The 60774-nt window shown below is 37.6% G+C and overlaps 2 protein-coding genes across 2 annotated transcripts; both read left to right on the top strand.

Moving 5' to 3' along the window:
• The first annotated feature begins 2135 nt into the window (after positions 1-2135).
• Positions 2136-15281, top strand: ddx6 (DEAD (Asp-Glu-Ala-Asp) box helicase 6). The gene is made up of 14 exons (XM_059330810.1): positions 2136-2269; positions 3658-4278; positions 4399-4462; positions 4549-4653; positions 5278-5407; positions 6408-6554; positions 7473-7567; positions 7691-7813; positions 7936-8064; positions 8245-8361; positions 8869-8932; positions 10450-10551; positions 10666-10845; positions 12077-15281. The coding sequence occupies exons 2-13, from the start codon at positions 4082-4084 to the stop codon at positions 10839-10841; spliced, it is 1449 nt and encodes a 482-aa protein (XP_059186793.1). The 5' UTR covers positions 2136-2269; positions 3658-4081; the 3' UTR covers positions 10842-10845; positions 12077-15281.
• Positions 15282-15419: 138 nt separating this feature from the next.
• treh (trehalase (brush-border membrane glycoprotein)) lies at positions 15420-28920 on the top strand. Its single transcript, XM_059330809.1, has 15 exons — positions 15420-15548; positions 16137-16237; positions 16328-16475; positions 16575-16662; positions 18811-18911; positions 19076-19168; positions 19361-19477; positions 19741-19863; positions 21635-21684; positions 23112-23312; positions 23417-23634; positions 24558-24669; positions 27025-27137; positions 27222-27275; positions 27623-28920. Exons 1-15 carry the CDS (start codon positions 15466-15468, stop codon positions 27758-27760), a joined length of 1740 nt encoding a protein of 579 aa, XP_059186792.1. The 5' UTR covers positions 15420-15465; the 3' UTR covers positions 27761-28920.
• Positions 28921-60774: the final 31854 nt, after the last annotated feature.

The raw sequence follows: 60774 nt of genomic DNA, 5'->3' as shown, positions 1-60774 counted from the left end.
AAAACAGACATCAAGGGGTTAATTTTTAGTTATAACACAATTTTGTCCAAAAATGTAGTTACTGCAGTTAGACTTTGTAGGGCAGTGTACAGATTCCTGGTGTGAATATGTAAGTGTAATCAGGAAATTATTTATTTTTATTAATTATTGAAAAAGAGAGCCCATTGCTGTAAGTGATATAACCTTGGTTAAGACTAAAAAAAAAAGACTTTCAATGGATATTGAGTAAATGTCACAAACTGTTTCCAATTTTTTTAATGGGGTCAACAATGATGTATTCAAATCTGCCACCATATACCAGCACCAGTATTAAAAGGTGCTTTACTGTTGTGATTTATGGGCCAGTAGAGTGAAGGCTACTGAACTGTAATCCAATTAAAATACTATAGTTATTTGTCTTAATGGTAATAATGATGTTAATAATAATCACAATAATAATATTTGAAAATGTGGTGTGTGTGGCAAATCTAGGCTTGTCGACCTCAGCCACTTTGAGGTTAGATAGCTGCACCTGTGGGCTACAGCAGCTATATTTTCTCTGGGTTTGCCAGATACTTTCATTAATTTTTTTCCTCCACATTCACTCATTTGGGAAGAAAAAGAAATAGAGGGCATACTTATTAGTGCTTTGGTAATGTCAACATGGAAGAACCCTGACTTGACCCAGGGAAGGTGGTGATTATTGTTTGGTTTAGTTTTAGGTGGTATTACAGTTTTTCTCCGTGGCTTTGGTGCATTTCTCACATCAATATTAACATTTGCATAACAGTTAGTTCAACCTCCACAACATTTAGTCATTTGTGCTCATCGTAGTAGCAGTTTCTCATTCCTTACAACAAATTACAAATGCTTTTGGACAGTCATCAATTGCTTTCATACAACTCTCTGCTGTTTTATAACTTTATCATATCTTATGTCATGTCAGTCGAAATTAACTATACTTGTGAATGCTGGATAGTCATTCCATATAAAACTAATAGTCCTCATTTCATTGCTTGAGTCATTACAAAAATGTTGTGAAATCTGTCAAGCAAATTTTATAAAAGAAATTTAAATCTTTATTTTTTTTACTGAATATGTCTCCTAAATTGAATACATTTCTCTCAGATGAACCTCAGCTTTCACTGATGAGAAGGGCTGTGTGAAGCATTAGTTGCAACCAATGATAAGCCACTTCTCTACAATCACCCAGAGCTGAATCCATAAACCCATAAGACTCAAGCAATGAAATGAGGACTATTAGTTTTATATGGGAATGACTATTCAGCATTCACAAGTATAGTTAATTTTGACCGACATGACATAAGAAATGATAATGTTATAAATCTGGGAAAATTATGTTTGTAGATTAATGACCAGGAAAGAAGCATCTGTTTGTGAAAGTTGGATAATTTTAAACTTCTGAAGTCCAGGAGATTTTGGTTCAAATTTGTCAACTTCCTATGCATTCATTTCTGTCTGTGTTTAGCATATTTCAGTCTGTCCTTACATCACATGCATGGCTCCTTTTTCTCCACACAAACTTGGCTATCAGTCAGATTTTTCATTTTATTTTAATTAACAAAGTATAAAGCTGCCAGGAACTGAAAATACAAACAAAAAACACAGGTGTCTATGGAAATGTACCTTTTTTTTTTTTTTTTTTTTTTTTTTTTTTTTTAACCATTCATACACACAAAAACAGCAGGGGAAAAAAATTAATAATAAAAGTACAAAACAGTCTATTTGCATGTAAATTAAAAATAGTAATAGTTTTCATTGTAGAAAGAAAATTCACATTTTGAAAATGGTCTAGAAACATAAATGGCACACTGTGAAAGCTCTTATGATTGCACTTTCAACTGGCTTTCTCAGCTTGTCTACGTATATATATATAAAGTTATTACTGTAAATTAAACATGTGTATTTTCAATAAATAGATGGACTCCAAGGGTTAAGGGGATTTTTTCAATATTGTAATTACAAAGTAAAAGGAAATGTAGGCCTCCTAACTTAGAGAAAATAAAGTTTGGTATGAAGTTCCAAATTGAAGAGGGGTTCTTAATGGATTGTTTTAGCCAATTAATTTTAAATGTATAATTCAGAGTGAGCACTCTGGAGGTGAATCGTTGATTAAAATGAAATCAGCTGATCAGCTGATGGGGGCGGGTTAAATAGGAGTGGAAGCCATCTTGGACGGCTGCTTGACAAGACTCTTTCGTAGTCAGCTAAAAAATTGAGTTCACCTTACAAACATCGCATAAGGAACCGATTATTTCAGTTATCCAAGGTAAATGCATGTACATCTCACTATTCCTGCATCTGGATAGTCCTCTACCACACATCCCGTTAATTCTTGGGCACTTTTACATTCAGCGTTCACTGTAAATGTTATTTCGCCATCGTTAGCCAGTTTGTTAGCCTGCTAGCAGACTTAGCATGGCATTAGAGTCGGCTGTGTTAGCTCTTAGTTAATGGTGGATATCCAGTTCTGTTTGTTAGCTTACACAGGGAAAGGTGTCAACTTTAAGTAGCACTATACTCCTTAATTTGCCGACTGGATTCAAATACTCTGAATCCGCCCTGGCAACTTTGCTCACCGAGCCAGCTTAGCATTAGCATGTAGCTTCATGTGCGGGCTAGCCAGATGTCGGTGGCTAGCAGGAGGCTAACGCTAGCTGGGTTTCCTTCTAGTTGGTTGACTTTAACAGATGTCTGTCGCTAGTTGTATATTCAGGCATTTATCAACTACACTTTTCGGGCAGCTGAACTGCGGTAACAACGCAGATTCGCTTGACTTCACGTGTATCAACGCTGTTTCTACTTTGTTAGCAATGGTTAGCTCAATAACATTATCGGCTAACTTTTGACTTTAGGCCAGAAATCTACCGTTACAGTTATTGATCAGCGACGTATTAACTATATTAGTCTCCTGACCCTCCAAATACAATACATTGTTTACCACCCACCCGGCTTAATTAACCCTTTGATGCACAACATATGGACACCCCTTCTTATCCACAACATGGGTCAAAAATGACCCGCATTCATTTCTCATGTTATTTCATGCTGGCTGTGTGTTTCTTTGCTCTATCTTTCTGAATCAATATATTTTATTATTGAATACTCCAGTGTTATTTGAATATCTTTTATTATTATTAAAACTGATCAATGTATACATTTTTCCTTTCATACTTGAAAATGAAGAAAATGGAAAGTTTACACACGGGTCAAAAATTACCCATTAATCCAAATTTGATTTAAAATTAAATGACTGAATACTAGAATAATAATTTGTACTGTACTTATACTAAATACTTGGACTAATAAATGATAAAACACATTTGTTTCAAAGATGTATAATAGAAACACTCAGCCATACATGAAATAACATTGATAATGGATACCAGTCATTTTTGACCCATGTTGCGCATTAGAAGCGTAGTGATACAAAAAGGGCTTTTATTCAAAAAGTAAAAAATGAAAACAAAATTAAGATGTATGATGATCAAAAACAAGTTGATTGAGGAAAACCTGGAATACTGAATGATGAAATGAATTTATTGCAAAGATATAGAAAACTCAGTTCGGTCACTTTAGACCCATGTTGTGCATCAAAGGGTATGTATATTTTTTGTGGATTATGATGTTTCTAACAGTGTGTCTTGCGTGTTTCAGGGTTGGAGAAACCTGAGAAAGGACGTGGCGGCTCGGTGAAGCTAAACAAGATGGCTAGCTGAACAGTCAACAGCCAATACTTGAAAGCTAGCTAAGCCCTCCTGGTGTATGGTTTTCCATATGACAATGGCAGATTACATCTATACTTAGCCCCAATTTGCTAAAGAAATCCTTGCTTACAAGTTCTCTTAGAATTAAGACGAGGAATTTGTTTTGTTGGCACTTGATGTCCCAGAAACAAGAATATCATTGAGGAACCTGCTGACACAAAAACAATTTGAACACTTTACATCTGGGGGAAAAAAAGCTCAAGAGAGAAGGACAATCTCAAGTTTGGCGTGGTCCCAGCAGAGCGGGCTCACTTCATTGAGAGACTGTTAGAGATTTCATTGCTATTGAAACAGAAAGTTAAAGCTAAGTAAAAATGAGTACTGCAAGGACGGAGAACCCAGTGATCTTGGGCTTGTCAAACCAGAATGGACAGCTCAGAGGCTCAGTGAAGCCTGCTGGAGCACCAGGTGGAGGTGGAGGAGGCCCTCAACAACAGCAACTTAATCAGATCAAAGGCACAATCAACAATGGGAATTCCCAACCGGCCCCTACAACTAACTCTGTCATCAAGTAAGTTATTTGACTTCAGAGATCTAAGAATTTGTATTTTGCCTTTTCTGCTTGTTGGCACATTTATTACTGTTAGTTCTTCGTTATTCCTATTGCTTATAAGAACTTTACCCTCCACAGGCCTGGAGATGACTGGAAGAAAACTTTGAAATTGCCCCCAAAAGACATGAGGATGAAAACTTCGGTGGGTAATACATTTATTTACACGGCCATGATCTGTTTACAGCTTGCTAACCAAATGCTAATTTATCCATATTTTTATGATTACAGGATGTGACTGCAACTAAAGGCAATGAGTTTGAAGATTATTGCCTAAAGAGGGAGCTGCTCATGGGAATCTTTGAGATGGGCTGGGAAAAGCCATCTCCAATCCAGGTACATTAAGACACATCTCAGGTTTGATCCACATTATGGAGTTAGTTTACCTTATGTGACACGTTGCTAAATGTTCTTTTATACTTTAAAGTTAATATATTGTTTCCTGCATCTTGTTCAAAGTTAATCTGATGGTGGGAATTTGTTTAAAAACTGGTAAGTTAAAAATTGGACTCTGGTGATGCAGCAAATAAGAAAGTGATGTTTTATACTTGACCTTAAACACATTTAGCCATGCTAGTGGCATGGCAATGTTGGTCACTTCACCACTTTGGTTCAGACTAAAGTCTCAAAAGCTAGATGATTGATTCCCATGAAGTTTTGTACATTCAGTTCCCTGACTATCTATTCTATTGACTTTGATAATCTCCTGAGTTCTCCTCATCTCACCCATTCAGATTTACCCCCTTAGAGGGTTTAACCTGTGTTGTTGATCAGCCTGAAAGGGCTTTTAGCGGACCAGCGACGCTGGATGGTTACTGTTTTACTTTTTATCCAGACAATCTGACAAAAACAAAATGTTATTTAGGTGACCAAACCTTTATACTGAATGTTTATGCATTTTTGCTACATAATGAATTATGTCTCCTTGAACTTAATCTGTTATTTCTGCTTTTTGCACAGGAGGAAAGCATTCCCATTGCACTGTCAGGAAGGGATATCTTGGCCAGAGCCAAGAATGGCACGGGAAAGAGTGGAGCCTACCTCATTCCCTTACTTGAACGCATTGACCTGAAGAGGGACTGCATACAGGGTGAGAATGCTCATTTTCTGCCACAGTAAACTGAAAGTCGACACTTGACTTTTGCTTAATCTTATGAAAAGTCATTCATCAATTTTCAAGCAAATATTCTGAGGCTCCAGGCTTTATGTAACTGATTTCTGGTTTTCCTAAGTGTGAAAGAAAATGAACAGTCAAGATCAATCAACAATTGAAATGTTGTTGCAGACTTTTTGTAGGAATTGAACATTGTTGTATGGTCACCTACTGTGTCAAAATACTTTCTGTCTACACTTTATTACCTAAATACAAGCATGACACTTATCAAGGTGTCTTTGAAACATTGTCTGTGAAAATTACACACAGATTCTACCTCCAATTGTTCTTCTGTTTTTAGTGATTGTTACAGTAACAGAACAAGAAACGGCCCCTACATGGATAAACCTTTTTGTTAGAGTAAAATCCTTTTTTGTTTAGCTGGTAATGGCAGCTTTGTCGCACTTGCCAAATACACCAGGCTTGATATGCCTGCTAATTCTGGTGAAACAAATAGGATTTTACTCTTTTAATAAAATGGTCCATTTCTGTGGGGATCCTTTTGCTAATTTTGCCCGACACTTAAAATAATGATTTGATTCTCAGTGGTAAAACAAAGCACTTTTAGTGGATGTTCAAAGTTGCCCAAAACATTCGCCTACATTTTAGCTTGGGTTGTGGCTGCTATCTTTCTTTATGTTCTTAATCTATTTTGCAGAATCAGTTTGACATCCTGGATTTAACAACATTAGACCCTTCTGTCTGGTTCTCCCTGAATTTTTCCCCCCAAAATTAGACTATTTCTTCAGGGCATTGAATTAATGAAAGTGCTTGCTCCCACAGCTTGACAGACTAGATTATAAATGGGTCAGTTGTTGTGACTTGATAGTTTTAATGGTTTAAAAGGATTTTTTCATGTCCAAATTAAGACTAAGCTGGCTCAGGTTTAATAATTGTGTGAGTACTCTATTACATGAGCAATTCTCTGTTTTTCCAGCTGTGGTCATAGTGCCCACCAGAGAACTGGCTCTGCAAGTAAGCCAAATATGCATCCAGGTCAGCAAACACATGGGTGGAGTTAAGGTAATGGCAACCACAGGTGGAACCAACCTACGTGATGACATCATGAGACTCGATGAAACAGGTAAACATCACCTGATACACATACTAAATACTGTGTTCATATCTGAAATGTGCTTAAGCTCTCATTCCAAACCATCCTGTTAGACAAAAGCCTATGAGTGTGTTTGTTTTTTTTATATTGCATAATATTTCAGGACAAGCAAATGAAAATCCTCATCTCTTGTGTTCAGTAGAAACATGAAAACATCACATAAATCCAATATAATTCAAAGTGCAATTCCTGTTGGATATCTCTGGGTACTGCCATGAGGCCATTGCAGAAGACTTAACATACACCGTAGATTTATTTTGTGGCCCAGATGATGGCTGTCAGTCTGACTCATGCATTACATCTGGAAATTCCATCTGATTTTGTCAGTCTCAAACATAAATGATGGAGGGGCTCATTCCTCTTTGGTTGATATTTGCAGTCTGAGTCTCTCAAAGTCCTCTATTTCTAACTTGCTGTCCATGTCACAAAACCAAAATGTGATGTGGTTGTTCACTGTTGTTTGAGGCCATCATTTTTGACTACACTGTTGATTCTTGCTATGGTGTTTCGGGAAACTCAAACAGTAAAATGTGTCCTGTTGACTAGCTAACGCATTGGTTTGTTTTTGTTTATAATGTCTGTAGAGGTTGGACAGTTACATTATTGGCAGACAAGGGTTGTTGACTATGCCAGCCTCATAAAACACCTGCTCTGTGGCTGAGTCAATACTGCCAAATAATTGTAGATAAAGTACAGTTTCTATACTGCACAGTCATAAGTAGCTGAATACTGCCAGGACGAGAGCGTTTCTTTACATTTATAATGCTACATTTTAAGCTATACATTTTTTTAAATCCTCAGCCAAGCGACTTGCAGACACTTTCATTCTTTGGTGCAAATGCTGTTCATCCTATATTTATTTTTTCCCAATGTTTGCTTATTTCACAGTACATGTGATCATTGCCACTCCTGGGAGGATTTTAGACCTCATCAAGAAAGGAGTGGCTAAAGTCAATCAAGTGCAGATGATTGTTTTGGATGAAGTGAGTGAAATTGTTTTTCTTTTTAATTCTTTTTGACCGAAGCTGCTTTTTCGAAACAAACCAGTGTGACTTTTGCAATGAAGCAGCTCTCAGTATGCCTCACCATGTCCCTCTTCTCATTAGGCTGACAAACTCCTGTCTCAGGATTTTGTGGTTATGATGGAGGAAATGCTGGGCTTCCTGCCCAAACAGAGGCAGATTCTGCTTTATTCTGCCACCTTCCCCCTCAGCGTGCAGAAGTTCATGGTGCATATTTCTCATATGATTTCAGTACTTGTTGCATCATTTGTTATTGGTGATAAACAAATCTGCCTTTCTAATCTGTAGCACAACCTGAGAAATAACAACTCCTGTCTCCTGATTTGTAGAACGCACACTTGCAGAAACCCTATGAGATCAACCTGATGGAGGAGCTTACGCTGAAGGGTGTGACTCAGTATTATGCTTATGTAACTGAAAGGCAAAAAGTCCATTGCCTTAATACCTTGTTCTCCAGGGTAAGTGCCTTTCTGCAGGCTTTTAATGCAAATATCTGCTGTCATAACTATAGTGCTTTTATGATTTTGTTTTGCATTGGAAATTAGAAATGTTTATTATTAACTTTAAACAAATGGCTGGACTCCTCACAAATAACATCTATTCACCAAGACTTTCTGCTGTATTTTCTTTATTTTCAGCTCCAGATCAACCAGTCTATAATCTTCTGCAACTCCTCTCAGAGAGTGGAGCTCCTTGCCAAGAAGATCTCCCAGCTTGGTTATTCATGTTTCTACATCCATGCCAAGATGAGACAGGTCAGCTCAAAGTACTGCCTCAGAAATATCAGCTCTACTAGCTTTGAGACAAAAATACACACCGGTGGCGATGGGTGCATGCCAGAACAGCTGCTGCTATTGCTTTTGCTTTGCATTATAGTGGTGCATCGTGTCGTTGTGCATGTACCTCAGCTTGATGTGCTGCTACAGTTCACACCAATGCTCTATTTCTGGATGATTTTATTCCTGATAAGAAACAGTCCTGTTGACACATGGGTAACTGGACAGCATGTACTACTAAAAACAGCTTTTGGACCTTTTCTTATTTGGCATCTACTGTTACAGGTTTTTTCCTTGAAACATCTAATGTATTCACATTACAGACTTGTTTGGCAGCTTAGCTTTTACTTTACATAGTACACAGGTTCACAGACAATATCTATATAGCTACATTCACATAACATGGTGCTTTTCCACAGCAAAAAACCAAAATGTGTTGTACTGCAGAATCACATGAGGTTTACATCTTTTTTTTCTGCTCTCCAGGAGCATCGCAACCGTGTGTTCCACGACTTCAGAAACGGCCTCTGCCGGAATCTCGTCTGCACTGGTAAGTGGTAGAGCCATGAACATCCCTCTGCTACATTTCTGCAGTACAATAAAAGCGGTTTCATTGCAACCTGCAACTTTTTTGTGAGGATGTGTACCCAGTATATCCCGGACCTGGTCTGTGCCAGCTTGGGCCATTATTGTAGAGAGTGGTGATGCAAAGTGCTCCGATTTTGAAACTTCACCACTGTGCTTGGAGTTGAAATGATTTGAATCTTGCCACTGTCTTTTCAAAGCGTGTCCAATCAGATTACAGCTGACCTAGATTCTTTAACACAAAGTGTTTGAATTGCCAGAGATGCAATATTTTTCTGGTTTAGAAAGTCAGTATTTGAAGTGCATGAGTTTTACTTCTTGTTAAAGTTATTTGATGACATATCAATGTTGAGCTGGGCCACGGGTACTTACTTTGTGTCCAACGCAGCAGCAAGTGCTGCTCATGTATGTGAAGCCTTTAGTCATCCAAGTGGTCAGATGTTGTGTACTCTCAAAACTTAAGTGCCTCAACAAAGCTGGAGTGTTGCATCACTCAGCTTGGTGGGCAAATCTTTTTTAGCTGCAAAAAACAAAATGCTGTTCTTGCCTGCAAAAAATAAAAATATTTGTTAAAGCTCTTGCACAGCGTAATATGCACATAAAATGGCGATGCACATTAGGCTGTCCAGAAATCAAAACAAAGTATATAAACAAAGTATGTTTACCAAAAATCCCATTACTGGAATTATCCACCTTATCACAGAAGAGTGGAAACCTTTTGATTAGCTCAGCTTTCAACCCTGAGCACCACGATTTTAAACCAAATGGGCTGCCACAGTCGGTGCCTGTGGGAACACAAACAGTTTTAGTGTGCTGTGAGACTTGGTTTTGGTATTCGGTGTGATGATGGGATATTGAAATTAGAGTTGTTCCGATTCAGATACCAGTATCCGAAATTGCTCCTATACTGCCGAAAATGCTGGCATCGGAATCGGCGAGTACTGGAGTCCAGGCACCAATCCGATAATTTATTAAATTAGCTCTTAAAACAGTGACGCTCTGCTGCAGCTGCTGTTTTAGAGGGACGTGATTACGTAACACAGACACAACAGACACGTGTGTCAGAACAGGTTGACGCGAGGCTTGGAGCTAAGCTAAGTAGCACTATCATGTCGGCGGTGTGGCAATATTTCACACTGGAATTGGCTTGAATCTGCTGTATTTATTCATGTTTTACAAAGGGTTTAACCTGAGCCAGGCCTTATCACAATGATAATCATATCACAGTCATGCAGGTGTAGTATGGTATTTTTTTTATAACATACTAGTATCTGAATCGGGAGGGAAAAAAATCGTATCGGAACATCTCTAATTGAAATTAATTTCTTCATAATTGTGATGACAGATACATTTGTTTTAAGTTAATGGTGACTCATCGGGTGAAATAAAATGCTAGTTTTCTTGAAATTCTTTTTTTCTGCAGATTCCTGCTGAGGCACATTTTAATCTGATGTGTTTGATTCCTTGCTTTGTTTCATCTAGACCTCTTCACAAGAGGAATTGACATTCAAGCTGTGAATGTTGTGATCAATTTTGACTTTCCCAAGCTGGGAGAAACGTACCTTCATCGCATTGGTAGATCTGGTAAGAGCCCATATTGGTTATGTTTTTCTATTTGCAGCCTTTTTTATACTAAGCTTTTTGGGCAGCAAGCAATGGAAAGATGATTCTTTAAACCCTGACCTCCTTCACATCCAGGCCGCTTCGGACACCTGGGTCTAGCCATCAACCTCATCACTTACGATGATCGCTTCAACCTGAAGGGGATTGAGGAGCAGCTTGGAACAGAGATCAAGCCCATCCCTGGCATCATTGACAAGAGCCTATATGTGGCAGAGTACCACAGTGAGAGTGGCGAAGAAGTTAAGCCATGAGCCAGTGAGTACACACACGGTGAAGGACAATAGACTCAAATATTTACTGTTTCAGGATAATTGAACTGCTTTTGTGTTCTCATCCAGTCGTTGGGATATCAATGCAGCCAGTTTAACACACAGGCCAGGATAAAAGGGATTTAATAATTACACTGACTAATGGCAGACTTTACATTCGGCTGTGCACTGCTCTGCTTTTGGTAAAGCTCACTGGCACAACTAAAGGTAATTTGGCAATTATTACTGTCATTACCTCGATGGTGCGTTTCCTGCTGTGCCAAGTAAAAATGTTCCCTCACTTAGCATTTTAATCATGACAAAAGACACTGGGAAATGAGCAATAATTGAGCAATGCAATTGTTTCTGTGCTTTGACAAGGCTGCTATTTCAAAGACACGAGGTGTCTGACCTGAAGTATCGTTGAACCGGAAATTCTATAAATGGCAGCTGCAGAAAGGATATTCTTTCTTTTTTTTTTCTCTTTGTAAAAATGAAAAGTAAATCTCCAGGTGTTATCACTTTTGTTGCCCTGATCAGACTTGATTAAATCTGTATCTGACAAATGACTAAACCAACAGGCCTCTGAAAATTGAGTGTGAAAATGTAGTAGGCTACAAATACTAGGTCCTGGTTCAAAACGTATTCAGTTCGTAAGCTTAAATTAATAATTTCATATGAAAGTTTGATTGGAGAATATGACTCCTGACCCTGGTGTGACCATTTTGATTGTTTTACTAGAGAAGAGCCCTCAATATGAACTATATGGTGTGAAAGTAATCTGTAAAGGGACACGTGATTCATTTTTTTTAATTATTCCTGCTTACTGAAATCTTTCACTTATGAATAGAATATAATGTCTTTATTGTCACTATACACATGTACAATGAGATTTGAGAGCTGACTCCAAAAAGCAGTGCGACAATAATATATATAAAATCTACAATATAAACATAAACATACATAGGCAAGTAGATGTAAAGAGAAAATATATACGATATTGCACCTTGAAGGACAATTTATTGCACAAATTATTGCACATTGCCAAGTATGGTATATTTAAAAAAAAAAAGAAATATTGCACAGTAATATAGTCCGTATGAAAATCAGTGCATATGAGAGTTCAGGGTTGTTATTGCCTGGACTGTTTTGTAATAATAATGATGGGGTGCTAGTTAAATGGGTTTTGAGACCAGATTTAATTTAAGTAACTTATTTTCCCTCTTCTCTCTCTACAGATCAGTCCATCCTCCATTCCCCTTTGTATCTTTTTTTCACCTCCCCACGTCTTGGAGTTCTCGTTTTATTTTTATGTACAGTTTCTGTCTGTCTTCCTTTTTTGGATGCCACCATAAGGAATGTGTATTTGGATGGACGCGTTTTGGAAGAACTCATTTGCCTTTTTATAGGGCTCTGTGCTGCACCACCACACCCTGAAGACATAAGCACCGCGAGGAAAGCATGGGACCAAGTTGAAAATATATATCAATGCACACCGTGAAGATTCATATCCACCAATGACACAAAGCCAGCACCATCAGACCGCTATATGACCCCCTCCATTCTCCATGTTTTATTTTGGAAATTTTAACCAATTTGTATCAAGTGCCTTAAGAAGCAGTTCAACTCGTTCTAAAGTAATAACCCTTCATTATCCGTCATCTTGCTCACTTCATACAACACACTCACGTTCACCTAATTGAAAAGTTGTTACACTAATTTAATGTCTGACCACGTAGGTGAATTCATTACTGTTTTTGGTTGGGTCATCTGTTTGCAAGGAATGGAGAGAATTAGGAGGGAGGCTGGTCTGATTATCTTCGTGCTGGCTTCGCTGCACTTGAGTCTGGCTGATAAATGAGGACAAACTTGGATGTTCCATGGACAGAGATGCTGGATTTTTTTCCAAGAGACAGCCAGACTGTCCAGTTGCTTGTGAAGAAGTTGTGCTTCTAAAAGACCCAGACTCTTTCCTCTGTCTTCAGCATCAGAACACTAAAAACAAAAAAGCAGCCTCAACACCATGAGTCATGAGAATTCCTGTTTTGGTGGAGTTTAATTGTAGGGAATGCTTTTTTTTTTTCTTTCTTTTTTGTCCTGTGTTTCACCTTCCTATGGATGGCCATACTTAATTCTGCAAGATGTGCAGCCAACGTGTAGGGTGCACCTTACACCTTGTGTATATACCTTCATTTTAAGATTGTTTTAAACAAGTTTAAAAGGCTGGCCGACAAACTGAAAAGCTTTTTTCCCCCCTTCTCTCTTGTTAGCACTGGAGACTGTTTCCTTAAATGCCAGTTTGTTTGATCTGCAATATTGGCCTGTGAATTTATTTATAATTTTAGAAAATTGCAGAATTTATTAGAACCTAAAACATTTAAATGACCTTGTGCATGAAATGTTTCTGGAGGCAGAGTTCATAACTGATAATCTTTTAAGCCCCTCCAAATTTGATGGAGAGTGCAATTCTTGAAAGCTGCACTTAAACTGAGATTGTTTAAATTGTTGCCCTTATTCTCCTGCTACCAGTGTTAACAAGTGTCCAGACAGACGGCTTCGTTAAGCTTGTGCATTTGAGTAAAGAATTCTTTGTTGTCACCAGCCTTAACTTGTGAAACTGACTCTTGACACACTCTAAGATCTCCAGTTATGAGTGTTGTAATTGGAAGAGAAAATAATATTCTATCATGTAGTAGTACTACTTGCTGCAGTGCAGCTGAATTGGCAGAGAATTTGTTTTCTGGGGGAGGTATTAGCTGTTACGTTGATCTATGTGCTCTTTAAGCACAGGGACATTATTTCACAAATGTTGAGGAGGAAGCTGTGGATTTATTTCCCCCTTTTTGAAAAATGTTGGCCAAAAGCATCAAAATGAACCATCTGACCCAAAATGTAGCAGGAATTCATTCTCTGTGCATTGCAAGTTAGCAGGCTTTTATTAAAACCAGCTAATAAAAGATGCCTCATTTAAAACAACCTGAGCAGGTTGGGCTGCACTTACCGCACAGAGATGGGTTCAGGCAATAACACTGACTGCACTGCTTTTTGTACACCCATGATGCCCAAATGGGGAAAAGATGTGATGCAGAACATCAACAAAAAAAATTGGCACGGAGGGGGAATGGGCATGAAGGATTGGATTACTATTAGTCGGACTGCTTGTTTAAAAAAAAAAATAACTTGGGCACCTCAGACTGCTGAGTTTATGGCTTATTTCTCTGCCTGTTGTTGCTTTGATATTTTGGGTTTGGGTTACATTTGCTTTTTGCATTTTTATGCAACACATAACCACATTTTGCATTGAGGTTCCCTGATTGTTCAGCCGGAACTTTTTTGCAAATGAGGTTCCCTTTGTTATGGTTCGATGCTCTCGACTGTCCTAATCATTGAGAAGTAGTAGCGCACCTTTAATTTAAGCTCTTTTTAAAATAGAAATGTTACGACGTTGATAAGTTTAAAATGACCATTTTATTTCTCACTGGTTAGGACTAAGATCCCTGCTCTCTCAGCGCTGCTGTTGCTGTTGTCCCCTAAATACTTGCACATCTAATTTGGCTGTTTTGGCTCGTGGTTTGGGTGGGAGGGCTGTATTTGTTAAAAATATTCAAATTAAATTAAGCAATAGTTGAGTGAACAGGGATCTAATTGTGCAGGCACTTGGCAGCTGCCTGTCTCTTGTCAGCACTGGCAGTAATGGCTACAGAAAATGCCTTCAGGGCTAAAGTTGATGGTCCTTGAAGATTTAGTGTGTTGCTACCTTTTGATGGAATACCGCTTTACTGCCAGTGGCTGCCATATTGAGAGCCTTAAAGACTGAGACAAGAGCATCTTGCCCCAGATTGGCTGACTAAATTGGATAGTTTGTGTACCTAAATTGTCTCATTCTTTAAGGTCTTTTTAAATTTGTTGGGTGGGTAAATTAGTGCTGTTGCTGCCCTGATGCACACCATCATCCTCTCCATAGTTCTGACACATTTATGATGACACAGCTTTTGTGTAAAATTTGGCCTTCCTATCACTGATCTGTTGAAGAGGATGTGAGAAGAGTCCGTTCTGGATTTCTTTCAAGTGATGCATCAGTTAAAAAACAAACTGGGGGGTAGCCTTTGGGCCTTACAAAAAACTGGATTATATGATCAAAAGATCCAAAGTTATGGAAATGGGTATAAATAGGTTTGAAAAAGTTGCCCTTAAATTTGGATATTTTTTTTTCAAATGAAATGTGGAGTAAACCTTATTTAAAACGTCTCCAAATTTAAGTGAAGAGTTTAAAATTCTTTAGATTTCTTTTTTTTTTTTATTTGATGGAAATTTGGTCGTTATTTAATTGGCAGATTTTTTTCAGTGAAGCTAATTTTACAATGGACTTAAGTTTAAAGGATGTCATGAATATTATTGGATACGATTGAAAGTTTTGTTGAAAATAAAGCTCACTGAAATTTATTGTGTCTGAAGATTTTGTTTGTCTTGGCTAACCCACATCAGTGTCCTGTGAATCCACTCTTTTAAAGCTAGATGTCAGTATGTTGCTGCTCTTCTGTTCACATGTTATTTCATAACAAACCGACTTGTAGGAGGTTCTCACTGCTGCCTGTTACTTGACTTCCACTTCAGTTTGTAGTTCAGGATGTACAAGTTGGTGCTATTTTTCTTTTCGTCAGCGGCTCTTTTCGCCTGTCTAAATGGCGCTTTTCCACCACCGTGTGACAGGTGAGATAAACGACTCAAGTGTTTTTCCTTTTTATAAGGTTTTTGTATACAAGAGAAACTATATTTAGAGTTCTTCCCTTTTCTTAAAATCCTGTTGATTCTAAAGGAAAGTTCTGGTTCATTTAGGGCTGTTGGTTAATGTAAACTATACCTGTTTTGCTGAACAGGCTGGACAATCCTCTTTAAATGCTTTTTTTTAAGTTGAATTTCCCACCACAGATTATGAATATCTGTTTAAAACTTCTATAAGGCCTGCTATCTAAACTTTTGGAATGGCTCCATTTTGTGAAATGACTCATTTTAGCCAAACTGTTTGTGGGATTACGTCAGCCTCCAGCTGCTGCTGAACCCCTGGAAAGGGTGTTGTATTTTATAAATGTTGAATTGACCATCTACTGCAGCCTGAAAACTGATGTCTGTTCTGTATTATCTGCTTTAGCATTTGGACTTCATAACGGACCTTTGCCCTGACCTAATTATGAGTGATATGCTTGTATTGTTTTCCTGCAGGACTTTGTAACAAGATGGCAGTTTATTGTACTTAAATAGACTCCTGTTTAATAATTAACAACTCTAAATTAATTACAGTGAAATATACTGCACCGGGCCTCTCTTGCATCAGGTACAGAAAGCTAAACTGTTTGATGATGACAAATACTTTGTTGACATGAAGCTGAGGGAAACTCCTGGTAAGTCCCAAGTCGGTAAATTATTATTTTTTTTTAAAGACATTTGTTCTTTACATGGCTGCTTTTGTTGCTCCCTTTGTTCCCCTGCAGATGTAGTTTTATCTGCTTTTCGCAACCTTTCAAATGAATCCCCAAACCCCACTGTCCCGCTTGGCAAACTGCAGGAGTTCCTCAGGGCTTACTTTGAGAAACCGGGGACAGAGTTTGAGTCATGGACGCCGCCAGACTGGCATGACAAGTGAGAACCAGTTATTGGAGGACTCGTGATCAGATAGTATTCTAATACTTATTCTTTAAAAAGTATTGTTAATTGACATGGGTTGATTTTTATATGCAGGCCAAAGTTCCTTGAAGGAATAGCGGACCGAGAACTACGTGCCTGGGCTGAAAAGATCCATACTCTATGGAAGTCTCTCGGCAGAAAGGTGATGTGCAAAAGCTCCAAATCCAGACTTCTTGATGACATCAGACTAGAAAACAAAGCAGCGTGGAGCCCTACTGTAAATTTACCTCTAAAGTTCTGGCTGTAAACTCCATGACGCCAGTTTCAGTTTGATGATGATATACCAAGTAAAACTGGAGACAAGCTCAAATATATTTAGTATAAAATGATAGAACTGGATGGAACCCTCTTATATGTTAGATTTGACACCTTTGTTCACATTTGCAACATTTAAAATTCTTTATTGAGCAGGATAGTGTTTTGAAAGTTAAAAAAAGACTCAAAATCACATTTTATCTTGGACTATGGGACTAAAAAAAACACAAAATTACAAAAGACACAAAATGACTAAAAAAATACACAAAATGACCAAAATTGTTACGCTAAACACACAAGACACAAATAAAATACAGTCACACGAGAATAAAGATTTGGATGAAAAAAACAACATAAATGTGATCTTGTGATTGTGTATTATACACAATTACAAGATCACATTTATGATGTTTTTTTCTTTTTGGTTCAACATGTTGATCCAGTTAGTCAGAATAAAAAATAAATTATTATTAGGTCATATAGGTGAGGTTGTGCTGAAAAAAATATATACCAACATGGCATTTAAACAATTTTTAAGTGGCGTATACAGACAGGATGAAAAGGATACAAAAATGGACAAATAGCCCCAGACTCCATAGAGTTAAAGGTCCATGTTACTGGAAAGTGCACTTGTCTCCCTCGAAAAAGAGATTGCAATCTCAAGGGACTTCCTGGTAAAGTAAAGCCTAAATAAATAAAGGTTATCCTCGACTAGCCTACAATACTATTGTATTTGTAATGTGTTCAAGTCACTTTTTAATCAAAGATGTTAATAAAAGCCCTGGTTTCAGTTTATCTAATATAAATTATTTCTTAATCCGTTAGTAGATTGAATATCTTTGGACATAAACTGTTTGAATATGTCCAATTAGGCTTTAAGATTTCATTGTTATTCATCAGTAATTCGCTGCAGCCCTAATGAGGATGAAACACACGCACATGCCAGTCAGAAGGTTTAAAATCAGGGTTTGTACGGGTTCTTGAAATCCTTGAAAATGCTTGAATTTTAATGTTGCATTTCAAGCTTTGAAAAGTGCTTGGATTTTGGATTAAGTGCTTGTAAATGCTTGAAATTCTTACTGTATTTCTCTTGCAATCTGACAATAGATAACCGCATTTTCAATGGAAAAAAATATATAAACTGAATAGCCTATAGCCTATCTGAAATGAAGACCGCTCCGCCTGCGTCTTCTTGTTTCTGAGATGTTTCTTGTTGCTCTACCCTGTATCTTCTTACTGAAGGGAGTTTTTCTAATCTATAGTGGGTGTGAGGGGTCCTGAAGTACTTGTGGGGCTTTCCTCCTAGTTTGGGTCGTGTTTAGTTCCACCAGCTGCCGGTTGATGATTTTTGTGAGCTTCCTTTTGCTCCTAGCCCCTAGATTCCCATACCAGTATGTTTTATGAGATTAGCAAACTGCTTTTAGTTGTTAAAAGTGTAATACCATTGCTAATGGTATGGTTAAGTGAAATTACCCCTTTTAGTATTGAAGTATTCATCTAAATCAGGGGTGGGCAACTGGAGGCCCGGGGCCCGCATACGGCCCGCACCCTCACTTGAAGTGGCCCTCAGTACAACTACATGCATTTGAGCATGAAATCTTAAAAGTGCAGTGTAAAAATGCACAAAATTACTTCTTGTAATTAATGTTGGTCTGCTGCTCTTGCACAAAAAAAAAAAAGAAATCACAGTAAGTGGTTATTTTTTATTTGCTTCAAACCTTTTGTATTCCTATTTATACTGTTATATATGCATTTGAGCATGAAATATGTTAAGTTACAGCACTGTAAACATTTAAAATTGCAGTTTCATCATATCTGGTGAAGTGCACGGTCCTATATGTGGCCCTGTGGTAGTGTCGATGGAAAACTGTGGCCCCCTCCAGCATTTAAGTTGCCCATCCCTGATCTAAAACATGCCATTTAGAACCATTGAAAGGTATTGAAAAAGCTTGAAAATGGACCTTGAAAAGTGCTTGAATTTGACCACTGAAAAAGTGTACAAACCCTGTAAAATAAAAAACGATTTCTCCTCCAGATCCGCATCGATGTTAAAGATCACCCAGAGCTCTACTCGCAGATATACACCCCACATCCCGTTGTTGTGCCAGGGGGCCGCTTCAGGGAGCTCTACTATTGGTGAGTGAATGATGAAGCCTGTCTCTCAGCTGTCTGTCTGAGAGTAAAGTCTCACCAGGTCAGAGCGAGAGGAGATCACAGGCAAACCCAGTCAGGGGTCTGTGTTCAGAGCCCACCTGGGTGCCGTGTGCAGACAGTGACGTGAGCCGCTCTGTGCCCAACAGGGACTCCTACTGGGTCATCAACGGGCTCCTGCTGTCAGAGATGACAGACACGGCCCACGGGATGATTCAAAACTTCCTCTACCTTGTCAACAGGTAAGCCTTAAAGCACCTTTCATCATCAGAGCACTTGAGAAAAAAAGGCCAGCTCGCTGCAGGTAGTGCAGCAGGCTCATTTTGAATAATAAGTAATTTAGCAACCTAAGTTGTACACTTTGGATGTCTGGCTCTCGGGGGGGATTTCAAGATTTGTGGAATAAAAGATTTTTTTCCCTCAATCTCCTACAGATATGGCTTCATTCCAAATGGTGGGCGGATTTACTATGAAAGGCGCAGTCAGCCTCCATTTCTCACTCTAATGGTGGAGAGCTACTATCAAGCAACCAAGGATAAAGAGTTCCTCAGGTGATATTTAGGCCTGGGCTGATGTCCTGCCAGACACATTATCATTCTTCAGCTGCCTCGCTTCTCCTCCAGAACAGAGAAAAGGCATATCAAAACCGCAGTACTCGTGTCTGTCTGTGCCTCTGGTGTTTTTCTTTTTCTTACATGCTTGATTAGAATGTAACACCCCAACTTTCGTGTGTGTAAAGGTATTAAGGACTGTGAAAAGTAGTCTGAATTTAAAATCTTGCTCCCTGCTGTCTGTACAAACTTGCATGGTTTAGAGCAGCTTTACCAGCTCTGGAGCAGGAGTACCGATTCTGGATGGAGAACCGTTCTGTGACGGTCCAAGTAAACGGTGCAGAGCATGTACTGAACCGCTACCATGTGCTGGTGGGCCTGCCCAGGTATGGCTGAAATCATTCTTTTTTTTTTTCTCATATCGTCACACTATTAAAAAATCGCCTAAGTCATTTTTTGTCAAAATTGTTTTTTTACCTATGGTAAAATCACCAACATCCTCAGTTGATCAGATCATGTGATTTTACCCCTTTAATATCATCACTTCTTTGACAATTTGCCACATTCATAGACATCAGATAAGAACCCAGCAAAGAAGAGCTAGAGGGAGATTGTTAAATTATCAGTTTAGTTTATCTGTGTTTTATTGTTTTATTTACTCTAAGGCATGGGTCTCAAACTCAAATTACCTGGGGGCTGCTGGAGGCAGTATCAAAATGACCAAAAAAAAAGACACAAAATGACCAAAAAAATACACAAAATGACCAAAAAACATACAGAATTACCAAAAAAGACACAAAATTATTTTTAAAAAGACACAAAATGACCCAAAAAAGACATAAAATTACCAAAAAAGACACAAAATTACTAAAAAAAAGACAAAATTACCAAAAAATATACAGAATTACCAAAAAAGACACAAAATTATTTTAAAAAAAGACACAAAATGACAAAAAAAATACACAAAATGACCAAAAAATATACAGAATTACCAAAAAAGACACACATTTTTTTTTAAAAAAGACACAAAATGACCCAAAAAAGACACAAAATTACCAAGAAAGACACAAAATTTCATATTCATATAAAACTCACATTAAACTTTCATATCAAGATGGGGGGCCACAAAATATCGTCACGAGGGCCGCAATTGGCCCGTGGGCCGCGAGTTTGAGACCCATGCTCTAAGGTGTCTAGAGTGAGTGACATGAGCGTGTCATAAACATGACATGGGATGTGTCATGAACATTAACGACACTTTGAAGTAACATTAATGCTCATGATACTTGTCATGTCATGTTTCTGACAGGCTTGTGTGACTCTTATGTAGACAACTTCTAAATAAAGTGTTACCATATCTTGCTTAAGTCACAAAGTCATGTTCAAAAAATTGCCTAAGTAATTTGTTTCTCTTAAGTTACATAATTAACACACAGTGTTATTACTATGCCAATAGACATCCTTTGTTACATCCTTTTTGCGTGAAATGATCAATAAATGTCATATGTTACACTTTTGGTGAAGTTTTTTGTGTTTCCTGCAAAACTTGAAAAAATGAGTTAGGCGATTATTTTAACAGGGTGACATATGATATATCATATATATATATATATCATATTCACATAAAATAAGCCAAAAACAATAAATATTACTGATGATGAGCAAACACAACTCTCTCACCCTCAAAGAAAAACAGGAGGGGTGAACAGTAGCCAAATTAATAACCAAAATATAAATAATAATAATTAATAAATAAATATAATTAAAAAGGACATTTAAAGGAGGGATCCAGAATGCTTGGGGGAAAAAAATAGCTATAACAATTTGTATATGTTGTGCCTTGAATTTGACCACCAAATCAACATACCAAACACAATTACTGGCCATTTAAAAGTTATATCAATTTATCTTAATTAGAACCATTTATCTTAATCATCTAAGGATGGAATGGACTCAATTAAGGAAAGAATGGGATTCCAAGTTTTATAAAAGTTGTCGGAGCACCTCCTAATACTGTACTTGATTTTTTCTAAGTGTAGAAATGACATTAGGTCCTTTGGCTGAAATAATTCTTGTGAATAATATTAAGAACTTATGATATGTGGGTATAAAGTGTGTGCCTTTTCTTACACGAGTCATGTCTTTTGTTCTTTCTAGGCCTGAATCCTACACGGATGATCTGGAATTAGCTGAGGGACTCACTGATGGTAATGGCTTTATTATGGTTCATATTCTTGGTGCTTGAATGAATCCCCCTTTATGAGCCGTGCTACGGTCATTTTATTCCGTGAGAGGGGGAGAAAAAAAAGAAAGATGTAGGGTACTTTTTATTTTTTTAAACTGCTCCTCAACAGAGAAGTGAAATATATTCCCCTAAAATTCAAGGAAGGATAATTTGTGCAAAACAAATTTGTTCTGAAAATACCCCAGTACAACGTCTTAATGAATATAGAATGTTAAACGCATTCATTCTTTGATATTGCCGCTGAACAATTTGACCACTCGTATAAAGATAAGCTGTTTGAGGGGAAAAACAGTCTGTTGTTTGCTTAAATGTTGAATTCTTCTGCCCGCAAAATGTTTGTTCGCATTTCTGAAGATTTCCCTTTTATGTAAGAACATATTATTAATAATAAAAAGTCAAGGTCATTAAGTTATTTCCTCCTGCTTGGAAGAGACATTTAATTTTTTTTGTCTTTAAAGCTTCTAAAGAAAAGCTGAAACAAACATGTTGTTCAGAGGCTGCATATTTTAATTTTTTCCCTCGTCCAGTTAACTCTATGGAGTCTTGGGCTATTTAGTCCATTTTTGAATCCTTTTCATCCTGCCTGTATACACCACTTAAAACATGTTTAAATGCCATGTTGGTATATATTTTTTTCAGCACAACCTCACCTATATGACCTGATAATAATTGATTTTTTATTCTGACTTACTGGATCAACATTTTGAACCAAAAAGAAACAAAGAAAAACCAAAAAATCTTTCTTTAGTAATTTTGTGTCTTTTTTAGTCATTTTGTGTCTGTCTTTAGTCATTTTGTCTTTTTTTGGTCATTTAATGTCTTTCTTTGGTCATTTTGTGTTTTTTTTCTTTTAGTCATTGTGTGTCTTTCTTTAGTCATTTTGTGTCTTATTTGTTCATTTTGTGTCTTTAGTCATTTTGTGTATTTTTTTGTTCATTTTGTGTCTTTTTTTAGTGCTTTAGTCCAACATAAAATGTGATTTTGATTTTTTTTTTTTAACTTTCAAAACACTATCATGCTCAATAAAGAATTTCAAATGATGCAAATGTGAACAAAGGTTGCAAATCTAACATATAAGAGGGTTCCATCCAGTTCTATCATTTTATACTAAATATATTTGAGCTGGTCTCCAGTTTTACTTGGTATATCATCATCAAACTGAAACTGGCCTCATGGAGTTTACAGCCAGAACTTTAGAGGTAAATTTACAGTAGGGCTCCACGCTGCTTTGTTTTCTAGTCTTATGTCATCAAGAAGAAGTCTGGATTTGGAGCTTTTGGAGACTCCAGAGGGTTAACAAACAAGACATACATGAATAAGTAACAGATTTTAGATGCTGATTTGTTATGGCTCTATTATTGTATTCATTGTTTTTGTCCGTGCCCTCAGATGGTAAAGAGCAGCTGTGGATGGAACTGAAAGCGGGAGCAGAGTCTGGCTGGGACTTCACATCCCGCTGGTATGTAAACGGTGACATCCACAACAACGCGACCCTCAGGGAGACCAGCACCAGTCACTTCCTCCCCACTGACCTCAACGCTCTGCTCTGCCTCAATGAGAAGACTCTTGCTTCATTTCACAGAATACTGGGTGAGTACATGAGCAGCCTCTGACCTTGGGACTAACTTTGCTCTGCACACTGCTTTTAGCTCCTAACTGCTGTTACATAACAGTGATGTGCTGCTTCCTGACAGGTGACGGTGACTCAGCAGCACTGTTTGACCAGGCTGCAGCCCGCAGACGGGGGGCCATAGAGGCTGTGATGTGGGATGCTGAGAGGGGAGCCTGGTTTGACTACAACCTGATGACGCACTCCAAACACTTTGAGTTTTACCCCTCCAACCTGGCACCTGTTTGGGCACACTGCTATTCTGGGCCTGAGATGGGAGAGAAGGCAGTGCAGTATCTAAAGGTTGATGCACATTTGTGTTCTGAAATTCACAAGTAAATGTTGAATAATAGTTCATTTAAAGCACAATTTAATAAAATAAAATCTAAATTACAAAAGATGCATATTTTCCCCACTGACATCAGTGTTATCAGTTGCTATTTTTTAGGTATAAATTAGACATTACCCTTTACCTCCACTGTTTCAGGATAGCAGAGGAATTTATTGGACTGATATCTCAAAATCTACACAAATAAAGCCTAAACTGTTAGGGGTAAGAGAGAAAATGCACTCAGTGGCCACTTTATTAGGTACACCTCCTACAATCTATTGCAATGCAATGCAACATGTTGCAGCACAACATGTTGCAGCACAACAGTTTTTTAGGAGAGACTGTTAAGCCCATCTTATAGGACAGGGGTGGGCAACTGGAGACCCGGGGGCCGCATACGGCCCGCACCCTAACTTAAAGTGGCCCTCAGTACAACTACATGCATTTGAGCATGAAATCTTAAAAGTGCAATGTAAAAATGCACAAAATTACTTTTTGCAATTAATGTTGGTCTGCTGTTCTTGCACTGATTGAAAAAAAAAAAGAAATCACAGTAAGTGGTTATTTTTTATTTGTTTCAAACGTTTTGTATTCCTATTTATACTGTTATACATGCATTTCAGCATGAAATATGTTAAGTTACTGCACTGTAAACATATTTAAAATAGCAGTTTCATCATATCTGGTTAAGTGCACGGTCCTATATGTGGCCCTGTGGTAGTGTTGATGAAATGTTGTGGCCCCCTCCAGCATTTAAGTTGCCCATCCCTGTTGTAGGATATATACCATGTGCTTTATGAAGTGCACATTTGCTCCAGCAGATGGCGCACACACACTGCAATGCTTTAATCCATGCACACTCTTGTGGTTGCTGTTTTTTTTCATGTGTGTGCAGGGGAGTGGTGCTCTCAAGTTCCCCAATGGAGTCCCAACATCGCTGAGGGAGTCTGGGCAGCAGTGGGACTATCCTAATGCATGGCCTCCTTTACAACACATGCTCATCGATGGTAGGTGGAAATTATCTACCGCCATGAGAATATCTTCAACACTATCCTGATGATTCACCAAAACATTTTTCTCTGTTGTCTTTGCATAATGACTTCTGAGAATGCACAGTGGTTGCAGGTTAGTACTTTAGTGTTGTTTGATTTAGCTTTGTATGGATTTGGAAAGAAACAAAGCAGGTTAAACTACTGACCTTCAGGTTTAATTTGAGGCTGTTTACATTTTCTCCCTTCAGGTGCCCTGTGGAGTTTCCTTGAAAACACTTATGTTAATATTGAGTGTTACTCACCAGAATGCACTGTGTATCTTTGAGGTCTAACAAACATGTAGAATTTATTCCTCCCCTAAGCCAGTTTTCTGAACCTTTCAAACAGGCTTGTCATCATCCACATTTGCTTGCTTGAAAGCGGTCTTCTTCTTCCTGCACTGACAAGAAAAAAGGAGTGTCTAAAAGTAAAATAAAAACACTAAATCTGAGGGAAATGATCTTGCTGCATGGACAGAAAATTCACTTGACAAGATTTCTTAAATTAAGATTGTTAAATCTTGAAATAAGCATGTTGAACACTTAAAATAAGCATTATCTAACACTTCTAAATCTAAAGTTTTTTAAAAAATCTTTGTAAGAAACAAATAATTGTCAGTGCACTCTGCTCGGGCCAGTTCATCGCTGCTTGAAGCTTTAATTCATCTTGTTTTAAGAGTTAATTTCTTATTTTAAGCGTATAACATGCTTATTCCTAGATTTAACAATCTTATTTTAAGAAATCTTGTCTTTTGCAGTGTGCCTTTACTGGTTCATTGTTGTGTTTTTTGCTTGTTACAACCACCTGTTAATTTGCAGCTGAATGCATAGTACAAAGAGAACAGGGCCACACTTGTTAAAACATTGCCCCATAGTGCAACTAGTGGTCAAAGACTCCACAGGATACGTTTTAAAGGGGACAGAAAGTAGTCACATGAAGTCATTATATTTAATATTTGAAATCCAACCACCCACAGAGATCAGCAGACAACTGCTGTCTTTCCTAGTAATTCTCTGCCAGGTCCCTACTGCAGCCAGCTTTACTTGTTGCCTATTTGGAGGGATTTCTGCCTTTTAGTCGGGCCTCTGTGACACAGATCAGAGAGTGACTTATTTCTGGCCCTAAAATCTCCTTTGTTGCTTGCTCTGTATGATTATGATCACTGAGCTGCTGCCTAACACTGGGGGACTATGCAACTCCAGCAAGCCTCATGTTAATAAAATATTTTTTAACCATTTGTTTGGTGACTATTCTTGCACTTCCGAAGAAATTTCCGTTCCTGTTCACACTGTACACAGCAGACTTCAAATACAACTCTGAGTCCTGCCACATCCAGAAGTACTCCGAGGACACTGCTATTGTGGCGTGTATCAGGAATGGACAGGAATCTGAATATAGCGATCTGATAAAAGCCTTCAGTGACTGGAGTCACAAGAACTATCTCCTACTGAACACCTCAAAGACTAAGGAAATGATCAGAGATTTCCGCAGGTTCAAGCCCCCCTTCAGCCAGTGAATACCTGTGGGGTGGACATGGAGGTGGTGCCAAGTTTTAAGTATCTAGGTGTATACCTGGATAATAAGTTGGACTGGTCCCTAAACACAGACGCTCTCTACAAAAAGGGGCGGAGACGCCTCTTTTTCTTCTTGAAGCTCAGATCTCTTGACATCTGTAGTAAGATGCTGCGGATGTTTTATCAGTCTGTGGTGGTAGTGTGTTGTTTTATGCTGCAGTCTGCTGGGGAGGCAGCATCAGACACAGAGATGATCAGACTAGTCTAAAGAGCTGGTTCTGTGGTTGGAGCCAGGTTGGACACACTGGAGGAGGTGGTGGAGAGATGACCTATCAAGATGTTCGAGTCCATCTTGAAATACCCAGATCATCTGCTACACAAAACCTTTATGGACAAAAAAACAGCAGTGGACGTCTCCTCTCTCTCTGTTGCAGGACGGAGAGATACTAAAGATCCTTCTCTCTTACAGCCATCAGGCTGTCTCATTCTAACAGAGATTCTAGCAGACTAACTGAATTTACCCTCAGGAATACATTATTTTTGTTTTTTTTTATTAACATTTTTATTATTATAAAACACAAGATAGACACAATACAACCACAAACAACCACAGTAAAATAAATCAGACAAAACACCACAACAAACAACACAAGACACGCATACATGCACACACACATACACACACGCATATACAAAATCAAACTACAAACACTAATGTTTCAAGTTAATTTACATGGAAACAGTAAAGGTGACAATGTGACACTTGTACCCTCAGGAATAAATAAAGTCATTTTGATATGATTGATTTGATTTCCAGGTTTATCCAAACTGCCTTCAGAGGATGCTAAACAACTAGCATTTGATTTAGCCCAGCGTTGGATTAAGACAAACTGGGTGGCATACACAAAGTATGAAGCCATGTTTGAAAAGGTGAGCTTCAGTATGTGAGCGCTTGTGCTGCACAGTGATAACACAGCTGGCTCCGAATCTAAAATGTTCTTCCTTTTTTGACAGTATGATGTGAACGGCGATGGCAGACCTGGTGGTGGAGGAGAATATGAAGTTCAGGTATTTCCTGTCATATGTTGATGGTGTAATGTGCTTATAGTCTTTCTAATTTCATGCAGAGCTCTGTCAGTTCTTCCTATCTCACTTCTGCTTCTTAACTTGAACCCATTAGCATGTACACATATACTCTCACTTCTCATTATCCATCCTCTTTTTCTGTAGAATTTTCTACCCTGTTGGTTCCTATTTCAACCTACTTTTCACATTGTTTTTCTCACTTCTATCCATTAGCACAAATATATATTTTTTCTTAGTATCTTTTTACCACTGTGTTTTGCTTTTTTGCTAAAGTGCTGAATAAAAAATGACAGCATCCCTCTTGCTCCATCGTGTTGCCCTTTCTGTAGCTTGGTTTCGGCTGGACCAATGGCGTGGCCCTGCAGCTCCTGGACCAGTATGGGGCGACTCTCACCGCAGGAAGCAGACGAGTGTCTTCTGGCCTCCTGCTGCCTCTGGTCATCTCAGCCGCTCACATGCTTCAGTGAGTCAGAGGTGACAACAGAGCCTGACTGGAGGTTGCATTTTATTATTCCTGGTTTCACAGCACTACATCATTTCTTCCCACTGACCGACTTTAAACACACAACAATTGACACTGAGAATGAGACTAAATTTAGCATCCTTTAAAAAACACCTGATATTTTCTTAACCCATAAGAACCCACGGTGACACGGGTGTAACAAACACTTTAAATCTTCTATAATCTCCCACATTCAGCTTTATGCTTCACTTCTCCAAAACGTGGCTGTGACTGGAAACAGAAATCCAAAAAAAGTAGCTAATTTCAAAAAGCTTATTTTTTGTATAGGCTAAGTTTAAACCTATTTAACAATTCTTAACAATTTATTATTATTTTGTTACTTAAAAATAAATCTGAAAAATAATTTGTTGTTAAACAGCACTATTAATGTCACAATTTTAATATATTTTGTGGAGATGCAGAGAAAAAGATAAATTTGTGTTTCTGTAAGTAGAAAAGGTGTCGAGTTTATTTATATTAAAATAAGAAATACCATAAAAATAAATACCATAATTGCCCAATGTGACATATATGTCACATCACAGATCTTTGACATTTAGGGATAGTATCTTTTTAAAAAAAAACCATAAATGTGTTCTATGTGGTCTGGGTTCTTATGGATTAATCATATATGATCAGGATCACTTTTATTTGTGAAGGAAACAGGATCAAATTTATCCTAAACTAAGAATTCCTTTGATGAATATTTTAGTATTTACTCTCAGAGGTAAATGATCTCTGGCGATATCAGAAGATGCAGATCATGTTGGTGCTTCTGGACTCTCTCCAGCAACACGGCGGTTAGTGCTTGGGTTGCAGCATTAACTCGTCCCAGATATTGAACTGACATTACAAACAGTTATTCACCTAATTCAATTATAAAGTTTATTGCTGAACTACAGTTTAACTCACTCCGAGGCCTTCCATTTGCATGCAAACTGAAGCTGGAATGTAAATGAGCTCATGTGAGAAATAAAATGTGAAGTGAATATATTAACGGTGTTTAAAATGTAGCAGTCTTTATTACAGACTCCCCAAGACACTTTTTTTCAATTTACCAAGCAATTTTCAGATGACAGTACTGATATAAAAATCACATAATCACATGTTAAATATAGTGATGAATTCCTGCACAAAGTCAGCACTAGGTTTATTTGAAATGCAATATTTTGATGATTGGGCTTGGGTGGTTTCTTACTGAAATGTTGCAATTCAGTCCTTTTAGTGCAGACGGTGTGCAGAAATTATATATATATATATATATATATATATATATATATATATATATATATATATTTCATCATAATTGCATCTTCCTACACTCCCTTCTACCAAGTGGTTATTAGCACTCAACATAACATGCATGGTAAAATTAACCTCAATATACATAACACTGTTGTATATGGCGGCAGTTTGGTGCAAAACATTTATTATGCCAGCTTTAAATGTTTAGTAGCAGTAGGATGTTCAATTTGCATTTCTGTTAACATAATGCAGCGCTGATGTGATGGAAAAAGAGTGACCAATAAACACTGAAGCCGTTATTAATGAGATAAAATCACGCTGGATTACATCCATGCTTGGCTTTTCTATGAATTCCCGATGCACCTGAAAGTAATTTAAATCCAGCAAGGGAATGGCAGACTGTGCCACTAACACTGAAAGCCACTATATAGTGAGGTGCTGAATGTGAATACACTGAATGGGGATTGCAGAAGAAATGAGGCCATAAATGGTAGAAAAGACTCAGATTATAGCTTTGTAATGACAAAGTTGATACCTGCTTTTTACCGTTTTGTGAAATGTGTTTTCCTAAATGTTGCATTTAGCACCTTAGGGCCACCATAGTTAAACAGTTAAACCCTTTGACATTAAAATAGATTACTTTGACATAATGGGAGATTGTGCTGTTAATCCAGTGCTGTTGAACTCACTCACACCACAGAAAGTCAGAGAGCTTGAAAACTTTATGGGTGCACTGTGAATTGATTGCAACACTCAAACATCCCATTAATCTAAAAATAAACAAAGAAAAGTCAACATTTTTTGCCATTTCTGATTGTTCCAAGCAAGTCATTCTGTCTTTGGCATTTCTACTTACATCTATGGTGAAATGCAGGTCAAGCATGAAATTAAGTCCATATAGATATTCAAATGGTTGTCAAAAAAAGTAATGAGAAATTTGCTTTTTAAAGAAGAAAATGCATCCCTCTTGGCTGTGAGGATATGAGGCTCAAGACGGGATTTCACTGCATCTCCCTCCTTAGCATGACTGCACACAACAGATTGACTATGCAACTCAAATGGGCAAAAGGCCAATAGGTGCAGCGGTCCGTGCAACCCCAAAGATCACACTCTAGTGATGTGCTATTGTCAGTCTCCATCTATAAGCCATATCGTCATCTGATTTTTTTTTTTTATCCCCATGCATAAATGTGACACCCACACAGTAGCAGCCGTGTGTATTATGCAGTGTTTAGAGAGGTTTAAGCAGCAGGCAGCAGTCATTATGTTTTCAGCCCTCGCTGACAGCAGTAACTCAAGTAGAACCTGCTCCTTTTGATAACTTGCACATTACCATGCCGTTTTAGCAGAAATGTGTTGTGTTCAGTTAATGAGATGGAGCTGTAAAGTGTGGAATAAGTTGTCCGGCAGTTAAGTGGCGATGAGGTGAAACTGCAATGTGTTCGTGGGTGCACGTGCGTGTGCCTTTAATTACACAAATCTGAGGACGTTATTCTGAGGAGCACGTTCCATGGGCTGCCCATGAATTGTAAAGCAGCAGTGACAAGTGCATTACATGTTGTTGTGGAAGTAAAGGTCAGGGTGTCTTGTCCTCACCGGTCTTCCAGTGACTGCCACTGCATACAAACTAGCATGCACAAACCAACTTGGTTTTTCTTTAGAAAGATTGAGTATTTTTAGATGAATTTGTCTTGTCTCTGTAATAAAGTATTGACTTTAAAAGTCATCATAACATTCTTTATAATTAGTTATTTTTTTATAATGCATTATGCATTTTATAGGTGGTTATACTAGGGTATTTTTATCACAAAGTGAGAGCAAATTTTCAGTCAAAGCCAAATATGACATGTCACAAGTAGTTTTATTGAAACAGTGTATTTAAGTGAACATAAATACTGTATAACAGAAGTAACTTTAAAAAAACCAAAGCTTCATAAAGTGCACATTTAAATAAAAAATATCTTAAATAAAAATAGCCTATGAAATAAAATAGACCAATACTTTTTTCTGAAATGAATATATTTATGTGAGAAAAGAATAATGAACATTACAAAATAACTAAATATGACAAACCCTAATAAGGGCAGCATTTATATATAAAGAGAGAAAAAAATTTGAACTATATCGATATATGCGATATGGTCCAATTCCATATCACATTTAAAAATATATTGATACATCTTTTATATCGATATATCGCCCAGCCCTAGGTTATACCTATAATTTTACAGTGCTATATGGAAATCATAAACCATTACAAGTATGTTTAGAAGTTATTATGACAATGGGCGTCATGCTACCATGTGGCTGAAGACAGACAATCTATCATTTATTCACGTCTTTAGCATTCTACATGTATCTCTACTGTATGAACCTCTGGCCCTGTTATAAAAAATAAAATATACCACTGTGGCTAACGCAGTCCCTGATTTCCATAACGAGAATAAGCTGCAGGATTATGTGTAGAAATGTGAGCAATCTTATCAAACGGCTGTGAAAGTGAAAAAAGTAGACATAGCACAATGGAGGTGGGTTCACATCTGTGAATGTGTGTGTGGCTTTAGACAGAGGCCTGAGCTTCATTACTGTTCCCAGGCTCAGCCTTCAGTAGCCCCTGCAGCACACATCACAAAGGCTGCTCATTATCCACTGAGTCCTGGCGGTGCCGCTGAGTCCTGCTTGGTGCTGCAGGAACCCTGCTCTGCACTGCCAGGATAATCCGCACCCCACCCACCCACATCCCCTCAGCCTGTGAAGACCCACGATGGGGCTGTTCAGACAGGCAGGCTGTCCGTCTGTCCTCTGATGATGCATCAGAGAGACAGAGATGGCTCCTCTGCTACCACTGACTCCCATTCAATATGCCCTAATCGATAACTCATTGAGGGATCACGCCGCTCTTCCTGTGTAAAGTATTCCCCTAATTATGACCGTGGCCTCCACAAAAAATTGGTTTGTCTCTGGCTTAGCGGCTAAATTGTTTGGAGAATAGGCCAACTCCTTGACCTCTAAACTGGAAGGATTGGCTAACTGGAGGCATTATACAGATAGATATGAGATAGCTTAGTAATATTGATTCTGCACTGTCCGGAGATATCAGGCTTTTTTTTATAATCAATAACTCTTGAGGAATCGTTCCTATAGAATTTCTTCTGCTTAAGAGGAGATTTTAAAATCCAATCTAATGGAAGGAAGAGCTATCAGCAAGTGAAAATTTAATATTGTCTCAGCTGATCTGCACTCTTGAACTCTAGACTTGGAGGAATCTCTCAAAAAGAAAACTGCATCAAAAGCAATTCACCTTGCTTATGAAGTTCATAAGTTTCATATCCTTTTGCATGGGTCGTATTCGGCTCTTACATATTTCTCTATGATATTGTCAAGTGCGCCAGTGGATGTATTCTGGATTTCTGTTTTGAATAAATGTAACTAATTTGCTCTCACAAAGCATGTCTGATTCAAAGGCGCATCATAAACATTTAATGTTTGTTAATTTTGTAAGAGCTCACTTTATTCCTATCTAATGATTTAATTAAAACAGTCTTTTTGAAATGACAATGACTTTAAGGTCTTGAAATCTTCTCCATTCCATAAAATATTCATGACTAAATATGAAACAATTAAAGTTCAGAAAAATATCCTTAGTTGTTATCAGTTTAACACTCAAAAATTCAGCTAATCTGCTTCTTCAGGACTGCGTGGGCGTGCTTTGATCAGATTTAATAGACAGTGCTGGCAGCACAAGCAAACAACTCCACATCTGCCACTGCATTTTGTTTCAAATGTAGCTTAACTCTGCCTAATGCACAGAAGTATGCAACATCACCTTTTTCTAACTGAGTCGCACCCAAACAAGAGAGAAGCTCAGATAAAAACACAAATGGAGATGTCTTGTGTGAAATCAGCAAAACTTTTACAACTTGTCAGAAAATGGTGTGTTAATGTTGTATCACACGGCTCAGAGTAGAAAGCTGGTTGAGAAAATACATTTTAGGGGCTTTTAAGGTATGTGAAATTTGATCATTATTTTAACATTACGTAAATATATTTTTTATTGTACTTAACCGATTCGGGCCGTACAACCTTGATTTAAAAAAAGTTGGAACAATGTGCAAAACAAACTTTTTTTTGTAAATATGCACCATGAAGTTAGGGCTGGGCGATATATCGACATATTTCAAATGTGATATTGAATTAGACCATATTGCATATATCGATATAGTTCAAATTTGCACTGTGATCCTGGCTCCAGACAAGCTGCAGCTTTTATTTAAGATATTTTTTTTATTTAAATGTACACTTTATGGAGCTTTGATTTTAAAAAAGGTACTCCTGTTGTTATACAGTATTTATGTTCACCTAAATAAACGGTTTCAATAAAACTACTTGTGACATGTCATAGTTGACTTTGACTTAACATTTGCTCTCACTTTGCGATAAAAATATCAGGATATATATCATATACCGATATTCAGCCTAAATATATCAGGATATGACTTTTGGTCCATATCGCCCAGCCCTACATGAAGTCTGAATTTGATGCATTCTGTTTTTGTTTATCAGTGAAATATACATTCTTTGTTTTTGTGTTTACATTATAGACAAACTCAACTATTTTGGAATCGGATTACAATTACGAAAGCTTTATTATCCACTGAGTGGAAATTCCTTTTTTGGATTCACCACAGACATGTCTCAAAACAACAGAACAAATAGAAAGACAGGAAAAAAACATTTCAAGGATAGAAAAATCTAAAATAGCCTACAGCAATAACTGTACTTCACACATCAACCATTCAAGTACATCATTTCATAAAAGCACACCACAAAACAAAAACAAAGCAAGTCTACAATTGTAGGTCTAAGACCTGCCTCATTCAGAGAACCTGCAGGGAAACCCTCAGCAAAGGAAGAAACAGGAGTAATCAGAGTAAATATCTACCACATTCTGGTCTTATTTATTGCGTTGACAGCTTCTGGGACAAAGGACTTTTTGTAGAGGTTCTTCCTGCCATCGGTAGCCTAAACCGCTTCCCTGAAGGCAAAAGCTCAAATTGGCTGTACATGGGATGAGAGGAGTCATTAATTATCTTCTCAGCTTTACTTCTAATTAATTCATCATAAAGACAGCTCAAATGTTTCTGTGGCTCCCCTAAAATCTTAGAGGCCACGTTCACTATTTTCTGCAGTTTGTTTCTCCCTTTAATATTCAGGTTTCCGTACCACATGATCATATTAAATGATAAAATACTTTCCACCAGGCTCTTATACACTGTTTCTAAAATACTTTGACTCTCTCCAAAACTGTGTAGCAAGTGGAGGCATTGTGAACATTTTTTAAAAACATGATCCGTATTAATTTGAAAGGTAAGACTACTGTCCATGTATGTGCCCAAATATAGAAATAATATAACTTCTGGATTAATATTTAAACAGCTCAACTAACCCTTATTTCTCTGCTGTTTAAACTGTATCCCTTAGTCAGACGAGCCCATTTCTTGTTGTTTATTTCTCAGAAGGGTGAACACACAGTTTGACTATTTGATTTCCCTCCTCCCGTCCAAATCATTTAGGACTGTTGCCCAAATGTGCCACTGTGAGGCAGTAGAGCTCTTTGTTGTATTGGATGATACGCCTTGTTTTCCCAGTCATGCCATTTCGTTCTGATGGGCATACAATCAATATGGACACCACAAAAGCCTATCACCATTTGCAGTGTGGCACAGTGTCCTTGCCTGCTGCTGGAAGGCTTTTACCAGACACTTTACATGGTTAAAAGAAATGAATCACATTCTCCGAGCAGGTCTGCGAAGACAGTTTTTAGTTTGAACGGTAAGCCAAGAGAATCACACACAATATTACACACTGATTTTTCCATTATCCAGCTGAGTGGTATGTCAGTATGATGACTGGCTCGGATCAATAGTGTGCTGTTGGTGAAGACTTGAATTGTTAGATTCAGGGCTGTACGCCGTTCTCTGTGAGGGAGATGGCTTTGTTTTCTTGGAGTAATTGAGAGTGATCACAAATCTTGTACATGCCATGGAGAGAGCAAGTGTAAGGTTATGACAATAAAGCTTGCAGCGTGCCTTCACCCAGCGATGAAAGCAGTGTTGTGTTAACTGGCTCGGTTTGCTGCGTAATGCCAGGATGTAGTGTGTGACAAAAGCGTCAGGGACATTTCTGCACACAGGGAGTCTGACTGCATGGTTACTCCATCGTGGGACGCAAACAAGTCAGTCAAACAGCCATACAGGGGAGGCCATGCCTGGAGAGGGGGATGAGCCAGAATCAGGAGGGAAGAGAAAGCAAGGGAGTGAAAGAGAGCACACGAGGAGTCCTGCTTATTACAGCTGCACAGATGGTGCGGCAGATGAGATGGGAGGGATAGATGGATAGATAAGGGGTGAGAGAAAGACAGGGAAGGAGAGAAATGGCACGAGAGCACGTGTTTGACAGTGTACATAAGGAGCGCCGGATTGGAGAACTTCCAAGGGAAACACTTTAATATTTATTGTTCTGTGGCTGGTTAGAAACTATCTTTCCACCTCCAATTCGTCAGCAAGAAAAATGGCTGAGGAGCCGCCTGTGAAATATTAATTCCATTGCAGGGAAGCAAGATGCTGAAGGTGGGAAGGATAGAGCGACATATGGTTTAAGATCCTGAGGGAAAGAACACCGGGAAAGAACACTCCACAGACGAGAGAGGGACGGCACAGCGAGGACGCGAGGCGGAGTGGAGGGAAAGAAGGAGGGAAATCAAATTATTGGGAGGAGGATTCAGTGGAGCTCATGAGTCTGCATTTGCAAGGGAGCAATATTTGAATAGGCCAGACTTTGTGCTTTGTAAGCTATTATTCCAGGCATAGTCAATATTCATTCAGTCTGTCTACCAGTGATAAATGCAGAAGTAATAAGAGGGAGATGACAGTTCTCACTTCTCACCTGACACAGAAGCCTCATGCTTATCCTCTCTAGTCTTATGTAATGTGTTTTGTTCTAGTTTATTTTGTAAGATTTTAACAGTGAAATTCAGGTACTACAGAGTTTGGATAAGTGACAGATTTTAGATTTGAAAATGATAGCATTTTTAGCATGTTTTTGTGTGATTGTGTTTATGACGAACGGATATCCCCATGGATAATTCATGATCATATCCGAATCGAACCTGGAGAAAAAAACTGAGCATATGGCTTCTGGGAAGTGCACCTACTCTGATTCCCTCAGGTTTTGTATTTTCCCTCAAGTAATTTGATATTTGGAACTTAATTGTTGATACTCACATATTTAAACTGTTCAAGATGAACAGTCTGCACTTTGCACAATTAACAACAAAAATATGAGCAATCTTGCGTATGTTCCCTAATGTGTAGTGATATTATAATATAGCTGAAGGCTTATATTAATGCTTCAGCTTTTGCCATTTTTCTTGTGAGTAATATCAAAAACACCACAGGTGATATTCAAACTATTTCACCTTGTTATACCAGAAATAAATCATGCACTCGAAAAAATGCATTACAACTGAAAGCCAACTAAAACCTGTCAAAGATGCATGCCTCCCTCCAAGCTACTGCTTATATTTATTAGTTAACATTGTTAGTGAAGACCTTGCTAATAGAATTAAAAAACTTACATCACACTATTTATGATACGGAACCAAGTTGGATTAATTAAAAGGAAGATGTAACACTCACAAGCTACATAGTATAACACACCTTATAGACTAAGGCAGCGCAGTAAAAAAACAGTAACTGACTCGAGGCAAAAAATGCATTTAACCATTAGAGTCTATTAGATTGACATTACTGTCATCAATCACCGTCTTCAATTCACACAGGGAGATGAAAAACGCCCACTTTGATAAAATATAATAAAATGGGGGTTGACAAGCTCTTTGCTGCAGCCAAATGCCAGAATAATAACATTTGCACTGCAGAAACCAACTGACAAAAAATAAGAAATAAATAACTAGAATTAAGCAAATAATGCTTGAAACAAGTAAAATTATCTGCCAGGGCAGTAAGTAAATTTGTCTTTGTAAGAATTATAATATATATATATATATACATATATATATATATACATATATAATATAAACATTAAAATAAGCCAGAAATATTTGAAACCTACATGTTTTGGTGGTAGAAAATGCTTTTGAAATAGCATTCAAACTACATGCAACTAAAACTCTCAACTGGAACCAATATTTTAGATAAAAACTCACCATATTCAACAGTTGAATTGCTTAAAAAAGCATGAAAAAGCTCACAATGTCAATCCTAAAAGAAACCTTTAAACAATAAGATAATTAAATAAGCATATAAAGATATGGTCAGTAGGTAAATTATACTCAAAACAATATAATTAAGATACTATTGCTAGATATAAGAAGAAAATACTTGGTAAGCTTCATGTTTTTTTGCAGTGTGGCACACAAAATACCAATATATTTAAATCATTCCGTATGCAGATGATGTGCTACTTTTGACTTTGACTTTCCTAAATCCATAAACGTACTATTTATAATGAAAAGTTGCAAATCCAGACACCACCTATCCTACTATCCAACATTACTATTTTTTTCAGCCATTCCATTGCAACCAGGTCGCTGCTACAACCAACTAGACAAAGTTAGAAAAATACAATAAGCAGTATTTTCCTTTAACTGTACCCAAACCATGCATGTTGTAGGAATAATAATTTTGCAGAGAACACTTAAAGAATGTAATGCAGGTATGTAGACTTTCCCAACATTAACATTCTGTTGGGTGAGAGGATTGTGGGAACACAGGACCTTGAAAACACAGGGATGACCCCGCGTTGACCGAAGATACTCCCTCTAGTGTTGATCTTCATCTGAAGGGCTGGGGAGACCTGGAGCCGGTCTTCCTGATGAGCATATTGAACATGTTGAACAGTTCCTATAGAGCTCTGTTTCTCTTTGGCAGGTGTTGAACACAGAAGGTGATAGGGGTGTGTCACATGACTACAGCCTCGAGCTGGCACCTAGAAATAGCAGAGAAAGGAACACATTTAAAACCTGACAACCGTCATGGTTGACGTCAGACTTGGCAAAACCTCATTGGTTGTGAGTAAATAACAAGAAAAAACAGAATTACTAGGTATTTATATGCATGAACATGAACAAACATGGTAGGAATTCAGTGGAAATGCGGTCTTCCTTAGTGAACATTTGATTGATTTCCTGCCATCTGATTTAGTTTTCCAACATGTTTGATCTGACAGCCTACCTGCATATAGAGCAGAATGCTCTGTCCCTGTCCTATATGTACTCAATCAATTCATTATTTATAGTCCAGTTGCTGTAATCAATGTCCTCGTGTACCTGTTTATGAACATATTTGTGTTTCTGTGTCCCAGTGCAGGTCGCACCATCCTGTAATTAACATTCACACCTTAGAAAATAGAAATATTCTTATTTGAGGAGGCTAATTTATTCACTCTACAGAAAGACAACAATAGCATGTGCTAAGGTGATTTCTGTCACTCTTCCTCTTTGTTTCATGCCCCTTATTAGGAATGCACAACATCTGAATATTTACGAAGGTCAGGTCAAGACCATCTTTGTCCACTGGAGACCTGTTGTGTCCCAGAGGAATAGAATAATGAAGAAACCAATTTCCTCTTTTGTCAAAGCTATGTGAAGCATGTAATCAGCAAATCCTGCCAAAACACCCTTCAGGAGAAAAGAGAGGGGGTTTAATTTTAAAGAAATATTGGAGCTTCACAGCTTTTATTGCCTTTGATTGTCATCTAGTCTAAATTAATATTTGGTGTTTGGCTTATGATATATTGTATATCAGCATGTAATTCATTGACGCCCCTTTGTGATTTTTGCATTGGCCACAAGGAAATAGCTCCTTGTTCTTCCATCTGCTTTAATATCTGATATCAGGACTGAGATAAAAGAAATAATATATAAAAGATTTAAAAGAAAAAAAAAACAATTTTCAAATCCGATGTCACCTTTACTCTTCACCTCTGGAAGGCAGTGAAAAGGAGGTGCATGAAAAGGGATTCTTTATTAGTGTTGCAGGGCAAGAGTTTCCCTCCTAGTGTGGGCTGGAGAATCAGTGAAAACGCCCTCCCAGGTGTTGCTCCACCAGATGGGCTCGGGATGCGATGATAATATATTCCCCAAGCGTTGGCTCTGCCTTTGAAAAATGCTGGTGCTGGGAGAAGATGGCCTTGCGCTGTTTGAAAGGCAAGCCACAGGGGGGACAGATGCTCTGATATTCCAGCAGGGGTATAGCTGCGGGGCCTCATGGCTGTTCTCTGCCTAGCAGGGGGAAGTTCGGTTGAGTCACGCCTACGCAGCTCAGCAGGAGAAGCCGAGAAATGGCAGGCAACGAGCAGCGGCGAGCTCCTCAGGTCACGTTGTTGCATTTACCAATGAAGGCGAGAGGGAAGATCTGATCACAGACTGTACTAATTTATGGTGTCAGTGAGTCTGTGTTAAAATAGACTCTGTAAAGCAAGGGTTTCAAACTCAAATTACCTGGGGGCCGCTGGAGGCAGTATCAAAATGACCAAAAAAGATACAAAATTGCAAAAAAAAAGACACAAAATGACCCAAAAAACACACAAAATGACCAAAAAAAGACACAAAATGACCAAAAAACCCCACTAAATTACTTAAAAAAGACACAAAATGACCAAAAAATGACCAAAATAAAATTATTTAAAAAGACACTAAATTACTTAAAAAATAAAAAAACACCGAATTACCAAAAAAGACACACAATTATTTTAAAAAACACAATGACCCAAAAAGAGACACAAAATGACCAAAAAAAGACACAAAATTATTTTTAAAAAAAAAGGCACACAATTATTTTAAAAAGACACAAAATTACCAAAAAAAGTAATTAAAGGGCCCTTCCACACACAACATGGTAAAGTGCCATTCATATAAAACTCACATTAAACTTTCATATCAAGTTGGGGGCCACAAAATATCGTCACAAGGGCTGCAATTGGCCTGCGGGCTGCAAGTTTGAGACCCATGCTGTAAAGCAACAGTTTTACACAACAAAAACTGTTTAAGAGGGCTGATTGTTAGATTTGAGTCGACATGAAAGTGGAGAAATGGAAACTGAAAATCTAAATCTGATTAATTAGTCTGCCCATGCTGACATTTTGCAATCCAATTGGTGAATCCAAGATTGCTTATCAAAGCAAAATTGTCAGTCGAATAAATATTTTCAATAGAGATAATGCAGATAAGACGATCCGGGAAAGCCGGCCATTCAGGGCAAGATTTTCTCACATCATTACACAAAGATGAAAGATTTCAAAGTCTTAATAGTTACATCATATTGGTCCCAGTTCATCCCTTTGTGTCTTCTGAAGCATCAAGTTACATTTCAATTATGTTGAAATAAGATTTTCAAAGAAATGTGACCATGACTAGCGTCAGATCACTGAGCTCCATTTTAGTTCACTAAAGAATTTCCAGAATCTGGTGTCACTGAACAAGTGAGACAGCTTCTTCTGGCCTTTAAATCTGTCTCACAGGAAGATGACTAATTGCAGTTATAGACTCACTAACAGCTGCTCAGCCAGAACATGAGCCATCGAGAGAGACAAACATGAAACAACATGCAAAATAAAGGTTGAAGACATAATAATGTAAGCACCTCATGGAGAAGTTAAACTGCCACAAAAAAGCTGGGCTGCATTAGGTTGACTGCCAGTTAGTAACATTAATTGGCTATAAACAAGGTCGAGCAGTCAGAACATTGATACATGACTTTTCAAATCCCATAAAATTCACTGGATAGCAATCTGTTGCTTCATGTTTGCCTTTGGCTTCGCGGATTCCTGAGACGGATTGCTTTAATGTTGCGTTAGCCAGATGGTGAAAAGGTGCATCTGTGTATGCAATCAACACTAACATGGCATAAGCCTGTTTGTTTTTGTGTGTCTGTGTGTTACCTGTCAGCTGGGGAGATGGTCTGCTTTTAGTACATGTTATTGCCTCTGCTGAGGATGTTGTTTGTTTTTCATCATGAAAAAAACTACAGAACCAAATTTATTGAATCGTGTTGCAAGGGTGAGCATGGGCAAAGGGAGAACCAAGGTTATTATAGTTAACGAAAACTAGAATTGAAAAAAACATTTTAGTTAACTGAAATAAAAATAAAAACGAGAGTTTTTAAAAAAACAACTGAAACTGTATTTTGTGGTTACAAAACTAACAAACAAACTAAAATTATAGTGAAAATGTCCTTCGTTTTCGTCTTTGTCAACTATTTTCATACGTAAACCTTTTTGGTTGATATGAAATCTCTTTAATCTATCTGGTTTTATGACTTAGTAAACCTATTGGGGCTGAGATGGATCAGACAAAGAAAATAAAGGAAACATTTATTGTGACTTTTTTTAATCTGGCACCCAACAAATACCCCATTACAAAAAAACTGAAACTAACACTAAAACTAATAAAAACTAAACTAAAACTAAGCATTTTCCCCAAAATAAAAACTAATTAAAACTAGCAAACTCACTCTAAAAACGAATTAAAACTAACTGAATTCCATCCATCCAAGACCGCTTATCTGGGGCCGGGTTGCAGGGGCAGCAGGCTAAGCAGGGCATTCCAGGCGCCCCTCTCCCCAGCCACAACGTCAATTAAAACTAAAACTAATGAAAAATCCAAAACTATTATAACCTTGGGAAGAACCAAGTAAATCCTGGAGTGAGTGGATACACAAAACCAGTTTTACCTTTGTGGAGGTCTGTGTTCTCTCAGTGCTCTTCTACTTAAGACATGTTAAACTAATCCCTTTTCCTTCTTAATCCTATTTTTGCCTTTTTTTTAAGTTATTGCCAAATTGTTTTATTTTAATTCTTGCCGTACATTGGACAACTGAGTCTTTAGAAAGTTTTAGGGGTCGATTTTAATAATTTCATATGTATGGAGTTAGATTTGTGCCAAAATGTTCAAACACTTTTTCAAATTCAAACAAAAAAATATTAATCAAAATATCAAATGCAAAATTTAAACAAAAAAATAGAGTGAAAGACAAAATTCAAAACTTGCAATCAAATTATATGTGTAATTGCAAAAGAAATTGGTCTTTAAGTCTTTTAATAACTGTTTTTTGTTTGTTTGCTGCTGGTTTTGCATTTGCGATTCTGTCTTTGTGTTTGCGATGCCAGCCTTTTTGCTTGCGGTTCTAGCACAAATTTCAGCACCAAACAAACAAAATAGCATATTATTGTTACTAAAACAAAACAAAAGTTATTTTACAGAAATGTCCTGTATAATTTTTCAGGGTATTTCTTGTTTTTTTCTACATTAAGTGCAAATGCCACAAAAAAAGGTAATAATTAATTAATTAGTTGACTTAAGTAGTAATTAATTAATTCATCTAGCACAAATTTCAGCAGCAAACAAACAAATTATTAATATTTTAAGTATTAAAAGACTTAAAGACAGATTTCTTTTGCAATTACACAAATAATTTGATTGCAAGTTTTGAATATTGTCTTTGACTTTATTTTTTCTGTTTAAATTTTGTATTTGATATTTTGATTAATATTTTGTATTTGAATTTTAAAAAAAGTGTTTTGGCACAAATCTAACTCCTACATATTTACGATGGATCAAATAACTAACATGAAACTCCTAATGATGTAGAGAATTATCAACCTACTGCAGTCCTGTGCAGCTCTACGGAGCTTTATGGCATCCTTAAGCTAATTGTTTTGGTTTTATGGCCCACAATTGGTTCACTCTTATGGTGCCATTTTCTGCTGTAGCAGGCAGCTATTTTCAGTGAAAAGCTCTAAAACCCCTTCTTACACCACCTGCACAGCAGCGCAACAACAGCAGACAGACATAGTGGAGAACTTCGCTAAAGAGCCGGATATTTCCCTCAGGAGTTGGTGAATACTGGACTGGTGCCAGGTGGCCAGAAACAACACTCCAAATGAATGCTAATGCTGCTCCTGTATCTGCTGCACATTAACAAGTTTGTCATATCAACCTGAAAGGTGTTAATATATTAGCGTTGCATAAAGTAATTTGGATAATGCATATACATGAGGCTATTAGTATATGACAGTTTGTAAATCTAGAAATTAAATTGAGCATCAGTATAATAAACGACAAGAGTCTTAAAAAATGTGACAAATATGCCAAACTGCATTATCAAAGAAGAGTGTTCAAAAGTGGAACTGGTAACACTTTATATTAGGGAACACATATTCAACATTAATTAGTTGCTTATTAGCATGCAAATAAGTAACATATTGGCTCTTAATTAGTCTTACCTACTTAAGTAGTTATTAATGCCTTATTCTGCATGGCCTTAATATACAACCAGTAAGCCATTAACTAAAGAGAATTATTGCTTTGAAGTTGGTCACTTTGCATCAATGTTAGTCGACCAGTGACCCGCTCTGTAGAGTAATGATTGACATTACAATCTACCAATACTCATCCAAGTCCATACAAAGTAAAGCATATTAAGATCATAACTCGTATACAACAACTTCCTTACTTACTACTAATAAGCAATAATTCTGAGGTTATTGAGGGAAAACTCTTAGTTAATGGCTTACTGGTTGTATAATAAAGCCATGCAGAATAAGTCAATACTTACTACTTAATAATGACTAATTAAGAGTCAATATGTTACTTATTTCCATGCTAATAAGCAACTAAGTAATGTTGAATATGTGTTCCCTAATATAAAGTGTTACCGTGGAACTTAACCAACAGGGATATGAAAAACACACATTAATATTTAGGGGATTGACAAATGTTGCAATAACTGGCATCCAACCAAAATATGACCCATATAAAATTTGTAGCAGATTTTCTTCTGGTGATTTAGTTGCGTCAAATGGAGTGCTTATAGAATTTATTCTACCCTTTGGAAATGGCCACTGGAGGCTAATCATTCCCCCAAAACATTCAGACTGTAAGTCCTTGAAGTTGTGTAAAGCTGGTATTGTTCCATTCATTCCAAGGTGAAAGCCTGGCGATGATGATTACTCGTTTGGGTCTTTGAGAAGACGCGTCCCTGTGCCATGCCTTCCCTGGCCTCTCTGAATTGTGGAGAGGCCTTGGATCCAACGGCTGAGTTTATCACTCTTAATGAGAGACTCTGCAGTAGGCCACACTCCATTACGCATGAGCCAGATGATAAATTACATCGCCTTCCATGACTCCCTGACCCCAAGGGATGTTTAATTAATCAGAGGCTGGACATGACCACCATTAGTCGAAGGAACAGCGGCCAGGCTGCACTGGACACATTCTCACTCCCACACATCATTATTTGGCGATCTTTCCAGCTCCCTCACCTTGGCAGCCAGGTGTGAATATATAGAATGAGAAGAGAGAGAGAGAGGCAGAGCCATCTCCACGACCTCATGGGGGCTGTTACCAACACTAACTGCTATTTGAATATGAAACAACCTCAGCTCTTAATCAGGTTAGAATATGAATAATTGGGACTCTCAGATGAGATGAGAGGAGGGGGGAAATGAGGTAGAAGTGTTGCTGCACAGGTAGAGCAGTGGTTCCCAAAGTGGGATCGAGGGACCCCCCCAGGAGGCATCCTGGAGGAGGATCCAGGAGGTTCCTGATAAAATTAGAAGTAGTTAAACTGTAATGAAATTCAATTCACTGGAAATTACCACAATTAAAGCAATGTATTGGAAGGACTAGTCTAATGAGGTTTCATTCTCAACACTATTATTTTCCCATTAATAATGACAAAAGTTAATTCAGTACTAAATCAACAACAATCTTCGGGCTATGCGACGTCCCGGGGCAAAATCGAATAAGTTTATGTGTTAATTTGGGCGGGTCTGTGAGACAATAAATATTTCAGATCCAAAAACAGTTTTTTACTTCAGCTCTCTACCAAACACAATTAATTCACCCAATGAACAATTTATCAATGAATGTAACTCATTATTTCAGCACTAAATTCATCCAAACACAGAAGGAATCTCCTTAAAGCATAAACTTTGTTCTACAGTGCTTGAATACTAAATCAAGGAAAGTATTGAGTACAATTAAAGGCCACAATTTAAGTACAGAACTTTTATAGTCCTCACCGGTGTTTAGTGGTCCCTCCCTGTTGAAGAGCAGGGCAGTTTTTCTCCCCTAAAAAACCCTGGTTGCTGATTGGATAGAACGCTAAGCAGGATGTGACGTAGTACTCTACCCGACAACAACACACGCCATTTGTAAAAGCCGGCGAAGCAGTGTTGCCAACTAAGGGATTTTGTTGCTATATTTAGCGACTTTTCAGACCCCGTTAGCAACTATTTTTCAAAAAAAGCAACTGGTGATAAATCCAGCAACTTTTTCTGGTGTTAATGGAGACTTTTGGAGACTCGCCGGCCTGCAGCTCGTTAAGAAGAGTAAGAACGAGTCCAAGCGGCACAGTCCTCCTGCAGCAGTCTCTCCCAGCTGCAGAGCCAGAGGGGATGTTAGCTTCTTAGCGTCCAGTCTGCAAATTGCTAACAGGCTAACAGTTAGCTCTGTAGCAGTACAGTGTGTATGTGCTGCTGCTGCAGGAGGTGTTCACTTAGCGATCTCTGTTTGTTTACAACAAGCACCAGACACTCTGTACACAGTTAACAATGCCGGTTAATTCACAATCACTATGTTTATGATCAGCAGAGACGTTGTGCACAGTTAGCGACGTGGGCCACAGTTGCGTCTCCCGAGTTTAATCCATCGCGACGATCGAAAACCATACGTCACCTCCGGAGTCTCTAAATCCCTTTTTGTAATGGAGAAACGCAGAGTGAGTGGACATTAGAGAGGGCGTGGCCTGAGACTTTCCTGGTGGCCACTCTTCCCCATAAAGGAAACACAGTTATTACTGCCGACATGCTCTTGAGATTTTAATGTATTTTTCTATTTTTCTTTTTGATTATTTTTTTGGCATTTTGTTGCTTTATTGATAGTGAGAGATAGAAAGGGGGTGATAGAGGGGAAGACATGCGGCAAAGGGAGCTCAGGCCGGATTCGAACCCGGCTCCGCCGCAGCACATGGCATACATGGTTAGCGCTCTACCGGTGTGAGCCACCGGGACGCCCTATTTTTCTATTTAAGGATTTTCACAATTCAAAGAAATAAAAAGGAAGCTATTGAGACTGTTGAGTTGTGTGATGTATCAGTGATTATCATGTTGGCACTAAAGCTATGGTTTCACATGCATCATAAACATCTTGATTCTGGGTTAAAGTTCTGTGTTTGTTTAAGCCAACTGATCACCCGCTGCTCTGTATCCTTACTTCTGGCTTTGCTTTTACATTTCATAACGTTACTTCTGCTCTGGCGTCCTTTGTAATCACTACGGCCTCTAGATTTTTTTAAGCTGTTGTACAAACATCACATGAGGTAATTTTTTGGTGTCAATCTCAATTTTCAAGCCATAAATACATTTTAAAAAAAATCATGGTTTGGAAAATGGACAGCACTAATATAAAGTATAAGTTGTCTGTAGTAAATGGGCTGTGACATTCTGAATTACTGGTTTGGTCCATTGACTTTTTTTTTTTTACACAACACTTGGCTCTGCTGCTTGTGACGAAAATCCTGTGTGGTCCTGAAACTCGATTGTTATTTACTCTGGAGATGGAAAGCTCATTCAGACTTCCATCTCCTTCCAAGTGAGGTTTATGACTTCTGAGTGCTTTAAGATACGGAGTAAGGTTATGATAAAGTTATCCTTGGCTTGGGCAATGATTGTAACGACTGGAGTGAGCTGTTTGGCACATCGGGGCTTTCCTTTCCCATCGTTTGATGCATATTTGGTGGCCAATGCTTAATACAGAATCCAAAGTTGTGACAGAAAAATATTCCTTTGAATAATTGTAAAGATTTTCTTCCCACTTTTCTTTGCATGGATAAAAAAAAATCTGTTACATGAAGATTGTGATCTGCCAAGCTTCAACAATGGACTAAAAATTCATCACATTCAACCACCTGATGTTTGTTGTTTGAGCTCGCCTTTCTCTGTTCTTCTACCCTGGACTTTACATTTGTCTGTATCAAACATTGGCTTGTATTCCCATGACTCAAGGATACTCTGCTGTGATTTGACATTGATAGGGGCAAATGGCTGCATGCGTATTCCTTCATCCCATTTATATTGTAAGTGGCAGAATTGTGGATAGATTGGAGAAAAGAGCTGGGCATGAGTTTGGCCCCAGAATTTCACTTTGAAAGAGTGAACTTGCTTATTATTGAAATTTAAATGTAAATTCTGCTGTGAAAGGTCACAAAGACACGTCTGAAATATGTGAGCTGCAGGCTGCCAATTGGTGCCGCATTTCAAATGGGGCTCCATTAAAAGCTAAAGTTACACTCGCCGACTGAGCTCATATCACCTTTGATATCAGACACAGACATTTCTGCTGAGCTGCATTTTACAAAACTATCTCCAAAAAATAAAAATCTCTTGACTTGTGCTCGTCCATGTTTTTAGCTGTTTAGCTGTGTTTATTTTCATCTTGTATATTGTGCTTAACGCTGGACACTGGCGTCCTCGGCTTAGGGCTAGGCGATATGTCTTTATAAAAGATATATATTTTTAAATATGATATGGAACTAGACCATATTGCATATATCGATATAGTTCAATTTTTTTTCTTTCTTTCTATATTCAGTCATGGAAAAAAATATAAGACCATCCTTTTTCTCCAAATTCTTGTTCATTTTAATTCCTGGTACAACTAAAGGTACATTTGTTTGGACAGATATAATGATAACAACAAAAATAGCTGATAAGAGTTTAATTTAAGAGCTGATATCTAGAAATTTTTCATGGTTTTCTTGATAATGATTTTGGTTATTATCAATAAAACCATTGAAATGGTTTGATATTTTTTCTTTTAAAAGTGCACTTTATGGCGCTTTGAATTAAAAAAAAGGTTCTACTGTTTTATTATACAGTATTTATGTTCAATTAAATAAATGGTTTCAATAAAACTACTTGTGACCTGTCATAATTGACTTTGACTGAACATTTGCTCTCACTTTTCTGATACAAATATCGGGATATATATCGTATATCAGCATTCAGCATAAATATATCGGGATATGACTTTTGGTCCATATCGCCCAGCCCTACCTCGGCTGTTTGGTATGTTTGTAGTGGGCTCGGAGTAAAATGAAACTGATCAAAGGAATCCTTTCATACCAACCAGTGTTATATCTTGTCAGGAAGCGGGCTAAATAACACTCCAAAAGTTAGGAAAAACTTTGGCAGGAAACAAGGGAAACTGGCATGCCCATTTTTTATAGCAGGCCTGTTGCAATGTGAGGTGCAGGGAAACATAGTGAGACTTGGGGAGGACAAAAAAACATCACAATAGCCAGGAGTTATGCTGAAAAAAACCTCAGACTTTTATTTTCAGTCTTTTCAGAAAAAATTAAACAAGACAAAATAAAATATGAATTAAAAAAACTGGTCACAGCTCAAACAATTCAGACGCCGCTCTCCCTCTATCAGCCATCAGTCATTTCACTCATATATGTAGTATGAAAGCCCGCCTAGCCAGTTCAAACTGGCCTCAGGTCATCAGGTCAGCACTATAACATGAGAGGTGACAAGGTTAAATACAAATATACATAGTTATTCTTAGTTTGCTCACACCAACAAAACCCATTTAATTTCTTCAATATGTTAATTTGAATGTATAACATTAATGATAATTAAATACTTTCTTTATCATTTAAGTTTTATCTTTATTAGCTGTCATTTTCATTACACATCCTTTGACCAATCAGATGCAAGTACCCACATACATCATAAAAGGGCTGTAACTGAGGCGTGCTTCCTCTTTAAGCACCAGCACAAGATGGCCTCCTCAAAGGACTGAGCTTTATGCAAAGTAAATCATTTGTATTTCTAAATTTATCCTGTAACCATTTGATACAGAATAAAAGGACCAAAGAAATCTGTGTGAGTCTGTGCACTTTTGTTGAACAAAAAGGCGTTTAAGCAACAGCTAGTGAGGGAGTTGATGCTTCCTCACAAGGCCCTTGACCTCTGACCTCATGATATGACTGAAAATAGGTTAAATGGGAACCTATGAATCTCCCCTTTACAGACATACCCAAATTATACTAATCCCATATGGTTTGTGGCTAAAAACATGCCGTTTCTTTTTCTCATGCAGTATAAATGTGTTATTTTCCCTTATGCTAAAAGGTGTATTTGAATATTTCTGCATACTGTGGTTTCTAAGCCTTCTCTGAATTGGGCTAGACTAGAAAGTTGAAGATTGTGGATTCAATGAGCTGTATTCATGTGTGATGTTGTTCCCCATAGTACCCACTTCATTGTAGTTTTCAAACTGTATAAAATAACCTATTGTGACCTCTAGTATAACCACAGCCGTATGAAACAATACAACCACAAACTAGAGACCTGGAGCATTCAGAGCATGGATAGCTTTCCTAGGTCTATTGCCGAAAAGGCATTTTCCAGAAGAGAATTAAATTGCTGAATCAGACTCAGCTTTATTCTCAAGTATCTATTTTCTGAATGACATAGAAATGGAGAAAAATGAATATTGACCACAGGTTTATTTAGTTGCATGCTGTGGTTGAGTTTTGAGCTGCAGCCTCTGTGTGGCAGTGTGTGCCCACAGTGTCCCTCAGACATTCCAGGCTGAGCCAGCCCTGCACGAACAGCCCTCCTGGCTCCTCTGGTTTGTCTCATCTGCTCTCTGCATGCTGAGCATCTTCCAATCTGGCCGCGAGCAATGGAGAGACTGGCGCTCTCGGTGTCAGCTCTCCTCAGGATTGTCAGAAGTCCTCTGTCAAATCCCCCTACCGGCTGGCCCTGCAGGCTCCAAGGAAATTAACCAGGAGGAGAGACTGGGGAGGGGGTGACACTGGCAGGAACTTTTTTTCCCCCTGTTTATGCTGCAACAGTATTACTTTCACAAAGGACATCCTCCATGATCCCTGCCAGTGGTCATTTCATTTGTGGTGGTGTGAGGGCCAGCTAAGGAGTGCAAACAATGAAATGGACTTTACTGTGTTGTTTTCTGGCAGCTGACCAGCAGGTCTCTCCACTTCTTAGCCTCCTCATTTCCTGGTGCACTTTCCTCCACTCTAACATTCCATGACTCATCTGCACAAATATATGAACATTCACATCAGGCACAAAATTTAAATTTTATGCTTACGGGCCCCAAACGGCTTCCAGATTCCCAAATTCACAAGCAATGTTTGACCTTTCGGATTAAAAATAACCCGTAAAGTAGTGCTGGCTACCTGCCAAGTGGCTGTGAGGTAAATGAACCTCATCCAATGCCAGACTTCACCATCTGAGTTCATCTTCCACTTAGCAAAACAACCTGTTTGACATAAGGGTAAATGGATTTTATGGGAAACATAGATTAAAGGAAATACAGTCGTCACATTTCTTTGCCCCCCTTCCTTTTGGTTCTGTGTGCTTTTGAATTGCTAATGTTGAATCAGCGTATCCAGGATGGAGTTCTGACACGCAGCAGTTGTTTAAAAAAACTTGTGAAATTAAAACCAATGTGAAATGAAAGGGAACAGCACTCAACAGTAGCATCACTCCTGGTGAAGACTGTATTGTTAAAGTGGCACACTGTGAGTCACATCATACCTGCAGAAACCTGCAGTTTGTAATTACAACAAAGAAAGCTGTCTGCCTCAACAAGAAACCTGTGACGCATCTGATCCAGAATGGCAAAACACACTTCAAGTTGATGATAGGGCTGTCCTTTTTGATACCGCTTATTTTCCAAGGCCATTGCAGGCGATGTGCCAATGAATGACCATTTTATGTTAATGTTGGATTTCTACATCAATGTGACGAAGTCTCTTAATTTTTCCACTATTTAAATCACTGGTAGAGCCAGAAATAGACACTTTTATCTGGCTGTTTTGTTGAAACCGTTTTTAAGAGGTGGTGATTCAACTTAATGGTCATTTTAGTGGATGTAGTTTGTGGAGCTGTTAGACACACCTGTCAGCATAATGTAATACATTCTATTATTTTGTTTACCCCATTTACATCAGGGAGGATAAGCTTTTTGTATAATGCTTACAGCAGCACAGTAACAGTTCATGGTCAGTGCAGTTCTTCCAAATTGAACTTGGAAAACTACTTCTTTATGATTCTGGCTTTGTGCAACAGGGAATTGTTTAGAGAGAGATAGCAGGTCAACAGTAGGTGCCACATAGAAGTGGTATAACCCACCTGGAAGCTGAAAACCTGAAGATTAATTTGAGATCAAACGCATTTTGTGTCAAATTGTTCTAGTCATAAATCTGTAATAAGAATTAGTTAGTTAATAAGTAGTGGAAGTGTAAAGGAACTTATAACATAATGATATGAGTACATGAGGGCCATTCTCATGCCTAATTATATCTCATAAGTTGTTGCAGCAATTTTTGTGTTGATTCCTTTTGTTACACAAATTTGGTGCTAAAAATCGATTAAAAACAGTCAAAACCTTTTTGCTATACAACCTTAAAACATCAAGACAAAATGCTCTGATTTGGTATCAAACTTTTGCCATTTTTGGGTGATTGTATAGCGATCATGTCAGTCCTGGAAACCAAATGTTTTTATTTTTTTGGAATTACCTCATTTGCCCTCTTTGGTTACATCTTTTCGTCTAACTCTTAGCAAGAACTCAATTAAGCATTATTCCAAAAACGTCAGATGATAAAAACCATGAAAACAGCCCAAAACAAACAAAAGAGCCTGTCCATATAATTTTGTCTGTGTAGTAAATATGATACTCAATCTGTCAGGATATAAAATCACCAACACAATTGATGGAGTCTTGGACAAAAGAGAGGGAATGCATTAGCGTACTAACTAAATGCATTACAATTATGTTTTATTGTTGTTGCCCTTCCGGATGTGTTATTAGAGCTGAATGTACATGCACTTTAAATGGGAGTAATTTCTGTAAGACTCTTTTCATGTTTGCTTCATAGTGTCCCTAACATATAAGACTTGCAATCTAACAGTATTACATCCCCCTCAAATTGCTTGACGTTCGTGCAGCACATTGGAAAGGCCTAACAGAGCATACAATGTACACCAGGGGGTAAAAAGCCATTGACAGAGATCCTCTCAAAGATAATTACAGTGACAGTTTAAGATCTATGATAATAAGCCTTTTCCACCAGACTGCAGCTTAACAAAAGCATTTGCTAATGCATTTGTACAAGACATTCTCTTACTGGAAAATAGGGGGTATTATAACGTGCAGATAAAAGTAAATCATCGCCTGCGAGTGTCTTTTCTTTTTATTTTGCACCGTGCCCCCCTGTGACTTCAGAATGAATTCTGAATAGAAGTTTGTCCATATGCTTCCTAATGCGTGGCTCTTATTTCCAGCTGTTAAGAGGTTCCTTTTCACTGATTATAATGAAGAGGAATTTTGATAAGGAAGATGAGGAGAGGCGAGAGAGATGGAGGAGAAATGGGTTTGATCTTGAAGCGGGGAAAGGGCGGAGGAGTCCTCGGGGCCTCGACTTCTTAAAAGGTGCTTGTAGCCCCCAGGGAAGTTTCTAGCTCTCTGCCTCTCTTCTCTGTATCGCTCTCTGCTCGTCTTCATCCTCGGCTCCCACCACCCCCGCTCCTCAAGATCAATTATGATTGACAAGCGCTCTGGTTCAAATTGTTTAAGTTTCTTGATCTATGTCAGCGCTCCAACCCCCCCTCCTGCTCCCTCCTCACGCCTACGTCCCATCGTTAGCCCAATCTGGGATAATGCCGAGTACCTGAGGGATCGCTGCTTTCACTGAAGTTGCTGCAGTGCGTTAAGCGTCGTTATCTCAAGAGGACTTTCAATGACGTCTCTTCAGTCCCCGTCAAGCCAACGTTGCACCTTCACTTGAACTTCCAACTCCCTTGATCTGTGGTTCTTCATGCCGTGTTATGATGAGCTAAATAATTATATACACAGCTTGATGAACATAATGTATCCTTCATTTGCACTACTATGTATATATATATATATATATATGTGTGTGTGTATATATGTGTATACATGTATATATGTGTGTGTATGTATGTATATGTATATATATATATATCTACTTGCACTAATGTACAGTTAGATCTGCATTTATTTATTATATAATCTAGACCTATATATACTGCGTATTTATACAATTCATTCCTGTATATATTGCAATATGATTCACTTAATTACTGCTTAAGCACTTCTGGTTAGATGCTATCTGCATTTTGTTGCTTTGTACTTGTGACATGTGCAATGACAATAAAGTTAAATCTAATCTAAAGAATTACTTCAAGTCTTTCCATTTATGGTAATAGTTCCAGAAATCTACCAGAAAATGGATTATCTCTGTTACAACCCAAGTTTGAGTCTAGGGGTAAGGGAATGTAACACAATGCCGGTGTACTCGGGTAAATAAAAACACTTATTGATTAATAGCAAACGTTTACAAGAAGCAACAAAAGGAGAACCTTCTTCAGGCTGATAACTTATTACAGAGTGAGGCAGTGAACAAAGGGCTGCGGGTGGCACCAAATCATAAAACAAACAAACTAAACCAGTCTTCTTAACTCCGTTTTCCCCCACACCATCTTTCTGTTCAAACACAATAAACTAAAAAACTCTGGCGGACTACTAATTCAATCTACACAAACAAAAATACATAAGTGCAACCACCCATAAACTAGTGAACCTAACAAATAATAATCTACGTGTAGTGCTGCTTAAATTCAGCGCTGCAATTTAAAAACAAGTACACAACATGGATGTGGTTTTGGCATCAGCACTCTGACACATATTTATTATTATATTTGTAGAAATGGAAGAAGATGCTTTAAGGTTAACTCCACTATTTAGCAAGTAAAAGACAAAAAGTGGATTAAACCTGAATATTTCACTGATCCTGGCTGAATTTGGCCGCTATTCAGTTTCATAAAAGCAGTGCCGCATAACTCACCATGGAGATGTGTTCTGTGATTTATTTTATTTTATTTTACAGTATACAGTACAATAACAGTTATTTATTAATAACAATAAAGGATAATTGCGGACTGTCAATCCATGTTAACACAATCAACAAATATATATAATATAACTGTCTGAATGACATATTTACATATACTTTGCACATAGCAAAACATCATCTTACGCATATAAATGAATTAACAATAACTTTGGCGACTGAGACGGCATCAATTAACTTAACCGGCAATGTAACATGATGACATTTATTATCTTTTAGCTAAAAATACTGTCATTTGTTTATGCATATGTTTTGCTTGACTTTGAACACAAGTTTTATAAGTTATGTGATAACAAATACTTAGTGTAAACTGAAAATGCTTATATTCTATATATATACTTATATATATTTAAATTCATATTGCACTGTCGGCGTCGCTGTACTTCGCTCGCCATTTTTAAATCTCCCGGTAGACCGGTGTGAGCAAGGCATTATGGGTACGCGGGGCACATGGAGGATACACACATGCATCCTTGAAATTTGGTCAGAAGAAGGACTCTGTCCTCTGGAGGATCCTGGACGTTGGGAAGGTCCTTCAGCAGATGTTGATGATGTAGTATTCTTCACATTCAGCCGTTTGAGGATCCTTCCTTGACTTTGGGATAAAACCTCTGATTCACACTCAGCTGCACGTGATCGGCTCCTCCCAGCAGACACAACTGCCTCTCATCTAATCATCAGCTGCAGTATAAGAATCCTGGCCCTTCACTTAACCTTTGCCAGACTGGTGATACTTGGACCAAGAACTGTTGTATAAACTCTGCCAAATTTCCAGTGTTTTTGTGATTACTTTTGAGAACTCCATGTGTTGCATGCCTACTAATATTTTTTCCCTTGTGCTCAGTATCTCCTTTAGTCCCACCTGCAAGTTCCTAATAAATTGTTTAAACCTTTCTCTGTGCCTTCTGTGTCTTTATCCTGCCCTTCTTAGCGTATGTTGAAATGGTCATAGGGTTGATCATGGTAGTGATGGTGGTATCATCATGGTAAATCATAGTATAGTATGTCAAAAAAAGTGAAAAAACTGTGAAAGTGAATTTTGTCCAAAAATGCCTTGATACAATGTAGAACAGCACATTGATCACTGTAAAAGAATATTATGCCCACAAATATCAAGAAAACAAAGTCATACTATGTCAATTTTTTATAGTCTGTTGGTACTGAAAAACACCTATTATAGGATACCAGGAATTTAAAAAAAAAATCATCCTTTTAAAATGCCTAAAAATGCTAAAAACGGCCCAATTGTAGTCTGTTAATACATATTAGAGCATAATGGGGCAAAAAAATACAGAAAAACACCATATTATAGGATGTCTAAAAAGTAATTTAGTGTATAGTAATATAGTATGTCAATTTTGTAAAAATGTGCTTAAAATGGCCTATTTAAAGTCTGTTGATTCATGTTATGGCAGAAATTTTCCAAAAATACAGATAAATACTCACACTTTAGAATGTCGATTTTGGTCAAAATGGTCAATTTTTAAAATGCCTAAAAATGGCCCAATTGTAGTCTGTTGATACACATCAGAGCATAATAGGGGGGAAAAATACAGAAAAACAGCGTATTATAGGATAAAAGATATAGGATGTCCAAAAATTTAAAAATGTCAAATTTAAAAATGCCTAAAAATGCTAAAACTGACCCAATTATAGCCTGTTGATACATATTAGAGCATAATTGGGCCCACAAATCAGAAATACACCATATTATGAGATTTCCAAAAAATGTCAGATATAAGTATGTCAATTTTTGTCAAAAATAGTGAAATTCAAACTTCTAAAAATGCAAAAAAGTGAAAGTGAAAAAGCTGTCAAAGTGCACTTTGTCTATAAATGCCTAAAAACAATGTAGAACACTAGTTGATGATGGTAATAAACACAGACAGTGTAGTCATGTCAAGAAATGCTTTAGAATATGTTGATCATGGTAAAAGTAAAGTCTGTCTGTTTATTTCAAATTTTAAAAATCCTGCCATACAAAAAAAAGTACAATAAACATGACAGCACAGGTGCATAACCTTGGTTCAAACACAACGGCTATTGCTTATGATGTTGAATATTAAAGTTAAGACTTTTTTGGCAGCAGTTGTTTTGTAACTATCCTGTTTTGAATGGATTAAAAAATACAATTCAATATAAATGACATGCCTTTTCACTTCAGTCTGCAGATCCTCTCTTATCACTGACTCTCCCCTACTGTGCTTCCATTTAAAGTTTTAAATTATGTTTTATTCAGTTTAAAGTAATTCCAAATTACCTTTTTGTGAAATAGGCTGTTAAGCTTTAACTAATATATTACAAGCAGAAGTGCTTACAGGAGCTCATTGTTCTCATCTGTAAACAAACTCTGTCCTCCACACATGCACAATAATGAGCCACATACTGACCATCACGCAATTTAAGTCGTGCAGAATTTTCTCTGAGCTGATCACTGTGAAATTAACTGCGATAACCACTGCTAATACTACATTCTGTGACTGGCTTTCTGTCCTTACACTTCATTATTTCCCTTTCTCACTGCTTCGAATGTGTGCTCATGTTACTGGAAGGGATTTCATGGGGACGTAAGCCTGAAAACGCCCAAATTAGGCCAAACACAAGCACAAAGCTCACCATTGGGAATACAGTTAAAAGTGCTGACAGTTTTGTTCTTTCTGAAATGAGACTCATCATGGATGTTTCAATGAGAGAAATCCACACAAAGTTTTGCAATTAGGGTAGTTCTCGGTTTCTAGGAGGATCTGGTTACTTTCAACATGAAACTGGCAAATTTGAAGAATACTGATAGAAGTTTTATGCATCAGCACAGGGATTTCTATTTATTCAGTTTCACAATACCCCTGAGCCTATTCAAGCATGGTTAATAGCCGTATTTATAAAATAGCCATGAATCCATCAGTCTAAACGGTTTTGTCAATGAGGAAAAAAAAATCTTATCAGTACAGTTGCAACTGGCCCCATAGCGTCAGACCCGAAAAGGACAGTGCATTTGTTAATCCTAATATCAATATTCCTCACAATCTTTGTGGAGCTGTGAGTGCGAATTGAGGGCTGGCTGATTGGTTTTCATTCTTAACAAGGGCTGCGGAGAGGCAATTTAATTTCTTCTCCTCCCTGCCTCCTGGGAGAATATTTTTTATTTTATTTTTGTGCTTTCCTCTCCAAAAAATGTCAACATGACTTTGTGAGCACTAAGCACATTCTCTGCTGTGACAGATATCACCTGACCCCAATTTATGAAAGGCACAGAAGAGGCATTCCTCTAGCACAATATGAATATATTATCATCCTGGAATGTCCTGTATTCAGCATTTGAGAATTATATTGAAGGATGTGCTGGAAATCCAAGCAGCCTTCACTTAAATAAGACAAAAGCACTCTGAAGCTCATGAATACTCTTAACGTGCAGTTGTCCCTCAATCTGTTCACAGAAACTGGGATGTGAAGCGTGCATCAAAAAGTGCATCCAAGAATAAATAAATTAATAATAAAAGAAAAACACCATATTATATAGGATGTCCAAAAATTTAGGGAAAAAACGCTGTACTATTATAATAGGATGTCCAAAAACTGAAAAATGTCAAATTTTAAAATGCCTAAAAATGCTAAAAATACAAATGAATTGTAGTCTGTTAATACATATTAGAGCATAATAGGGCCCAAAACACAGAAAAACACCATATTATAGGATGTCCAAAAACTGAAAAAAAAAACTCATATAGTATATAGTCATATAGTATTTCATTTAAAAAAAAAATGTAATTCTTTAAAATGCCTAAAAATGCTTAAAATGGCCTGATTAAAGTCTGTTGATTCATGTTATGGCAGAATATTTCCACAATTGACAGATAAACACCATTTTATGAGATGTCCAAAATCTATAGAATGTCGATTTTGGTCAAAATGGTCAATTTTTAAAATGCCTAAAAGTGCTATGGCCCAATTGTAGTCTGTTGATACACATTAGAGCATAATAGGGCCAAAAAATACAGAAAAACGCTGTACTATAGGATATCCAAAAATTTTAAAATGTCAAAATGCTAAAAATCTGTTCACAGAAACTGGGATGTGAAGCTCAGATCAAATGCAGTATCAATCAAAAAAGGTGCATCAAAAAGAGCATCCAAGAATAAATAAATGAATGAAAAAAAAAGCTTTTATTTCCAGATGACTGAACTGTGAGATCCCATCTCCCTGCTGGTGCTGCAGACATATCTGTATGGAGTTCCTGTCTCTCCTTTGCAACACAGCAGCCACCCCTCAGTTTAAATGCAGCCTATCTTCTTGATAATGCCATGCCATTGTGGCAACGATATTAGCGATGTGAGGAAGGATCTCTGCCTTTCCTAGCTCAGCAAGGCAAACAGCAACCTTCTTTCTCCCTCTAATGGTGTTTTCTGTCGCTCAGAGAGAAGTGCCAGGTAATGTTTATTGAATTTTATTCTCAACAACAACCATAAAGGCAGACAACATCGGCTGTGGACTGAAATCTTGACTAGGCAAATCTATATGTTACATAAAAACACAATGCACGCGCACACAGGTGAAGACTCAAAACATCTGCACAGGTTTGAGTGCGTGTGTATAGTACATGTGCACACACACACGCACAAACACACAAATCGCATTCAAAAGACATCTGCCATCATGTGACCACGAGGCATTCAGATGCTACCCCTCCAATGAATATAAAGTATAAACACTCCTACAAATTCTCCACCCCTGGCCTCTATTTCATGCCATTATCTTGGCATAATAAACACATTAGCTTCTCCCTACCCAATTCCTGCTTCTAAGATGAATCTTTCCCCACTATATAAAATAATTTGCCAACATTATATGTGATGATGAATAATTCATGAAGGTTCATGGAGAGTTTCAGCCCCATCTGAGTCCTGGAGGAGGCAGAGCTGACAGACACGCAGGTTCTACAGTTGGACCGGCTCGCAGGGAAGAAAGTGGAGGATTTACTGAAAAATTCTTCCTTTGAAAGTGATATACAGTCCCCTATATTTACTCTGAAGGGTACTTATTCACACAGCCATGTGGGCAGTTCAAATGAAGATACAGGATCATTTGATCTCTATTGAATTGTCATAATTGGTTCAAGTGAAATGATTTCTAAGCTGCTCTGTCTGGACTTGTGTTTCCTCTATCCTATAAATATACTGCAGACTTTACCAGTGCTAAACCTCGGGGAAAACAGCATTCTGTATTATTGTGATGAAAAAATAAATAAAAATTCAGCTGTTGCAATGATGCAAGCAAACAGTATGACGCTTCAGTTTATGTTTTTATTTCATATTTTAAATCCAGCATTGCTCACAGCCATGCTCGCTGGCTTAAAGTTTTCTTCTTCCCTGCCTCTGGTGAATTGATTGATTTTTATTTGAGGATTAAAAAACACACATGACACTGCACTCATTACATAAGTTAAGAATCAACAAGGAGGAATAAAGCGTGAAGGCTCATTTCCATGCTGATCCTCTAGTATCACACTTACCACAACATGAAACAACACAATCCAGTACATGCAGATAATACAATCAACATATAACGAGCAGGGGACAGCTATGTCAACATGCACTGTAAAAAATGTTTGTAGAAATTACAGTAAAACACTGTCAAATTACATCAGACATAGGGCGTAAAATAAAAAATTGTATATCACCGTAGTAGACACTTTTAATTACCAGGAATCAAAGAATAGCACAAAACTTTTACTTTTACTGTCATTAACTGTAGGAAACACACAGTTTTGCTCTAAAAATATCACATTTTCATGTAAAATTAATGGAGAAATAACATGTGTGACACAATTACACTGTAAAAAATGTCCCGTTGTTTTTACAGAAAAAAACTGGTGGCTGTGGTTACCAGAATATTTCCGTAAAAAATACAGTTCATATGTCAACATCTTTACAGAACAACTTGTAAATTTTACATCCTAAAACTGTAGTAATTAAAAAAAATAAAACATTTTAAAGTTGTAGATTATACCGTCCTTTACTGCTAATTTAACAGGATGCTGCTGCTTTTATACTAATTATTTATGCCAAATTTGTGCATTGAATACCAGTAAATTAACATTCAGTTATTATTTATTGTACATTGAATACCAGTGAAATTTACTTTAATTTGTATTTTTTGCAGAATTATTCTGGTAACCACAGCTGCCATTTTTTTTCTGTAAAAGCAACATCATTTTTTTTACAGTGTACCCTAAAAATAACGAGAATATTCAGTCCAAAATTACAGTTTTTGCTGATATTTACATTTAAATTTACAGTAGAAAACCCACTCACTGTACTTTTTACGGTGAAGTTCTGGCAACCACAGCTGCCGGTATTGCTGAGTATTTTTTACAGTGTGGTTTTCTTCAACTTTGTCGGTGTGCTGCAGAATATCTGAACTCCTCTTGTTGATAAGTGGAATTGCATGAATCTATTTGAAGGACTGTGTATCATGTCCTCATAAACAAAACGGGGACCCACGCATAGAAAATCAGCACCACTAGAGGTTTAAAACTCCACAGGGAACCTTTAAACTGCCAACGATAAAATGTGAAAAATAGTAGATAATCATCAAATCAAATGTCATAATGCACTCTGAGATGTCTATAGATTCACATATAAATGGACTAAGTGGATGAAATGCCACTCCGCAATGCACCATT

Source organism: Centropristis striata, chromosome 4 (assembly GCF_030273125.1).
Source record: "Centropristis striata isolate RG_2023a ecotype Rhode Island chromosome 4, C.striata_1.0, whole genome shotgun sequence".
NCBI lineage: Eukaryota > Metazoa > Chordata > Actinopteri > Perciformes > Serranidae > Centropristis > Centropristis striata.
Note: the sequence above shows the minus strand (reverse complement) of the source record. Positions and strands in the feature narration are given on the sequence as shown.

Coding starts and splice junctions, on each gene's coding strand:
- ddx6 (XM_059330810.1), top strand. CDS start 4,082: ATGAGTACTGCAAGGACGGAGAACCCAGTGATCTTGGGCTTGTCAAAC. Junction 7,814..7,935: donor TCAGCGTGCAGAAGTTCATG/GTGCATATTTCT, acceptor CCTGATTTGTAG/AACGCACACTTGCAGAAACC. Junction 8,065..8,244: donor TTAATACCTTGTTCTCCAGG/GTAAGTGCCTTT, acceptor CTTTATTTTCAG/CTCCAGATCAACCAGTCTAT.
- treh (XM_059330809.1), top strand. CDS start 15,466: ATGTACAAGTTGGTGCTATTTTTCTTTTCGTCAGCGGCTCTTTTCGCC. Junction 15,549..16,136: donor TTTCCACCACCGTGTGACAG/GTGAGATAAACG, acceptor AATTAATTACAG/TGAAATATACTGCACCGGGC. Junction 23,635..24,557: donor AGGCAGTGCAGTATCTAAAG/GTTGATGCACAT, acceptor ATGTGTGTGCAG/GGGAGTGGTGCTCTCAAGTT.